Genomic DNA, 65,678 nt, shown 5'->3' on the forward strand with positions numbered 1-65,678 from the left:
TTGACATAAAATGGCTAAATGTATTGATGGATTGATGAGTGACCTCTGAAGTTCATTTTGTTTCATTTAAATTACATTCAAAAGCGGTACTGTTTTGATGATTGAAGTGTGAATGCTTAACTGAGTGATTTTAATGCCTTTTTCTTTTTTTTTTTTTTTTCATTGAAATTTATTATAGCGTAAGCAGTTACGGGATAGGCGGTGGTCCAGGTGGAAGTGGTAGTTGGTCAACTCGAGGTGTTGGTGGTATCAGCGGTGATTCCTATCAACAAGGCAACGGAATTTTTGGCTCCCATCGTCAACAGGTTTTATTGTATACTTTTTTTTTCCAAAATTTTAAACCCAAAAAATTTGAATTCTACCGCATTGAATATGTATAAATGATTGCAGGAAAGATACGATTCGTATCCATCAGGTGGTGGACTTTTCGGCAGTGCAAGTTGCAGTTGCTCATCAGGATACGGTGGGCTGTTTGGAAAGAAATGATTTACAGGTTTTTTTAACTTTTCATTTAATCAATGAAATTTATATTAAATTTCTAATATAGCTTCTATTTTTGCAATTATTTCTTATAACAATGATGATGTTATCAGTAATTTGTGATTAATTTTATTTTCCACTTGATTTGCTTGTGAAAAAAAGATAAATCATTTATTGATCAATAAATTAAAATTAGTTAGTATTTAGTTTTTAAATTAAAACTAATCAAATCTAAGAATCAATTACAATCAACTAAACTGTTAGAATTAAATATCGTCCAAAAAGCAGTAGAACACGTTTTGATGGCGTAATATTATGATGACCAGTTGAAAAGGAAAACCGGTTTTGCGCATTTCAACATTTCCATTGTTCAAGCTTTCCTTGTAGAAAAGCGCTCTTTTACAGACATTCATCCGTTCATCTCATACACGCGCGCAAATAAGCCATTAAAAACACGCTTTTTATATATGTATATATACATATAATGTAAATAAATTTTTTAAGCAAAAAAAAAATTTCTAATGGATGAATGGATAATTGAATGTGTGACATTACCGCTAATAAATTGGATATGCAAAAAAGCACAATGACATAATCAAAATTTTGTCACTTTTTTTTTTTTTTTTTGATGACAATAATATTAGTGAAAAAGTTAAAAAGCGTAATGTAAAAAAAGGAATGAAAATGTTTCAAAGATAAAATAATAAATAAGTAAGTTTTACGATTTATTTTTAAGTAATTTAAATTAAATGAGCAGAAAAGTAAGTAACTTTTGGGATATCTGACGACAATGCATTAGAAAATATGAAAAAAAAAAAAAGATGGAAAAATTAAATTATTTTGTTATTTTAATTAACTTTTATGATTTTTTTTTTTTTTTTTTTTTTGTTTGATTTTACTCTTTGATACTTTTTTTTTTTGTACTTTTAGCTTACTTTTTTTATTTCAGTGATTTTTTTTGTCATTCATTCTTTAAACATTATTACTTATGCAAATTAAATGCTTAATTTTCATAAATTTTTAAAATGAACTTATTACTATTATTATCATAAGCGCAAGTAAAAAAAAATCAAAAATAAATAAAATTGCTTTTTGTAAAGAAAATTACACCAAAAATGTTATTTAAAACCTTAAATAGTGGTAATTTTTTTTTTTAAAGCAATAATTAATATTTTTAGTTGATAAAATTTAAAATAAATAAACAGGTTTTTTCTTTTCCCTTATCCATTTAATGATTTTAAAGTGTCTTTCAATTTATCAATTTTATTTCTGAACTTATCAATTCATCTATTATTTTGATTAATTGAAGAGCTATTTAGTTACGCTAATTAAATTTTATATAGGAAGGAAATTTTTAATTAAATTTAATATTTTTTTAATGATAAATAATTCAAATAATTTTTGCCAGAACACTATTTATGATGGCAGCTTCGACAGTTGTACCAGCAAAAGATCGCTTACTTTTATGTGAAATTCTTCCAAAGTTGCTATGCTGCAGTGAATACGTTTTGAATAAATATTTTATCGATTGGTTAAATTATATAATTGCTAATTGTCCATATAAAATGCAAAATTATGATGAATTTATCACATTGGTCATTGGATTTTATCAAAAAACAGAATTGCAATTCTACAATGAACAAGTTAGAATGCTTACATTTTTTTCTATTTGATTATTCAAAAATTTAGGATTAAAAGTTTTAATTGCTAAATTAAAATTTTATAATCAATATTTTTTAATAATCATAACTTCATAATTATATCAGCTAATATGCAATGAACTGATTTTTTTTTTTTGGTTCAATAAATTTTCTAAATAGTTTAATGGACTAAACAAAGTTTACTAATTTAGATCACTTCCATTTCAATAGCACTTCCAATCATATTATCTATGCCCACTATTCGATCGATCAAAAAATCAATAATGTTTATTAAACCAAATTTATTATCTCAAAAATTATTTGAACTTCCAAAAGGTGGTTAAATTTTTTTTTTTTTTTATACTATCTTGACATTAATATTTATTTTACTTTCATGAATTAAAAATCGATATGCCATCAAATAAAAGTTTAATAAGGATTAATAAAGATTATTGGCATAATTTCACTTTCTAATAAAATGATTTTCTCCTCTCATGTAATATTTCATAAATTTGTCCTTACTCTTAAATCAAATTGGAAATCAATTTTTTCTAGCATCAACTTATCAAACTTACGATAACTATATTCATTTAAATCAACAATATTCGATCACCAAACTATCACAATCTAATTTGCCATCTCATTGTGGTATCGGAAATTCTCGATCACCTTACTCAACATGTTTATCAAGAAAGCTATTTGACAAATTACTCTTAATTTGTTGTCAGCAACACGTAAGCTTCGTTCTGAAAAAAAAAAGTTTTTTTTTTTAAAAAAAAAAATTTACTTCTGAAAATTGAAAGATTTTAGTAAATTTATATTCAGATGTTTATTTTAACTGATAATTTTATGTCAACCTAACATGGCTAATAGTTAAAATTTAATTTTTTATCAAGAATTTTTTCTGAAATTTTAGATGCTTTTATTATAGGTATCATCAAATTGTTACAATTTATGTACATACGAGCATCGCAAATATATCGCAGTGGAAACGCTAATATGGTCGATCCAACAAAATGCTTACGATCTTATGCATTTCAGCAATATACTGCACTGCGGGAATCGAGATCGAGATTGTCACCGTTTTCATGTGATGGTATCACCACCAAAAGCAGTTGATAATAGGTAGGTAAGCTAAAAAGGAGCATTCGTTCTTAGTTTCTTTTAGTTTTATTGCTATTTAAAAAAAAAAAATTCTTCAACTATATTTTATCAAATCTTAATTAAAATTCAAATATTACTAACAAATTAAAAACATTTTTTGGAGTATTTAATAGTAATACCTAATTATGATTTTGCTTCTTATATTTTTATAGATTTATTCAACTTAAACAATAAATTAATTTTGAAATATTCTCCAAATAATTCAATTATTACAGCTAATCAGTGCTATTAATTATCATAATGATTTTTCATAGGTGCTTCTTCCATACGTGCAGTATATCTCAATCAGGTGATGAGATTGAAATTATTGAAAAAACGATTTGGTCTATCATAGCAACTGGAATGTTTTCATGTATTTTGCATGCGATGACATATAAATACACATACGATCAATTAATAAAAATAAAAATTAAAAAATAGGAATGAAAAAAAAAATATATATATACTATGTCTTTCGAAATTATTTCAAATTTTTTCAATAATTATTTTTTAAGAAATAAATATAATTTTGCACAAAAAAAAAAAAAAAAAAAAAAAAAAGAAAAACTAATTTATTAGTATCACTTCAAATAATTTTAATTATTCATATTTGAAGAGTTTCTTTTTATTTTCAAAAAAAAAAAAAAAAAGAATTTATAGCATTGAATTATATGTATGACAAATAATACTAACATTAAGTCATATTTGCCATGGCCAGGCTTATTTTGTTTTCTGATGATTGCAAAAGTTTTTGAATTTTCATCATTTCAATAAAATTTCCACAGGAAACAAAATATTACATTAATTAGTTGTTTGTTCTTTCATTTTCACTTTTTTTTTTTTCTTTGCTGAATCAAATGGTTATTTATTATTGTTCTCTTGTTGTTTCACGAAAATCTTTGCATTCGAAAAAAATTATTTTTCTGCTGCTACATGAAATTTTTTCAATTTAAATTTCAATCAATTAGTTTAAATTTTTCATTGACAGAAAAAAAAAGAAAAACATAGATGAGAAATAAACAAACGAAAGTTTGATAATTTTTAATTAGAAGTAATAGCAGAAAAATAAATGAAATTCAAATTTTTTTTTGAATTTTTTTTTTTTTTTTGTTTGCAGTGTATCTACCAGATATAAACTTTCGACCAATTTTCTTTCGCGATCCTTACATAAGTTCGTTTTGTTTGTTTCTTTTTTTTAAAATATTAGTATTAAAATGCCTGCCATGGCCCTAAACTATTTTTTGAATTCCAATGATCTTGTTTATCTGCCGTTGAAACTGTTAGTTTTAAAAATTTTTATATTTTCTTCCTCATCTTGCATCCCTTTCTAAATCAAATTCATGATGCTATCTATCCTTTTATAAAATTGAAAAATAATCAACAAAAATAGAAGTGAAAATTGAAAATCACATTGAGCTATAGATTAAAAGCAAATTAAATAAATTAAATTTAAATTTTTGACTATTTCCAAAGTTGGATAGGCAAATATATGAAGCTAAACCAAAATAAGCAAACCTATTTTCTGCAAAAATTTCAGAATTTTCAAAAAAGCCCAATTTCTTTTCAACTTCTTTCATTTAAAACATTTAGCTACTTTGTTTTATTTCTCCTACTTTTTTTCTTTTTTTTTTTTTTTTTTTTAACCAAAGTGTATATTAAATTCATGGCTGGCGATCAAATTTCATGGGAAAAAATTTTGTTTTTTAAAATTCAATTTGATAATGCTAATAATTATTTCCTGATCGATCCCTTCCTGTTATTTTAATCTGTCATTTCCTCGTATAATTGAGATTCTAAGAACAAAAACTATTAATATTGGAACTAGTAGCTCAACTGTTTATCATTTGCATTTGGTATTGGCATTTTTAATTGATACCTTTCAACGTTTGATCATTTCTTCTATCCGTTCCACAAATATATATTGCTCGAGTCGATCAGTATCAGAATTAATCAATAACTCATTCCGGTGTACTCGGAAATTTGGAATTAATCCTGCTTTCAATTAGTGGCTTCTTTCGTCGTTAAAAAAAAAAAAATTAATTTTATCGTTATACTTTGAAATTTTCAATTTCGAAGAAAAATTTGTAAACAACAAAAGTTCAGGAATTTTCTCAAATTTTGATGTATCACTTATTATAAGCTTCAGATGATTTTAAATTTTCCATTTTTTTTTTTTCTTTCCTCCATTAAACTATTCTATTGTATATAATGGAATCAGTACAGTCGAAAATTTTTACACTGTTCTTTATAATAATAATAATAAAAAATCTTTTTTTCTTTTTCTCAAGCAATTTTTATTATTTGTTATTACTTTAGAAAAAAAAAAAAAAAAAAAAAGAAGAAACTGCCAGAATTTAATATTAATATGAAATATTAGTAATATTGAAGAAAATGTGCTAAAATTTGATTTGAAAAGTATAAAAGAGAAAGATTATCAAATTTAAAATTTGTATATCAAATTAAAAGTTAAAAGTGGGAAAAGCAAAAAGGAAAAAGATGAGAAAAAAGGAGAAAAACAAATGAATATAATGAATGATTGGATAAAAGAAGAAAATTTAGTCTTCAATCTTAATTCTTGGTATTGAAGCTAAAATTGAAGAAAATGAGAGTACGCTTCCCATTTCAAAGAGATTCTAGCGTGAAATTTCACGTGGAAATTTTTTTTTTTTTTGATACTAAACGTAAATGTTAGTGTAAATCCTCGCATAATCTCAAAGCGAACAATTAAATTTCTACAACAATTATGTAGTCTAGAAAATGATAAGAAATAAGCAGAGAATGGTAAAATTTGAAAAATTCTACAAAAATCAAAAATTTTTACATTAAAATCAAAACTTTATTCCAAAAAATTCTAATTCGAATATAAAAATTAATTTCTATTGAATGATTCAAAATGAACTTTTAATGCAGTGTTTCCTGTAGTGAACTCATTCATTCTTTTTATCCATAACTGTAAGGAAAAAAGAGAAAAAGAATCGACAAGAAGAAAAAAAAGATTCCGAAAAAAAAAAAGAAAAAAAATTATTTTGGGTATTATTTATACTAAAAATGAAAGTTTGACAATAATATCAATTAGGATTGGAATAATTCAATTCAAAGCATGCAAAAAAAGGTTAGTAAGAAACTATAATTTCAACAAAGCAGTTAATAACAAGAATGTCAACAAAAATAGTCGATAATAACAAGAATGTCAACAAAGGTAATCGATAATGGCAAGAACGTCAATAAAAGTAATCGATAATAACAAGAATGTCAACAAAGGTAATCGATAATGGCAAGAACGTCAACAAAAGCAGTCGATAATAACAAGAATGTCAACAAAGGTAATCGATAATGGCAAGAACGTCAATAAAAGTAATCGATAATAACAAGAATGTCAACAAAGGTAATCGATAATAATAAGAACGTCAACAAAAGTAATCGATAATAACAAGAACGTCAACAAAGTCGATAATGGCAAGAACGTCAATAAAAGTAATCGATAATAACAAGAATGTTAATAAAAGTAGTCGATAATAATAAGAACGTCAACAAAAGTAATCGATAATAACAAGAACGTCAACAAAGGTAATCGACAATAACAAAAATGTCAACAAAGGTAATCGATAATAACAGGAATGTCAACAAAGGTAATCGATAATAAAAGAATGTCAACAAAGGTAATCGATAATAGCAAGAACGTCAACAAAAGAAGTCGATAATAACAAGAACGTCAATAAAAGTAATCGATAATAACAAGAACGTCAACAAAGGTAATCGATAATGGCAAGAACGTCAATAAAAGTAATCGATAATAACAAGAATGTCAACAAAGGTAATCGATAATAGCAAGAACGTCAACAAAAGAAGTCGATAATAACAAGAACGTCAATAAAAGTAATCGATAATAACAAGAACGTCAACAAGGGTAATCGATAATGGCAAGAACGTCAATAAAAGTAATCGATAATAACAAGAATGTCAACAAAGGTAATCGATAATGGCAAGAACGTCAACAAAAGCAGTCGATAATAACAAGAATGTTAATAAAAGTAATCGATAATAACAAGAACGTCAACAAAGGTAATCGATAATGACAAGAACGTCAACAAAAGCAGTCGATAATAACAAGAATGTTAATAAAAGTAATCGATAATAACAAGAACGTCAACAAAGGTAATCGATAATGGCAAGAACGTCAACAAAAGCAGTCGATAATAACAAGAATGTCAACAAAGGTAATCGATAATAACAAGAACGTCAACAAAGGTAATCGATAATGGCAAGAACGTCAACAAAAATAGTCGATAATAACAAGAATGTCAACAAAGGTAATCGATAATGGCAAGAACGTCAATAAAAGTAATCGATAATAACAAGAATGTCAATAAAAGTAATCGATAATAACAAGAATGTCAACAAAGGTAATCGATAATGGCAAGAACGTCAACAAAAGAAGTCGATAATAACAAGAACGTCAATAAAAGTAATCGATAATAACAAGAACGTCAACAAAGGTAATCGATAATGACAAGAACGTCAATAAAAGTAGTCGATAATAACAAGAATGTCAACAAAGGTAATCGATAATGGCAAGAACGTCAACAAAAGCAGTCGATAATAACAAGAATGTTAATAAAAGTAATCGATAATAACAAGAATGTTAATAAAAGTAGTCGATAATGGCAAGAACGTCAACAAAAGCAGTCGATAATAACAAGAATGTCAACAAAGGTAATCGATAATGGCAAGAACGTCAATAAAAGTAATCGATAATAACAAGAATGTCAACAAAGGTAATCGATAATAATAAGAACGTCAACAAAAGTAATCGATAATAACAAGAACGTCAACAAAGGTAATCGATAACGGCAAGAACGTCAATAAAAGTAATCGATAATAACAAGAATGTTAATAAAAGTCGATAATAATAAGAACGTCAACAAAAGTAATCGATAATAACAAGAACGTCAACAAAGGTAATCGACAATAACAAAAATGTCAACAAAGGTAATCGATAATAACAGGAATGTCAACAAAGGTAATCGATAATAAAAGAATGTCAACAAAGGTAATCGATAATAGCAAGAACGTCAACAAAAGAAGTCGATAATAACAAGAACGTCAATAAAAGTAATCGATAATAACAAGAACGTCAACAAAGGTAATCGATAATGACAAGAACGTCAATAAAAGTAGTCGATAATAACAAGAATGTCAACAAAAGTAGTCGATAATGACAAGAATGTCAACAAAGGTAATCGATAATAATAAGAATGTCAACAGAGGTAATCGATAATAACGACAATGTCAATAAAAGTATAGTCAAATAATGTTTCAGTGCAGAAGCTAGAAGTAAATAATCAATTTAACGATTACTTCCAGTGTTTGCTTATGCTAGTTATATTCATTCTTCTATATTGAACTTTGATCTTTCTTAAAATTTAGCTTTAATACTATTTGACTTTATTTTAATAAATTCTTGAACGCAAAAAAAAAAAAAAAAAATTTCTTTTCAAAAATTGAATATTTGATCAAAAATATGGAAATTAAAATTTAACAATTCAAAGAAGGTCCCAAAACGAAGGCTAGCCGTTGGTGAAAAAAAAAAAAAAAAAAAGAAAAGGAAGAAGTGCATATACTTCAAATAATTTAGAAAAACAAATTGCAGTCGTCGAATGCGAAGACGAAGAAGAATATGGGGTGTCCTATTCATTTCTTTCTTTGTCACATTTGTCATTTATGAAGAAATCTATGTGACCATTTACTATTTATACAAGAATTATTATGGTACCACAGTTATTCGTAATATTACTGTTAGAAGATCTGAAGGTAAATGATTTTCTGACCGTTTTTTGTTTCTTTTTTCGTTGTTTTTGATTTTGAATATGTTTGATGATATTTCCTAGGATTGATTAAATTCTCGAAAATTTTTGGTTTAATGCTTTACAACTTAGAAAAACTCTGCTAGTTTTTGATGTATCCTTTAAATATATAAATTAGACTGAACAGTCATTCTTTTAAACTTACTTCACAAATAATAGTGCAAAAGTAAGGGAATGCATTTTCGAATTTTAAGAACAATGATTTTGATCACTTCCAAATCTTTTCTTTCTCGAAATCAAGAAGTAAAATTTCTAATTTTATCATGCATACTAGATATTTCTCGTTCATATGATCAAATTTCGCAAAAAAAAGCGCAAAAATTTGAATTCATACAGTGACAAATTCTAAAACTTAAATCTTTTTTAAAATTTTGAATTTTGCCTACACTAATTTGGATAGTTATAATAACAATTGCTCCAATAATTACTACCAGTGTTATCGGAAAGTAACAATTATTTATATATATATATTTATTCTTAATGGTAAAAAAATTTTTAGATCAAATTAGTACTATAATCTGAGGAACTGATCAGAAAATTTCAGACCAAAAGTTGATTTCGATAGCAATAATTACTGTCCTACTAAATCGCAGTAATTACGATGAATATCGTTTAGCTCAGGAAAGCTTCGAATGTTATGCATTATATCATAATTACAAATGGATTGTTATTGATTTGTCGGCAAATGATACGCTACAAAGATTATGTCCTCACGAAGATGTAATTAATTCTTTTCTTCTTTCAAAATGATTACTATTCGTTAGTATTGTGATAATCAATCGTTGTTATCGTCTTTCTAATCATGAATACTAATGATTAATATGATGATAAGATAACAAATAATAGTTACAATAGATTTGGAAAACGAAGAAGAAAATGATTGTAAAGATGTAGTGATGAATTAAACTTAGCTTATGAAATATCGAAATGCTAACATGAAGTTAAAGAAGAATTCAGTTTAGCTTATGAAATATCAAAATGCTTCAAATGACATATATTTAAATAATCATAATTGGAATTTGTTCTTAATCGGTAATTTACTAAAAATCTTATTTGTTCTTTATTTATAATCCTTACTTAACAACAATAATTGCTTACATTAATAGCAAATAAATCAAAAATATTAAAAGAATAAAAATACTTCGAGAATAAGCGATCGATTTGTTAAGTGATTATTTTACTAAATAATCAGTAACATTCCATACTGTATTTATATTTACATAAAAGAATCGGCAAACAAAGATGATTAAGAGAATGATAGTAGGAGGGAAAATTGGAAGGAACATGATTTTTTAATTTCTTTTGTCATTTACCGCCCTGTTTTTTTTCTTTTTTCATTATGTTTTTATTTTTATTTTTAATTCCTATAGGCTAACTTTGAATATCAATTCAAAAAGGCACTTTGTTAGAGAAATATTCATTAGATTAAAAAAAATCAAATGTTTCATGAAGAAAAATTCATTTTTATCAAGAAAAAAATTACAACAATGACCTAATAATTTTAGTTCATGTTTGCCCGACACTGTGTCACAGCAGAAATAATGAAAGAAGCAAATGATATTCAATGGTTTCTATTTATTGATGCTGATATGGGAGTTATTAATCCTAATCATTTGATCGAAGAATGGATTGATAATAGTGTAAATCTCATCTTATACAATCGAATTTTCAATCACGAAGTAATGGCTGGGAGTTATTTAGCAAAGTTAGCTGTAATCATTTTTTCATACTTATCACATTATCAGATTAACTATTTTGGAATTGAGAAATTACGAAAATTTTTTATTTTGACTTGCTTTTTTTTTAAGTTTTTTTTTTTTTTTGTCATTTGATAATGTACAATGAGAATACTTTTATTGTCATTTTATTATCACTTGACAAAGTAGTCAATCTCAGTGAACAAAATCTAATTCCATTTTGAATTATTCAATTAACTGAAAGAAATTGAATCATTAAAGTAAATTGTACATTACTTGGAGCGTCTAAAATTTAATATTATTACAGGATCCCGCTAATCTCGCTTATTGGAAATCTTGAAATCAGTTTTTCTTTCTGAATCTAACTAATTTGCAGGAATACTCCATATTCTCAGAAATTTCTTCAATTTTGGGCAAATTATGAACCACAATTGCAATTTCCAGCCTTTGGGTCAGATAATGGCGCAATTCATGTAAATTAATTAATTATTTGTTAAAAACATTTGCATCTTTGCGCTAGTTATTGTAGCTATTCATTTTGACTTCAATTTCATTTTCGTACTTTTCAGAATAGTTTTATTTAGTTTTTTTTTTTTTTTTTTTTCTTTTTTCCTTTACCTTAAATTAGTAATAACTTATAAAACATTGTCTATTTATATTTTATTTATTTTTCCATAATATATTTCTGTTGAATGATTCACTTTTGATAAAAAAGACATACTTCAAAGCTTATCACATCAAACTAAAATATAAATATGATCGGGATGATTGATAAGATAAATCGATTCAATTCTTATTGCTCATTCTAATCTGTAAAATTTGACGTTGCAGAATGTTTTGCTCGAACTTATATTTCCTGAAAAAGTCAGTGAAAGAAAATTTTGTGAAAGCGTTTGGATGGAAGCAAAGTTCGTAACTTTAATATATTCCTTGAATTCTTGAAATAATAAATCATTATTTTATCCATCTCTTGCTAGATGATAGTTACATTGAAAACATAGCATCTAGTTTCAAAAATCCAGACAATACGTAATTCCTAACGTAGAATTAAACAACTGAGTAACTTATGCCAATTATATGCATTAAATTAAATTTAATTTAGTATAAGTTGACTTATTGAAATGATAAATCAGAGAGAGAGAGAGAGTCTTTTTGTCCATCACTTCAAGCTTATTAACTGATTAATCTTTTCCAAGTTTTATTTACTTTGTATATGTTCATTGTCAAATAAATGATGATTAACCTTTATGGTAGACATAAAATTTAACAAAATTTCATCAAATATTAGAAAATATGGGAATGTTAATAATATACTTTGAAAAAGGAATTCTTTCTTCTCATTTCAAATTTTATATCCAGCAATGTTACAGGAATTTTGATGATTTAAGTCTTTATGTAGCTTGCGTTCGAAATATTACTGATGAAGCAACAATCTGGCCAAATCAATTGCGAATTCTTCCAAAAGGTGAAGCATGGGCTCGTGATACTTGGATTACTGATTCGATGTGGAGTGAACGAGATTTCATCCTGCACGGTTGGCAAAAACGGTTAGTTATATAAATCTTTAACTTTCCTGAATAAATGATTCAAATTTACTTCGATAATAACACATTATTGTTCTACTCATAGAATTATCTTCAATATAATTAATATTTTCTTTTGATCCAATCAAATCATTTATTTCAGACGAATTAATCGGATTGTGTTTGCTGGTTGGCCATCGCCGTTAGTATCGCATAATTTCAATCTTTCATTTTGTACCAGTTTTGATACAGTTTCATCAAATTGGCAATATAAAGATACATTTATTAGGAGTAATTCTGAAGTGGAAAGATGGCTTAATAAAACAATTATTGCTTCAAGTCATGACTTTGAAAAACACTTGAAATTACTTAGCAGTCGACAAAGACTGTGATTTTAAAAGAAAAAAAAAATATGTTTCTTGTTCTATTTTAAATAAACTCTATTAGCATCATATCTTATACGAACTGATAACAGTTTTCTAATATCGCAAGACTAGCTCGTTTTTTTCTTTAATAAAAATTCCGGTGCATTATTGAATAAATTACCGTTTTTCTAAATTCTGAACCATAATATTTCTAGAGGCTTTCGTTTGCTATTATTTAATTTAGTAAGAATACCATCTATGGTATAAAAATTATTTTGCCATTCAATAGTTTCGATGTTTTTTTTTTTTTTTTTTTTTCTTTTTTAAAGAGCTATTTTAAATCGATTAATAATTTTGAATATTTAAAGACTAAATGCATTTTGTTTTGTTCTTTAGTATAAATCAGATAGAAATGATTAGTTCTTCCTGCAATTATGTGATTTGATCTTTTGCTTTACATTACCAATTAAAACTGCTGATTCATTTTCACTTATTCTCAATTACTCTAATGTCTTTCTTCATGCAACTTTTCCTTTTTTCTTTAATTTGAATTTTACTTTTTTTTTTTTTTTAATTTTTGAGATCAGTTTTAAACTACAATATTATTTCACTCCTGTTCGTTATTGTATAAATATATAAATCATTCATACTGTTTGGTGCTTGGTTATTTGCTTTATTGGAATAAATTTTTTGATTTAAAATATTAGCACCTTAAAATTTAATATTACTTCATAACTTTTCAAATGTATAAAAATATTTATCACTGACACATTTAATTATCAATGATAAAATATTAGGAATTCGAATATTTATTACACTAAAAATTTTCATCCAGAAAAAAATTTAGGAAAAGCCGTTTAAAAATAGGAATGAAAAGTAAGAAGAAATAAGTTTCGAAGAAGAAATAAAGTCTCATACTGATAATCACTGATAGTGATAAACGAGCTGCAAGTTTTATGCATTGAAAATGAAATAAGTAATCCAAAATTGTTACGATTATCATTCAGAACATTTCGCTATTCGTTACTCTAAGAAAGGACTTTTATTAATAACTACCATCTATTGTTTGCTTACTTTGAAATAATATATTAACAGTTAGTAGTTTGAAATGAAAACGTAAAAGGATTAGAATTGAAATAATTCATTTCACATCAAATTGTTTATATTACGGGTAGGAGTAACTTAATAAACAATATGTCTTGCAATCGTTAGTATTATGTTACATCTATTATCTATTATTTTTTCAATAACTGCTATATGAACTTCATTACTTCTACATTTTATTATACAACAATGATTATCAGGTAAAGGTTAAAGAAGCAATTGTTAGAAATAAATTTATTAATTTATTCTATCTTTTCCAGCTTAGTAGTTCGACAAATACTTCAATAATTATTAATTATAAATTAGTTTGAATGTAAAATTTTCTCGCAGCATATTTGCCTCATTTTTATTCGTGAAATAAATGAAGGAAAATTTTTGTACAATTTTATAGGCTTCATTAAAATGTCGGATGATGAAAGGAATTTGAAAAAAGTGCGTTACCTGGAATATTGTCAGACAATTTGCATATTGTTAACTTTACTAGCATTTGCTGATATTTACTCACGTATCGGTGAGATGAAAACAAATTGTTGGTTAATAAAAGATGAAATAATTTCAAGACGTAATCGACGTGCCACTGCATCATTACATTCCGTTCAAACTCTGTTGAATACATCAAAAGATGAAGTTTTGATGCATTCATTGTCAAAAATTAAGGTTTCAGAATAAACTTGAACATATCAAATGCATTCATTTTTAAATTTAAATTTCACTAGATTTTAATTTATCCTATAATATCGGTATTCAAAAAAAAAAAAAAAAAAAAGAAAGAAGAAAGAATTCTATTGTTTTTGAATTTTATGAGAGAATTTTTTAAAATATGCAAATTAATTTGCTTCATCAGGCTAATGAATTGCTTGAAAAATGCTTGGAAATACATCAGTATTGTACGGAAAAATCTGGTATTGATCGTGGACCGCCTGGTCCAATTGGACCACCAGGGCTACCTGGGTATGTTACATTTACAAATTAAATTCTAACGATGAAATTTCACTCACAGCAGTGAAATTTGCATAATTTCTAGAAGTCCTGGAAAGCCTGGACTACCCGGACAAGAAGGTCTAATTGGAATACCTGGACCTCCGGGTCCACAAGGTAATTGTTTTTTTTCTGCTTCTAAGCATTTACTTGACAATATTCGATATATATTTGCATTATACTTGATACCTTATAAAAGTGCAAGAAAAAAAATTTTTTTTTTGAAGTTTGAAAATTGTAGGGCCTCCTGGTATTCCCGGAAAACCCGGAATTTGTCCAAAATGTCCAGTTGCTGAGAATTTTGAAATGCTTCGTAAAACGGAATGTCCAAAAGTTGAACCAATGCAATGTCCAACACAGATAACAGTTGACGATGAAGGCAGAACACGATACGCTGAACGTCAATTACCATATTTTGTTAGGGTCAATTGTTCTATCATTTATCTTTTTTTCATTTCTTAATTAATTTGAAAAGAAAAATTTCAGAAATGGATGATAATATTGAAAGATTATTAACTTATGTCTTAAAAGTAAGATATTATTTTAACAGATACTTCTAAATGATACCGATGTGTTACCGGAAATTGACAAATGTATTCGCATTTGTCTACCAAATATAACAATACCATCTGATATAGATATTCCACCAACCAGCACCGAAATACCGTACATCGAAGGAGCAACAGCTCGTAAATTTTATTTTATGCAAAAATTTTTAACTTTTCAGCATTGAAATTATTGCAATTTCTCATTTTTGGTACTACGATATTCACTTTATTACTTATTTTAAAAATTTTCAATTATAGATTGTTACTTGGATGATGTTGGTAAACCAATATTTCATGCTCATTCTAATACTTATTTCGGATCATGGATGCGTGATGCTTATCCACAAAATGGAAAAGTATGCTAGCACTTTGCTTTCAAAAAAAAAAAAAAATTTCAAAAAACAATGGTAATATTGGAAGAAATAATTTATTGATTGACTTCTCTGATTTTTTTTTTCCTTTACTATGAATTGAACATACTTTTTAAAATATATCATTGGCTAATTAAAATATGAAAAAAAAAAATCATTGAATAATTAAAACATAATTTTTCTTAATACAACAAATAATTCGATTAAAGGATATGATGAAACGTTGGATGACAAAACATTTTCAAGGTGACACAGTGGAGGAATATTTAGACGAAGGTGACATGCGAAGGCAACGAGCTTTTGTCACGTTAGTTTGTGACTCATATTTGAATCCATACAACATAATAATAATAAAAAGAAGAAGAAGAAGGAGAATAAATAATAATATGTTAAAATACAAAAAAAAAAAAAAATAAGTGTATCATTGACTTTTTGATTAACTTTAGGTCAAAATATATTGATATAAGTACGTTCAACGCTACGAGCTACTTGGAAAAGTTTCAAAAAATAATTTAGAATAAAGATTTCTTTACCCAAAAATAAATTGATTTTTGGAGAATTGTTAGAAATAATTAAATTAATTTATCTAATTTAAATTTTAGTCATCATATGCCTTATCTATATGATGGAACAAATTTGATATTTTTCAATGGCTCAATATATTTCCATCGTGCTGGCACTCCTAAAATTGGCAAATATGAGTTAAGTTCAAAGGATTATAATGAAGTGCTAATTGATAAGCATGCAGCGCATAAAGGAAATAATGTAAGTTACTTTCATTTAAAAAAAATCTATGGGTATTTTTCAAAAAATTTTCTCAAACTTTTTATAAAATTTTTTCACAGTATTTTTTAAAATTTGAGAAATTTAATATGAAAAATTTCTAGTACTTATTTAACTTATCGATGAATTATTTCGATTTGGCTGTAGATGAGAATGCTTTATGGGTACTGTTTCATTATGAGGATGAAGAGTACTTATCAGTGGCTAAATTAGACATTAGCAATTTAACAATCTATGAAACTTGGAATTTAACTTTGATTAATCATACCGAAGTGGCGAATGGTTTTGTCGTATGTGGCGTACTGTATTTGGTTTGTTTAAATTTTATATTAAAATTGTTTGTTTTTTTTTTTTTTTTTTTTTTTTTCGCGAATTATTGTTGAAAATGGAAGAATGGTAAGCTAATATTTGAAGACTTTGATAATGAAATATAACCATTAGTAGCATTTTTCATTTAAAACTTTTTTTTGCAGGTAAGAAGTTCATATGATTTAAAAAGTGAAATAGCAATTGCATATGATCTCTATCGTAACAAATATCGTAAACCAAATATTCATTGGATTAATTTATACCGAAATGCTAATATGATATCATATAATCCTTATGATAAGCGAATTTACATTTATGATCACGGATATTTGCTAACTTTACCAGCAAGAATCACTTGGAGAGCTAAATAGAGAGAGTTTTTGAGAGAAAATAAAGAGAGAGAGAGAGAGATTGTGGATCTTAAAATCTTTTCATTATTTGCGAATTTTTTTTTAATTATATCAACATGATATTGAATTATCAATTGCATTTATATCATTTCAGCAATTTGTTTTCGTCTTGTATTTATTTCAGTACTTTGATAAGTACTTTTTACCTCTTCAGTATATTACTTTGATAATGTCCCATCTTTCCTTTTTACAACTGAAAATAAACTTTAATTAATTATTATCCTATCATAAAATTAAAAAAAAAAGAACTAACTGAGTAAGGTTTCATCAGAAAATCATTCATTAGCTCTACGTTATTTTTTAGAACTTTCTTCTTTCGTTTGTAACGACACTTACTTGTTCAAATGTTTTATGGTAAAATCTGTAAATAGAAAAAATAAACAAATAAACTCTGGTATTAGCAAATTTCAATTTAATTAAGTGTTTAAACTACTAAAAAATATAATTTAATTAGAAAAAAGACATAATTTGAACTTAATTGATCATTTTCTATGCTCTGTATGGGCACTGGTCACACTCTGTGTGGTCATTTTTCAACTCAAATATTAAATTAAACTTTAATAATTGAGTTTTAAACATTATTTCAGCATTAAAATTGATTAAATTTTTAAACAGTGATAGTTTTAAATCGTTTTCGCAATTAAAAATAAATTTTAATTCAAATTTAAACTTTTGAATTAAGAAAATGTTGCAATTAGTATTAGTTATTGTATATAGAACTTAAAAATAAGATCTGTTATTTGCAAATTTCAATTCAATTAAGTGTTTAAACTACTAAAGAATTTTATGTGTAATTGTTGTTAACGAATAAAAATTATAAAAATAGATTCATTCGCAACAGATTCGTTTATACTAACTCCAAGTCACAACCAAAAAAAAGTTTTCTAACAAAGGCTTATACTTTTGGATCTAAAATTCTTGGATTTGTTATTGTTTTCTTTAGATTTCTTTGATGAGTAATCTTTATGCATTTTATATGTTTTATTTCTCACAGAAATTTTATGATATCCTTGGTTTATAGTAATAATTTTAGTTTTATTTATAGTTTCTTACAGCAAATTTTTTTTTTTTTCATTTTTCTTTATTGGAAAAATGCATAATTCCATTATTTAGGAGTAACTAATGAAGTATTCATCAGAGTATGTAATTTAATAATTTTCCAAAAAATTAATCTCAGAATTAGCAACTAAAATAGAAAATATTTTCTAAGTATATACCTTATTTTTATTTAATATTAAAATTATTGCAAGAAATAAACTTCATACACATTCGAGATTTTGTTGAAGAGTTGATTTCAATGCTACTGTAAATTTCTAATTTTTAATTTTTTCATTTGTGATACTCTTTATTGAACTTAATGAGATTAATCAAACATTGCTTAAGCTAACAGTAGCAAAAGTCTTCAAAAATAACAGAGCTTAAAATTTTTGGACAAAAAAGAAAGCCGAAATTAATTTCAACGTATAATCAGAATATGTCCGATTATATCGCATTGCATCGTATCATTCGTATATTGTAAATAAATAATTTTGCTTTCAGAATTTCATTTATACTAAAATAATTTTTATAATACAGCGAAATATTTCATTAATTAAAAATTTATTCATTCTGTAAAAGTTTAATTCCAGAGATTATTTGCAAAATATTATCACAGATGCACTAATTAATTAATTAATTAATTCTTCAATACGCTGTCGATTACAATGATCGCAGATAATTCTTTGAAATGAATGTTTTAAATATTTCAGTTATTCCATCTTCCATTATTTATACTACAGTACAAATTTTATGGTAAATAAAATTATTGCAATGAGGAAGTGTGATTGATTTGCAACGTTTAATTTAACAACGTAGAATTAAAAATTCATAATGATTTATAATTTTTCATAAATTTTATTTTAAATTCAGTGGAAGAATTCTTTCTACTAAATGAAGTTTGTAAAAACGTTTATCAACTATTTATCAACTAATTTGTAAAAACGTTTATCAACAATCATTTCTATAAAAAGGTTCTAAATTTGCCATAAAATAATAGGTATAAGAAAAGAATTATAATTGTCATTTAAATTCATCCAGAAAAAACAAGAAAATTGAATTATGAAATTAAATCGAATTGTTGAAAAAGGAGAATAATTTTAGATTGTTTCATTTAATTTTATTATGTGATCGGATGAATAAAATACAGAAAGTATTTTCTCTAAAATTAAATGAAACAATCTATACAAATGGTTAGCCAAGTAATCAAATAGAAACAATGCAAATATGTCAAATGAGCCAAATGTTGAGCCACGAAGAAAAAAAAAAGTTATATCGAATAAAATTTCAAATTTCTTAAACTTGATTTTCATTTTCAATTTTTTTTACACCGTGACTGGTAATTTGATATTGGTACATTTTAGATAGTTGGCATTTATTGGCCAGCAAAAAAAAAAAGAAAAAAAAATTGAGCAGAGCAGTTCAACTATAAACTCTATACAATACGTACCAATAGCTCTAAAAAATTCCATAAACTAATTTAGGATAAAATTCTCTGAGATTTCCCACATTTATCATTATAATAAAACCGGATTAAATTACTTTCTGAAGCGATACAATCAAGCTAATTAATCCGAATTTCCTTGCCAAGGAATGACTTTCGACAAGAGAATACAAATATGCACTAATAGTACCAAAAGCAGCATCGATACTTCTCAAAATACCTAACCTGATAAGTCTTATGTTTTTGCATAAGCAGCGGCTATCCGAAAAAAAAAAAATGACAAAAAATGCTATTTTTATTTCATAATTTTAATCATTCTATGTTTATAAATTATTGTTATTATTTCATTTCATTTTTTTTTTTCGAATAATTTTAAAAATTTCCAAAGCATATCAACAAATAAAAGTAGAAATTGATTTTATTAATTGTATTTAGCAAAATTTCTCGAAAGAAAAAGAGTACGCCATCAAATCTAAGCACAGTCATATACAATTAAGTAAAATAATATAGGCCATTTGACAATTGTATGTTGTACGAAAACTTGGATATTTCCTGCAAGATTCAATCTTTCTTGTTTATCTGAAAAATTTCAAAGTCTCAAATTGGTTCAAATAATAATTAAACATTAAACAAATGTTGTTTGTTTCGTTTAGAAAAAAAAATGCTGCTTAATTAAGTAGTTAATTTTTTCAATTACTTAGATAGGATTATGAAAAAGGAAAGATGTTGTTGTTGTTGTTGTTATACTGAAAAAAATAAAAAAGAATAGCTTTGGGAAGAAAAAACATTCAAACAAATTGATCATTGATTGAATTAATTAATCTTTTCTTTATTAATTATTCACTCATCATAATTCTTTCACTTATACATCCTATCAAATCTCTCTTCTCTCTCTCTCGCGATATGTCTTAATTAGCCATATCTTATCACTAATCACTAATTCATACTGGATGATAATTTTTATTTCTTGTTTGCCATTAATTATTGCAAAGTGCATAAAAACAGTGATAAAAGATTAATAATTAAGTAATTTGGTATTACTAAATACAATTAATAAAACCAATTTGTATTCTCAATTTTTGCTAATTTTTTCACTCGAATACAAACTTTTACTTGCTTACTCGAATACAAACTATTCAATTGATCAATGATCATTGAATTTGTTAATATCTGTAACTTCTTTCTATTCATAAATATTCGCTGTGAATAATTTTCATTTTTGAAAGTACTAATATGAACCAAATTGATTATAATTGTGATGATTAAGTCTCCTGACGCACAGGTGGCACGTTTGATTTCACGTTGCTGATCGATAAATGAAGGTCACATTCAGGTTACTTTTGAAGATTTGCAGATTGCTCTCTTCCTTATAAAATTGATTTAATCAGCAAAATCATTTCATCACATCTATCTATTTGACATATAAATTAATTTTAAAAATCATTCCTTAGAAAATAATTTTTTTTTTCTGCTTCATAATTTTTAGTATTTATTTTATCACTCATTTCAGAAAATACTTAAAGTAACTTACTTTCAGTTAATCAGAAGAAATAATTGATGTTATTGCAATAAGGTCATGTGACACGATCATGTTAAACGCCGTTTCACTCTTGATAGCTATAAAAATCCCTTGCCGCTTTGCCTCTAAATTTCTTCTTTTTTAAAACATTCAAAGAATAGATATGGAGTAATTTAACAAATAAAATAAGGATAGATCTAAAATCTAAAAGTCAAACTACGTATCTCACATGATTCGATTGGAATGATTTATTTCACATTTCTTAAGTTAGACCAATCAACATTAATTAATTTCAAGCAATTAATAAATACTATCGGCAGTGAAGTTTTAAATGGAATAATCACTAATAATTTAAATATTCTTTTAACCTAATTTACATTTGTTGACGTTGAGGAGCACTACTGGTTCACCAAACATCATCACTATGTTTCATTATGCAACTTGCTTCACTGAAATTTATCGTGGATTCAGTTAATTAAAATCAGCATTTCAATAATTAACCAATTTTAATTCACTTCGTTCCACTTAATTAGTGTGTACCTCTTTTGAGGACTGTTAATGTCTTCAAGTCAATGCTAAGGTTTAAAAAGTTCAATTTCATATTTAAGTTCAATTTTTTAAAAATCTTACTACTAGTAATTTTGCTTTTTTTATTATTTTTTAAAATCTACTTTCAAAAAAAAAAAATCTACTTTCATTAATAATTGCTAATAAATAAATTTACCAGGAGAGAATGACAAATCTCTTTTAGCAAGTTCGGATACTGCACAGTAAACTCTGACGATAACATATACTTCCATAAATACTGATAACGAATTCCATACTGCAAACAACTAGTCGAATTGATAATATCAGCTATAAATAAAAAAGCATGCAATTAATAAGTGGTAAAGCTAAGAGAAAGCATGCAATAAGTGAAAGTAAATGTAGAAGTAGTCTAAAAAAAATGCATGCATTAATATTGACAAAAACGAACTAAGTAGTTAAAAAGAAAGTGATCAAAGTTAACAAAAAAGCATGCTTTAATATTAACAAAAATGAACTAAATAGTTAAAAAAAGGTCATCAAAGTGGATAACAAGCATGCAGTGAGTAAAGCTAGCCAAAATTCATGCAAAAACAAAATTAATAAAAAAGCATGGAATTAATAAACATTAAAATTAACAAAAAAGCATGCAATTAATAAATAGTAAAGTTAACAGAAAGCATGCAGTAAGTAATGTTAGCCAAAATTCATGCAAAAATAAAATTAACAAAAAGCATGCTAGGTAAAAAGAAAAAGGTAATCAAAGTGAATAAGCATGCAGTTAATAAACATTAAAATTAACAAAAAGCATGCAATTAATAAACAGTAAAGTTAACAGAAAACATGCAGTAAGTAAAGTTAGCCAAAATCATGCAAAAACAAAATTAATAAAAAAGCATGCAATGTAAAAAAAAGGTAATCAAAGTGAATAAGCATGCAGTTAATAAACATTAAAATTAACAAAAAGCATGCAAAGTAAAAAAAAAGGTAATCAAAGTGAATAAGCATGCAGTTAATAGACATTAAAATTAACAAAAAGCATGCAATTAATAAATAGTAAAGTTAACAGAAAGCATGCAGTAAATAAAGTTAGCCAAAATTCATGCAAAAACAAAATTAATAAAAAAGCATGCAATTAATAGATAGTAAAGTTAACAGAAAGCATGCAGTAAATAAAGTTAGCCAAAATCATGCAAAAACAAAATTAATAAAAAAGTCATGCAAATAATAAAATTAATAAAAAGCATGCAAAGTAAAAAAAAAGTAATCAAAGTGAATAAGCATGCAATTAATAAAAATTAAAATTAACAAAAAGCATGCAATTAATAAATAGTAAAGTTAACAAAAAGCATGCAGTTAATAGACATTAAAATTAACAAAAAGCTTGCAATTAATAAATAGTAAAGTTAACAAAAAGCATGCAGAAGTAAATTAGCAAAATTAAAAAAAATTAAAAAAAAGCATGCAATTAATAAACAAAATAACAAAAAGCATGCAATTAATAAACATTAAAATTAACAAAAAGCATGCAATTAATGGATAGTAAAGTTAACAGAAAGCATGCAGTAAATAAAGTTAGCCAAATTCATGCAAAAACGAAATTAATAAAAAAGCATGCAAGAACAAAAAAGCATTTAAAGATTATTGTTGTTGGAGGAAGTAAAATTAACAAAAGATCGTGCAGTTAATACAACAACAAAAAAAGAAATTATTAATATAAGCTAGTAAGATACTATTACATAATTTTAATTAACTAAAAAAGCATGCAATTAGTAAAACTACAACGAGTGTAAATCACTACCTTAGTAAAATATAAAGTATTATACAGTAAAAAGTTAGCGAAAAGCATGCATTAAGTACAAGTGAGGAATAAATGCGAAAAGAAGGTAAAAAAAAACTAAAACAAAACCTATAAAAAATGAACGGGGGCATCTAGAACTACAATAAAATTTATAAAAAATATGTTACTAGTTAAAACTAAAAAAATGCGGCATGCTTTTTAATAATAAATCCAAAATTATAATTAGAGATTTAAAGATCTAAAAATTCAAAAACAATTCCAGTAAGAAATTAAAAAAAATAGAAATTATAAAAGATAAAAAAAAAAAACAAAATTAAAGCAAATAATTCAACCTTTAAATAAACCTCCCAAAAGTCGATAATTCAGACTAATTTCAATAATTTTCAAGATATTTCAAAAATTAAAATGTTGAAAAGGGAATAGAAAATTGGGAAAATGAAAAAGATTATAAAAACCCACAAATATTTAAAAATTTAAAAAAATCAGAAAAAAACTAAAATTTAAATAACTCAGAAATTTTCAAAACTCAACGAGAACAAAAAATAAATCCCTAGAGAAGTTTCAAAATTTCTTAAAAATCTCAGACTTTACTAATTTTAAAATTATTCAATAAGTAATAAAACATATCTAGAATTTAAAAGCCAATTCAAAAAGCTTCACGATTTAAGAATTTAAAATTTCTTTCAGAATTTCAAATGCTCCAAAATTTTCCTCACACACTAAATCATAAGTTACATCGAGGGTAGGTATAACTCTACCTATACCTACTCTCGATCTCTTCTACCACAAAATATTGTACCAAATGGCAATTCAACAAAAAAAATTAAACCTAGACATTATCAAATTATTCAATGATACCACTATTTTCTAATTCGATAATTCAAAAAATTAGGTTAAAATGTAAGAAAAAGCTTCAAAAATTACTCAATTCCAAAAAAATATGTTTAAATGTAAAATGCTGCTATTAACTATCTAATATCTAATATGATATTAAAATATTCTAACAAGACAAAATAAACAATCAAGATATTAGTAAACATAACCAACAAACTTATTACAAGAAACGCAAAATCAAATATAAGTTGTATCCAATACTCATAATAAATTAGATGAAAAATGAAAAAAATAACAGAAAAATTAACAGGAAAGAATTAGATAACATTGAAGAAAAATGAAAAACATATGTAATAAAAAAGTTTAAAAATAACAGATAAAGTAACATAAAATGTGAAAAACAGAAAAAAAAATCATAGATTATTTCAAAAAAAAAAAGAAACAAAATCATTAGTAATAACTAGAAAATTATTATAAACATCAAAAATTTTCATAGTAATAGTTAAATTAGAAACATTAAAATAGAACAATAAACTTTTAAAAAAGTTAGTTGCCCAGAGAGGGCAAATTAAAAAATAGAACAAAACAAGATAAAAACTGATAAACAAAAAAAAAAAAAAACAACTGAATTCAATCAAGTTTGATTTAAAAGTAGCTATTTTCGAATTTTGTCCACGAAAAAGAAATCCCTTTCACAAACTTTTTGATTCTCAAATACCACTACAAACAATTAATATTAACACATGCTAGCATAAAATGAATGAGCTTCATGCCCATTTTTCCATATTTTTTTTTCACAAAATTTACAATTTTTTATCAAACTCTGAATTCAGTTGCTTTTACATTGTAAATTATAAAAAAATTTTTTTCACTAATTTTTTTTATTTTTTATTTTTTTTTAATTTTTTTAATTTTGTTAATTTTTTTTTTTTTTTTTAATTTTTTTTGTTTTTTTAGTTTTTTTGATTTTTTTTGTTTTTTTTTATTTTTTTTTCATTTTTTTGTTTTTTTTATTTTTTTTTGATTTTTTTTATTTTTTTAAATTCTTTTCATTTTTTTTTTAGCGCAATACTAACCTGCTTCGGGCAGAAGACTGGAGAGCCGGGACAGGCAGTAGCAGGTCAGCCGCGTGAGGAGGGCCGGATGTTATCACTGGCCTGAAAGAAAAATTGCTGGTTAGAAAAACTATGAAATCCACTTTCTGAATGTTTTGTTTTCTGTACATTCGAATTTTTATTTCCTTTTCAATTTCAAATTTCTTAGATATTAATAGATATTAATAATTTCTCACCTGGAATGAAGAGGTGGTTGGCATCCTCTTCTCTCCCCACTAAGTCAAGTCTGCGGCGCTTGACCTGCCTTTCGTTGATCACGGCCGCACACGCTCTCGGGCACCAATCGAGAGCGTGAACTTCTGTCGCCGCTCTCTTTTGCGCGGCCGTGAATCCGGGTGGCAGCAGGAGGTAATGGCCACAACGAGCGCAAAAACCTGAAATATTCATAATGAATTAGTCCGCCAACATTTAGATAAATCAAATATGCTAATGTTTTTAAAAACTAATTGCAAATTCTGCTTAGAAGTACTTACCATCCTGCTTATGCATTCTCGAAGCGTGAATACGCCACCCTTTCAATGTACCAAACTGCCTGCCGCAGATACCACACACTGAAAATAGAAGTGATTAGAAGATAGTAAGGAAGTATAAACTGTTTTTTAAAGCGTCGATATAGGTGGAAAATTTGTGACCGTTTTGAAACATCATAAAGAAGAACATTGTAACATTTCACTCATAAATATGATTTTGTCAGTAAAAGATTAAAGTATGATTATATTCCTTTAAAATATTACAAACATAAAATCATCTTCTAACGTTATTAAAATTATAAATTACCGATGTTCCTCTCTTCATTCGCTTGAACCACCGTGTATGGTTCTGCTTGCGGCACTAGCAACTCCCGTCGGAGCTGCTCCGGAAGATCCCCTAAATCAGCGGGGTGGAATTCTTCCGGTGTTGCCGCAACCGATCTATGCGTCGCCAGAACCGGAACATTAATCGTCCTCGTCCTTCTGAAATAGTTTCAAATTTGGTTTAAATTATTCAGCAGATAAAATTAACAAAAAGTTAGCAATTGTTCTAGTTATTACTTTGTTTACTACATGGTTACTACATTTATTTCAGATATCAAAGCTTACAGGACGAGTTCGCGAACCGATTCGACCGGTTCTGCAACGGCATTTGGTGCCACCGGTGCCTCAGTTTCTTCATCGCTTTCCGGCAGAGGAGCCCACTCTGCTTCCGTTGGCCAATTCTCGGCCTCATCAGTATCATTAGTTTCAGGCAGAGGGGCCCACTCTGCCTCTTCTTCGTAAAATGCCTGCTCCTGAGGCACCGGTTCTTCTCCATCCTGCCCTTCGACCTCCGACCTCCTCTCCGTATCCTCCAAGCAGGTTAGGAGCAGGTCTTCAATCTGAAAAGACCACATTTTAAGAAAGTACTTTCTATAACTCTTCATATAAATTAGAAGTATAACTCTTTCTATAATCCTTAATTGATGACAAAAAAGAAAAATGAATTTACCTGCTCCCTTTCGCGCATATATTCCTGTAATGCTTGGAGCATTACAGGTTCACGTTCCAAATATACCAGAACGTCGGAAATAGTCCGACGTTCTGGATTTTGGGCGACACGCGAGCCCGCTCTATAAAATTATCAAATTAATCAAATGCAAATTGATGATAAAACAACGCCAAATTATGCGTTCCAATTATATTAAAATTGATCACAATACTACTTATATCAATCATCAAATACCTTGCAATTTTTCTTTAACGCAATTCTAATTTTAGAAAAAAAAATTGAAAAAATAATTTATAAAAACATTTCCTACTTAAGTAATATTTCCTATTGAAGGGATATATGAAAATATCTACTTACTTCCTTTTGATGCATTCGATAAACGGCGCTATGATTCTCAGCATGTCGCACAAAAATTGTATTTTTCCTGAAATTAATTTCTCGATTATATTTTGGAAAATTTCGCACAATCTCATCTTTTTTAAGTCATCAAATACCCTACAATTTTTTTTTTAACCCAGTTCCAATTTAAGAAAAAAAAAAAGTTGAAAAAATCATTTATGAGAATCATTTAAAACATTTCCTACTGAAGTAATACTCTCTCGCGCTCGGAGAATATATGCAAATATCTTATCTTACTTAATTTGCACGAAAACTCGGTGTATACCATTCAACCCATTTGCCCTTCACAGGGAATATCATTTGATCATATTCTCGATCTCTCTAACACATCCCAATCTGATGTCAGTCGTCATACTACGCTGGTTGCCATCATCTTCACGTCCATGGTTCTTATGTATCCTTTTTTTATTTATTATTAAGTTATGGTTGTATTAAGATTCTTTTTGTTTCGATTACATGCCTGAATATCATTTGGTTATTCCAACGAATCGTTTTTTTTTTTTTTTTTTTTGAGGTATGTTGTTGAATAAAAATGCATTGATTCAAGCTAATCAGCCATTTATTGTTTTTAATTGCTATTAACAGAATTAGCAATTTCTTATTGTTGTGATACCAATTCATTTGAATCATTTTGCAGTAATTATGTATTACCACTTTTCATCGTTAGTTATTAATATATATTAATTCTGTTTGATTTCTGTTTTGATTAAAAATTCTGCTATAATTGTTTGAAATTGTTGAAGTTAATAAAATGTTAATAGTGACACAATTTCACCACTTATATAATTTTTGGACTACACATAGGACTATGTCTAGTTATTAGGCTTCTGTTATGCTTGCTAATATGCATTCTACTAGACATCTGTGATTTTAAAAGTTTTTTAACGTGACTTTATAAATTTTGACTGCTTACGTAGCTGTGAGATCGACAGGAGACACAAATATTTTCAAATACTCACATATAGCGTGGTATATCAGTACTATATTCCCTCAAAAATTTTTACATTAACGTATCACTTTTGTTCAGCTGAACATGTCAACAGAAAATATTTTCTAAGCTAATATCTTCAAAGAATGATTGCTGGTTTAGAAGATATTTCGAAAGATGAAAGTGTCTGGTTTCGGTACACTGAAGAAGCTACGGTTTTTTGGTAGTTTTGATATGATGAGTACTTCTGCAAATTTTGGCTTAAATGTTTTTATTTCGCAGTTGAAGGAAATGTTATTTCAGGTAGCAAATTCAAGTTGCAAATTGCACCAAGCGGTCATAGCTTGCCACCAAAAGGTTATGACTCAGGTGTGAACTATTATCAGGCTCCATCAGGACACGGCAACGTTGTAGTCAATGAAAATAGTGAACGTTTACAACTTCTGAAACCATTCATTCAATCCTTGGGATGGGAAGGATCTTGAAAATATGTTAATATTAATTAAAGTAAGTTGCACAGAAGATTAATCCAGTTTTCATTTTAGAATTTCATTATCTTCATGATTTAATTTTTGCTCTTGGTATTTTAAAATTCAGGTAAAAGGAAAGTGTACAACAGACCATATCAGTGCTGCTGGACCCTGGTTGAAATTCCGTGGTCATTTGGATAATATTTCAAATAATCTATTCTTAACTGCTGTCAATGCGGAAAATGATGAAATGAACAAGGTAATTATAGTTGTTGAGTACTGGTTCGAAAAGGTTTGATAATTAAATTTTTCTTCAAAGATTTTTGTAAACCGACAACACTCAATTTCAGGACTTTATTTATTAGATTATGGGAAAGAATTTCTAATTATAAAGTTCGCAATCATTTGACGGGCAAGTATGATACGGCATCTCAAACGACACGTCACTATAAGTCGGATGGAGTAGCTTGGATAGCAGTGGGTGACGAAAACTATGGTGAAGGCTCATCTCGTGAACATGCAGCTTTAGAACCTAGACATTTCGGTGGACGTGCAATTATTGTAAAAACCTTTCTCGGATTCACGGTAAGTATTTTACATTTCAGTTCGCTGTAAATTTAATCTGGAAAGAAAATATTTAACTTATTTGGCTTTTGCATTATCAAGAACCTTTTGCTTCACCACAAATAATAAGATTTTTGAAACCTTATCGACCGCTTTTAATATAGTCACATAATACTTTAAAACGTATAATGATTGTTTCAAACTCCATTCAAATTTTGTTGTCTTTTTACTTTAAATTAGCTGAAGTATTTTGATTTAGTGGATCTTACATAGGAGGCAATAAATTCCTTATTAATTGATGTTGAATATATCAGGTGTTTTCAGTTTCTGAAAAGCGTTTGCTGATCCAAATGATTACAGTAAAGTTAAGCCAGACGACAAGATATCAATTGTTGGTTTGAATGATTTTGCACCTGGCAAGGTTAGAACAACCTTTTCTTGTAAATTCTTTATTCAACACTATTACTTTTGTGTTGTTTTATTTTAAGATATTAGTTCCTTATCAGGATGTGAAATTATACCTACATAACGTATGTGATTACGCATTAAAAAATTAGTTGACACTGTTGATGGTTCCATAAAAATTTCGAGTCTTGAAGATTTGGTTTTTTTTTAGCCATTAAAATGCATCTTGAAACACGTTGATGGTAAAAAGGAGGAGATCTGGCTGTCTCACAGTTTTAATGCGGCTCAAATCGAATGGTTTAAGGCTGGCTCAGCACTGAATCATATGAAAGCAATGAAGAAAAAGTGACTCATTTCATGTTTCTATGACAGGAAATAGAAATAAGATGAAGAGATTGGTGATTGCTCTGAATTTTAGCGAATGATTAAGTTATAACATTTGTCCGCATATTTAGTTCACTTTTGTACTAATTTTACTCCCAAAAATTTCTATCTCATCTTCATATTTTAGTATTTCCAAAACAAATAATGATTGTCCAAAGTGATCTTAATGCGAACGTTTATATCAGCTAGTTTCCGATGATATTTCCTTATTTATTGCATTTATTGGAAGAAATTAATTTTGGAAATCGACTTGATAAATTAGAGGGAGAAGACTTAATCGATATTACTTCTGAATTTTTCAGGATTGAGTGACTGGTATGTGTGTAAACATGAGATGTATCCCTTATTATATATTGTATATCTTAGTGATCCTCTGATTTTGTTCGATTTCGAATTCTTGTGATAAAATGTTCAAGTCAGTATTTAGTAGGATTCTTTTGTGCATGTTGATTGCAGTCATTTTGGATAGTTGGACGGTCTTGATACTTCCCGTTTTTGTTTGTAATGATTGTACTGTTCATAATTCCTCATGTACTTTAATAATAATCTTATTGATTTCAAGTTTCTTTTGATGTTTTTGCATTTCAACATTTCAGGAGCATCAAATACTGGAAGAGAATTTTCGGAAACACAAATTCTTGTGGATAGTTAATAGGTTTGGAATTAATAGTTCTCTAAACAAATTACGATATTACTTCTGAATTGAAAATTAGAGGTTAGAGGGAAAGAAAACTGAATCAAACTGAGTACAATTATCGTTTCTCATCCTAAATAATAACATACATATTAATTTATTTAAATGCATTTAAATGCGTGTTCGAAGTTATACTGAGGAGTTTTATTTATTATACAGTGATATACAGACAGCAAGCGAATCACAACAAATGTATATTGCTCGTTAGGTGGATAGCATCCAATATATTTAATTAATGAATAGCTAGCTATGTTCAGGGATGGAATTTAAATTCATTTATGGATTTTGATTTAAGAACAATCGAAGCATGGGTATAGCTAATAATATTTCCTTATTGTAGTCTGGGAGAACTCTTCAAAAATACTAAATTTTTCCAGCATTATGAATAAAATTATATGTGAGATTCAAAATTTTTATTAATAGTAGAGTAGAGAGTGTGTTAAATTACTTCAGATTAAGAAAGATATTTTGTTGTTTTGGAATAATATCACATTAAGAAATATTTGCCAATTCGTATTTCCTTACTTTTCATCGAGTTCAATCGAGTGGAAAAAAAAATGTATAATTAGGAACTAAGTAATTCATAACTTTAGCATAATTCTATTGATGTACCCTTATGCTAGCCATTTTCTGAGAAAAGTTTGATTCTGAGTTCATTGCACGAAAATGTAAACATAATTAATCTATTACACGTTCAAAAACAAGACAGCAGGCCTGAACTGAACAAAATCAAAATTTCACATCAGAAAATCACCAGTGGCATAAATGACCAGTTGGGAAAAAAAAAAAAAAAAAAAAAAAAAACCGCGCATGACTAATATATATGAAATTTTATAAGAACTAATCTTGCCTTTAATTTTTGCAGCTTTTCTTAGCGAAAAGTATACGAGATCAAAAGAGAATGGGAAGGGATGATTAAAATGAATGAAGAAGATGAAAAGTGATAAAATATTTGAAAGAAAAGATCTCAGACCGAAAGATTTGCCTTTATTACAAGATAATGATGAAATAATTTCCTCATAAATTCCTGAAATATTTTCCTAAATGAATGTGAATAAAATTAAAGTTTTGTAGCTTCTTATCCCAGTATGCATTATTATTCTGCTATAAATCTCATTTCTCTGACAAATTGACTAGAACTTTAAAAGTGGGAAATTTTTAATTCAATGTTCTTATTAAAAATTTTCCTTGTAATTTTATTCGCTTCAATTTATTAGTTTTGTCATTTTTTTTTTAAAAAAACTGAACTGCAATAAGTGACAATTTGAATTTTCTGTCCTATAGGAAAGAAATATTTTTTGCTTTTTCTTTTTAAAGTGTTATCAAATATCATTTTTTTATTAGAAAGGATGACTGTATTCAGCGATCGTTTCAAAGAACTTTCGACGTTCACTCACTGGAATAATCATTGAACGTCGTAATTCACTGGCTAAATAATTGGTTGTCATCTCACTTACTGGTATCGCTGGATTGCTATGGAATCGAACATCTTAAATTTGATTACATAATTCATTTGTTAACAATAAGTGATTACAGAATAACTGTTACAATATATAAAGTCGTAACCGTTAAGTTGGACAGTAAACATAGCAATTCTCCATTAAAAATTTAAGTTATATATTAATTTTTATGAGTTTTCCTCATCTGAATTCTATATTCCATTTGAATTTTATACTACTAATTTAGTTACTTACCATTACGTCTTGAAGTCATTTTTGATGTCACTTGACGATTTCTTCGAAATTTGACCCCTTGATCGGATGGAAGATGCCAAATCGATGAAACGACTGCTGTTGGTTGTGTTACTATGCTGTCGCTGTTGTTGAGTGATGGAAAACTGAGAGCTATCTGTTGTTGTTGTTGCTGTTGCTGCTGCTGAAGAGTTGGAAAGTGAGTTTGACGTGTTCGGTGTGTCACCGATTCCTCTCGTAATAACGGTACGTCGTCTACGCGTTCCTCTGCAACGAAAAAATATGAAAGTGATACTGTCAAAAGAGGTATTCCAAACATTTTGACACAAAAATGATAGCACTAGTTGTAACTTTATAGCATATTGTTGATAAGCTAAAAGGAATGAATCATTTGCTATAAAATTTTTACTAGTGCTATCCTTTCTGTCATCAAAATAATGAAAAAAGAAAGAAACTACTGAATTTTAACCAAAAAAAAACACAAAAATGTCATTTTACAAATCAATGCTGAAATGAAGGCATGAAGCAATTAGGCAGGAAAAGAAGGCTGATAGAAGGAATTGACAACAGCTAATAAAGTTCAGGCAACATGCTTTACTAATATAGAATTTAGAAATAACAAGCATGCATCACAGGATTGAAGAAGAATAATTATGTTACTGTCTATGATCACCATAACAAGGTAAATTTGAAAATTTCTTCAACGAAAAGAAAGATGATAGAAATTTTATTAGAAATATGGATATATTTTGAAAAATTTTACAATAAATTATTGGTGATCTTAAACTTAGTACTAGAAAAAATCAAATTGAGCCTAAAATGCCAAGCCAATTTCAAACATTTTTACACATACTAAAGCTTACCGATTTTGTCGTTTTGGCAGTTCTGCAAACAACTTAAATTTTGAATAGAATTTTTTGAAGATTTTAGTAATTTTCAAAAAACAACAAAAAAAAAAGGAATAAGTTTGAAGTGATACATTGACATGTATAAAATTACCAAGAAGCGAAGGATGATAATAATGCCAAAGGGCCCTTGCACTTGCAGCCAAAAAAGCCTTGAAAAGTGTGTAAGTAAATAAGTAAAAGTGAATTGTAGCAACCCAGTGATGGACTTCTATCTCATTAACAGATTAAAAGATGACCCCTATGGTTCAAGCTGATTACGATAAAAGGTCATATCATAACTTACATTCGTCAAATATATCTAAGTTATCCTAAGCTTAATTTGATCACTGTTACATTCACATAAAACATTAGAAAAAATGAACCTACCATATTTAACAGGAAGTTCTTCACCGGTCAAATCAGCAGTTCGACGTTCCAGAAATGCCACCGTCTGCCTCAGCTCTTCAATTATTATGTCTTTTTGCCGTAATTCACGATGCAAGCGTCTATTTTGGGTTTCTACATCACTAAAAATAAAAATTTCACATTAAAATACATTAAAATTTACAAATTTGAAAATTTTTTTTTTCGTCAAAAAAACACAAAAATCCTCTAAAATATTTGATAAATCTAGTTTTAATTGCCATAAATAATAAGAAAATTTTGCTGAAAAAAATGAGACAAAACAAATAAGAGGAAAAAAAAAACAAAAGAAAGCTTTAAAATATTTAAAATACTTCAACGATGACTGATTTTCTTTGTCGGCCAGCAATAAAGACATCTTCTCATCAAGCTGAGAATTCTCCAGACATTTTGCCGAGTATAATGCCGACAACTGAGCTAATTCTGTACTCATTTGCTCCAACATTTTACTGTAACAAGAAAATAGGCAAAAAAAAAAGAGTCAGATATATTGGAATAAAATATTTAAATAATCTTAATGAAAAGTACTCTCACCTCTGCCTTGTAGACTGTACATCGATTCTTGGTTCGGCAGAGATATTTGTTTGAGAAGAGCTTATATTATTACCACTAATACTACGAACTTTTTCATTAATATTTTTTAATTCAGCATCATGCGCACGCTGTACTGCATCCAAAGCCATCCTGCAATTTAATAAAGAAGATAATTTCAATATTAATTTAATATGAGAACAACGAAGCAAGAATCATATTAGAAATCAACAAGAAGAAAGACGAAAGAGAGAGAATTGTAGAATAAACCTTAAAATTTAAAAAGTCAGATTAACCTTGTTCAAATGCATTAATACTAGTATTTCAAATGCATTAATACTAGTAAAATAGATATTCCATTTTATGAAAAAATACACATACGCTTTTGTTTACTGATGTAAGAGGGTCTGTTGCTCTCAGAATTGCTAACCATGTCGGATCATAAGACAGATTTAGATTTAATAATTAAGTTTTAAACATTATTTCAGCATTAAAATTAATTAAATTTTTAAACAGTGACAGTTTTAAATCATTTTTGCAATTAAAAATAAATTTTAATTCAAATTTAAAATGTTAATATTGTTGCAATTAGTATTAGTAATTGTATATAGAATTTGAAAATAAGATCTAGTAATAGCAAATTTCAATTTATTTAGGTGTTTAAGCAACTAAAAAATATAACTTAATTTGAAAAAAGGCATAATTTGAACTTAATTGATTACTTTCTATGCTCTGTATGGGCACTGGTCACATTCGGTGAGGTCATTTTTCAACTTAAATAATGTTAATAAATAAGTTTTAAACATTATTTCAGCATTAAAATTAATTAAATTTTTAAACAGTGACATTTTTAAATCATTCTCGCAATTAAAAATAAATTTGAATTCAAATTTAAAATTCTAATAATAAGAAAATGCTGCAATTAGTATTAGTTATTGTATATAGAATTAGAAAATAAGTTCTAGTAATAGCAAATTTCAATATAATTAAGTGTTTAAACAACTAAATAATATAACTTAATTTGAAAAAAGACATAATTTGAACTTAATTGAATATTTTCTGTGCTCCTCTGTATGGGCACTGGTCACATTCGGTGTGGTCATTTTTCAACTTTAATAATTTTAATAATTGAGTTTTAAACATTATTTCAGCATTAAAATTAATTTTTTAAGTTCTTGTATTAACAATTTTCAATTTAATTAAGTGTCTAAACAGCAAAAAATATAATTTAAATTGAAAAAAGACATAATTTGAACTTAATTGATTATTTTCTATGCTCAGTAGGGGCAATGGTCACATTCGATGTGGTCATTTTTCAACTTAAATATTTTTAATAATTGAGTTTTAAACATTATTTCAGCATTAAAACTTATTAAATTTTTAAACAGTGATACTTTTAAATCATTCTCGCAATTAAAAATAAATTTGAATTCAAATTTAAAAATTTAATATTATGAATATGCCGCAATTTGTTTTAGTTTTTGTATATCGAACTAAAAAATAATTTCTGGTATCAGCAATTTTCAATTTAATTAAGTGTCTAAACAACTAAAAAATATAATTTAAATAGAAAAAAGACATAATTTGAACTTAATTGAATATTTTGTATGCTCTGCATGGGCACTGGTCACATTCGATGTGGTCATTTTTCAACTTAAATAATTTTAATAATTGAGTTTTAAACATTATTTCAGCATTAAAATTAATTTTTTAAGTTCTTGTATTAACAATTTTCAATTTAATTAAGTGTATAAACAACTAAATAATATAACTTAATTTGAAAAAAGTCATAATTTGAACTTAATTGATTACTTTCTATGCTCTGTATGGGCACTGGTCACATTCGGTGTGGTCATTTTTCACCTTAAATAATTTTAATAATTGAGTTTTAAACATTATTTCAGCATTAAAATTAATTTTTTAAGTTCTTGTATTAACAATTTTCAATTTAATTAAGTGTCTAAACAGCAAAAAATATAATTTAAATTGAAAAAAGACATAATTTGAACTTAATTGAATATTTTCTGTGCTCTGTATGGGCACTGGTCACATTCGGTGTGGTCATTTTTCAACTTAAATAATTTTAATAATTGAGTTTTAAACATTATTTCAGCATTAAAATTAATTAAATTTTTAAACAGTGATAGTTTTAAATCATTCTCACGATTAAAAGCAAATTTTATTTCAAATTTAAAATTTTAATAATAAAAAAATGTTGCAATTAGTATTAGTTATTGTATATAGAATTTGAAAATAAGTTGAAGTAATAGCAATTTTCAATTTAATTAAGTGTATAAACAACTAAAAAATATAATTTAAATTGAAAAAAGACATAATTTGAACTTAATTGATTATTTTCTATGCTCAGTAGGGGCAATGGTCACATTCGATGTGGTCATTTTTCAACTTAAATAATTTTAATAATTGAGTTTTAAACATTATTTCAGCATTAAAATTAATTTTTTAAGTTCTTGTATTAACAATTTTCAATTCAATTAAGTGTCTAAACAGCAAAAAATATAATTTAAATTGAAAAAAGACATAATTTGAACTTAATTGATTATTTTCTATTCTCTGTATGGGCACTGGTCACATTCGGTGTGGTCATTTTTCAACTTAAATAAATTTAATAAATGAGTTTTAAACATTATTTCAGCATTAAAATTAATTAAATTTTTAAACAGTGATAGTTTTAAATCACTTTCGCAATTAAAAAAAATTTGACTTCAAATTTAAAATTTTAATATTAAGAAAATGCCGCAATTTGTTTTGTTTTTGTATATTGAACTAAAAAATAATTTCCGGTATCAGCAAATTTGAATTTAATTAAGTGTCTAAACGACTAAAAAATATAATTTAATTTGAAAAAAGACATAATTTGAACTTAATTGAATATTTTCTATGCTCTGTATGGGCACTGGTCACATTCGATGTGGTCATTTTTCAACTTAAATAATTTTAATAATTGAGTTTTAAACATTATTTCAGCATTAAAATTAATTAAATTTTTAAACAGTTATAGTTTTAAATCATTCTCGCAATTAAAAATAAATTTTAATATTGAGAAAACGCAGCAATTTGTATTAGATTTTCTATAATGAACTAAAAAAGAATTTCTAATATTAGCAAATTTCAATTTATTTAGGTGATTAAACAACTAAAAAATATAATTTAATTTGAAAAAAGACATAATTTGAACTTAATTTAATATTTTCTGTGCTCTGTATGGGCACTGGTCACATTCGATGTGGTCATTTTTCAACTTAATAATTTTAATAATTGAGTTTTAAACATTATTTCAGCATTAAAATTAGTTTTTTAAGTTCTTGTATTAACAATTTTCAATTCAATTAAGTGTCTAAACAGCAAAAAATATAATTTAAATTGAAAAAAGACATAATTTGAACTTAATTGATTATTTTCTATGCTCAGTAGGGGCAATGGTCACATTCGATGTGGTCATTTTTCAACTTAAATAATTTTATTAATTATGCTTTAAACATTATTTCAGCATTAAAATTAATTAAATTTTTAAACAGTGATATTTTTAAATCATTCTCGCATTTAAAAATAAATTTTAATTCAAATTAAAAACGTTAATATTAAAAATATGTTCCAATTTGTATTAGATTTTGTATATTGAACTAAAAAATAAGTTCTAGTAATAGCAAATTTCAATTTAATTAAGTGTATAAACAACTAAATAATATAACTTAATTTGAAAAAAGACATAATTTGAACTTAATTGATTATTTCTATGCTCTGTATGGGCACTGGTCACATTCGGTGTGGTCATTTTTCAACTTAAATAATTTTAATAATTGAGTTTTAAACATTATTTCAGCATTAAAATTATTTAAATTTTTAAACAGTGATAGATTTAAATCATTCTCGCAATTAAAAATATATTTTAATTCAAATTTAAAATTTTAATATTAAAAAAATGTTGCAATTTGTATTAGATTTTGTATATTGAACTAAAAAATAAGTTCTTGTATTAGCAATTTTCAATTTAATTAAGTGTCTAAACAACTAAAAAATATAATTTAATTTGAAAAAAGACATAATTTGAACTTAATTGATTATTTTCTATCTCTGTATGGGCACTGGTCACATTCGGTGTGGTCATTTTTCAACTTAAATAATTTTAATAATTGAGTTTTAAACATTATTTCAGCATTAAAATTAATTAAATTTTTAAACAGTGATAGTTTCAAACATTGCATAAGCTAACAGTTGCAAAAGTCTTCAAAAATAACAGAGCTTAAAATTTTTGGACAAAAAAGAAAGATGAAATTAATTTCAACGTATAATCAGAATATGTCCGATTATATCGCATTGCATTGTATCATTCGTATATTCTAAATAAATAATTTTGCTTTCAGAATTTCATTTATACTAAAATAATTTTTATAATACAGCGAAATATTTCATTAATTAAAAATTTATTCATTCTGTAAAAGTTTAATTCCAGAGATTATTTGCAAAATATTATCACAGATGCACTAATTAATTAATTAATTAATTCTTCAATACGCTGTCGATTACAATGATCGCAGATAATTCTTTGAAATGAATGTTTTAAATATTTCAGTTATTCCATCTTCCATTATTTATACTACAGTACAAATTTTATGGTAAATAAAATTATTGCAATGAGGAAGTGTGAATGATTTGCAACGTTTAATTTAACAATGTAGAATTAAAAATTCATAATGATTTATAATTTTTCATAAATTTTATTTTAAATTCAGTGGAAGAATTCTTTCTACTAAATGAAGTTTGTAAAAACGTTTATCAACTATTTATCAACTAATTTGTAAAAACGTTTATCAACAATCATTTCTATAAAAAGGTTCTAAATTTGCCATAAAATAATAGGTATAAGAAAAGAATTATAATTGTCATTTAAATTCATCCAGAAAAAACAAGAAAATTGAATTATGAAATTAAATCGAATTGTTGAAAAAGGAGAATAATTTTAGATTGTTTCATTTAATTTTATTATGTGATCGGATGAATAAAATACAGAAAGTATTTTCTCTAAAATTAAATGAAACAATCTATACAAATGGTTAGCCAAGTAATCAAATAGAAACAATGCAAATATGTCAAATGAGCCAAATGTTGAGCCACGAAGAAAAAAAAAAGTTATATCGAATAAAATTTCAAATTTCTTAAACTTGATTTTCATTTTCAATTTTTTTTACACCGTGACTGGTAATTTGATATTGGTACATTTTAGATAGTTGGCATTTATTGGCCAGCAAAAAAAAAAAGAAAAAAAAATTGAGCAGAGCAGTTCAACTATAAACTCTATACAATACGTACCAATAGCTCTAAAAAATTCCATAAACTAATTTAGGATAAAATTCTCTGAGATTTCCCACATTTATCATTATAATAAAACCGGATCAAAGTACTTTCTGAAACGATACAATCAAGCTAATTAATCCGGATTTCCTTGTCGAGCAATGACTTTCGACAAGAGAATACAAATATGCACTAATAGTACCAAAAGCAGCATTTATACTTCTCAAAATACCTAACCATCATGCTGATAAGTCTTGTGTTTTTGCATAAGCAACGGTTATCCGAAAAAAAAAAAAAAAATGACAAAAAATGCTATTTTTATTTCATAATTTTAATCATTCTATGTCTATAAATTATTGTTATTATTTCATTTCATTTTTTTTTTCGAATAATTTTAAAAACTTCCAAAGCATATCAACAAATAAAAGTAGAAATTGATTTTATTAATTGTATTTAGCAAAATTTCTCGAAAGAAAAAGAGTACGCCATCAAATCTAAGCACAGTCATATACAATTAAGTAAAATAATATAGGCCATTTGACAATTGTATGTTGTACGAAAACTTGAATATTTCCTGCAAGATTCAATCTTTCTTGTTTATCTGAAAAATTTCAAAGTCTCAAATTAGTTCAAATAAAAATTAAACATTAAACAAATGTTGTTTGTTTCGTTTAGAAAAAAAAATGCTGCTTAATTAAGTAGTTAATTTTTTCAATAACTTAGATAGGATTATGAAAAAGGAAAGATGTTGTTGTTGTTATACTGAAAAAAATAAAAAAGAATAGCTTTGGGAAGAAAAAACATTCAAACAAATTGATCATTGATTGAATTAATTAATCTTTTCTTTATTAATTATTCACTCATCATAATTCTTTCACTTATACATCCTATCAAATCTCTCTTCTCTCTCTCTCGCGATATGTCTTAATTAGCCATATCTTATCACTAATCACTAAATCATACTGGATGATAATTTTTATTTCTTTTTGCCATTAATTATTGCAAAATGCATAAAAACAGTGATAAAAGATTAATAAGTAATTTGGTATTACTAAATACAATTAATAAAACCAATTTGTATTCTCAAATTTTGCTAATTTCTTCACTCGAATACAAACTTTTACTTGCTTACTCGAATACAAACTATTCAATTCATCAATGATCATTGAATTTGTTAATTTCTGTAACTTCTTTCTATTCATAAATATTCGCTGTGAATAATTTTCATTTTTGAAAGTACTAATATGAACCAAATTGATAATAATTGTGATGATTAAGTCTCCTGACGCACAGGTGGCACGTTTGATTTCACGTTGCTGATCAATAAATGAAGGTCACATTCAGGTTACTTTTGCAGATTTGCAGATTGCTCTCTTCCTTATAAAATTGATTTAATCAGCAAAATCATTTCATCACATCTATCTATTTGACATATAAATTAATTTTAAAAATCATTCCTTAGGAAATAATTTTTTTTTTTTTCTGCTTCATAATTTCTAGTATTTATTTTATCACTCATTTCAGAAAATACTTAAAGTAACTTACTTTCAGTTAATCAGAAGAAATAATTGATGTTATTGCAATAAGGTCATGTGACACGATCATGTTAAACCCCGTTTCACTCTTGATAGCTATAAAAATCCCTTGCTGCTTTGCCTCTAAAATTCTTCTTTTTTAAAACATTCAAACAATAGATATGGAGTAATTTAACAAATAAAATAAGGATAGATCTAAAATCTAAAAGTCAAACTACGTATCTCACATGATTCGATTGGAATGATTTATTTCACATTTCTTAAGTTAGACCAATCAACATTAATTCATTTCAAGCAATTAATAAATACTATCGGCAGTGAAGTTTTAAATGGAATAATCACTAATAATTTAAATATTCTTTTAACCTAATTTACTTTTGTTGACATTGAGGAGCGCTACTGGTTCACCAAACATCATCACTATGTTTCATTATGCAACTTGCTTCACTGAAATTTAACGTGGATTCAATTAATTAAAATCAGCATTTCAATAATTAACCAATTTTAATTCACTTTGTTCCACTTAATTAGTGTGTACCTCTTTTGAGGACTGTTAATGTCTTCAAGTCAATGCTAAGGTTTAAAAAGTTCAATTTCATATTTAAGTTCAATTTTTTAAAATTCTTACAACTAGTAATTTTGCTTTTTTTATTATTTTTTAAAATCAAAATTTACTTTCATTAATAATTGCTAATAAATAAATTTACCAGGAGAGAATGACAAATCTCTTTTAGCAAGTTCGGATACTGCACAGTAAACTCTGACGATAACATATACTTCCATAAATACTGATAACAAATTCCATACTGCAAACAACTAGTCGAATTGATAATATCAGTTATAAATAAAAAAGCATGCAATTAATAAGTGGTAAAGCTAAGAGAAAGCATGCAATAAGTGAAAGTAAATGTAGAAGTAGTCTAAAAAAAATGCATGCATTAATATTGACAAAAACGAACTAAGTAGTTAAAAAGAAAGTGATCAAAGTTAACAAAAAAGCATGCTTTAATATTAACAAAAATGAACTAAATAGTTAAAAAAGAAAGGTCATCAAAGTGGATAAGAAGCATGCAGTGAGTAAAGTTAGCCAAAATTCATGCAAAAATAAAATTAATAAAAAAGCATGCAAAGTAAAAAAAAGGTAATCAAAGTGAATGAGCATGCAATTAATAAACATTAAAATTAACAAAAAAGCACGCAATTAATAAACATTAAAATTAACAAAAAAGCATACAATTAATAAATAGTAAAGTTAACAATAAGCATTCAGTAAGTAAAAAAAAAAAAAAAAAAAAAAAAAAAAAAAAAAAAAAAAAAAAAAAAGGTAATCAAAGTGAATGAGCATGCAATTAATAAACATTAAAATTAACAAAAAAGCACGCAATTAATAAACATTAAAATTAACAAAAAAGCATACAATTAATAAATAGTAAAGTTAACAATAAGCATTCAGTAAGTAAAGTTAGCCAAAATTCATGCAAAAACAAAATGAATAAAAAAGCATGGAATTAATAAAAAAATATGCAAAGCAAAAAAAAAGAGGTAATCAAAGTGAATAAGCATGCAATTAATAAAAATTAAAAACAACAAAAAAGCATGCAATTAATAAATAGTAAAGTTAACAGAAAGCATGCGGTGAGTAAAGTTGGTCAAAATTCATGCAAAAAAATAATTAATAAAAAAGCATAGAAATAATAAACATTGAAATTAACAAAAAAGCATGCAATTGATAAATAGTAAAGTTAACAGAAAGCATGCAGTAAGTAATGTTAGCCAAAATTCATGCAAAAATAAAATAAATGAAAAGCATGCAAAGTAAAAAAAAAGGTAATCAAAGTGAATAAGCATGCAGTTAATAAACATTAAAATTAACAAAAAGCATGCAGTTAATAAACATTAAAATTAACAAAAAAGCATGCAATTAATAAATAGTAAAGTTAACAGAAAGCATGCAGTAAGTAAAGTTAGCCAAAATTCATGCAAAAACAAAGTTAATAAAAAGGCATGGAACTAATAAACATTAAAATTAACAAAAAAGCATGCAATTAATAAATAGTAAAATTTAACAGAAAGCATGCAGTAAGTAAAGTTAGCCAAAATTCATGCAAAAACAAAATTAATAAAAAAGCATGCAATGTAAAAAAAAAGGTAATCAAAGTGAATAAGCATGCAATTAATAAACATTAAAATTAACAAAAAGCTATGCAATTAATAGATAGTAAAGTTAACAGAAAGCATGCAGTAAGTAAAGTTAGCCAAAATTCATGCAAAAACAAAATTAATAAAAAAGCATGCAGTTAATAAACATTAAAATTAACAAAAAGCATGCAAAGTAAAAAAAAAAAGGTGATCAAAGTGAATAAGCATGCAGTTAATACAACAACAAAAAAAGAAATTATTAATATAAGCTAGTAAGATACTATTACATAATTTTAATTAACTAAAAAAAGCATGCAATTAGTAAAACTACAAGGAGTGTAAATCACTATCTTAGTAAAATATAAAGTATTATACAGTAAAAAGTTAGCGAAAAGCATGCATTAAGTACAAGTGAGGAATAAATGCGAAAAGGAAGGTAAGAAAAAACTAAAACAGAACCTATAAAAAATGAATGGGGGCATCTAAAACTACAATAAAATTTATAAAAAAATATGTTACTAGTTAAAACTAAAGAAATGCGGCATGCTTTTTAATAATAAATCCAAAATTATAATTAGAGATTTAAAAATCTAAAAATTCAAAAACAATTCCAGTAAGTAATTAAAAAAAAAAAACAAAATTAAAGCAAATAATTCAACCTTTAAATAAACCTCCCAAAAGTCGACAATTCAGACTAATTTCAATAATTTTCAAGATAATTCAAAAATTAAAAAGCCAAAAAGGGAATAGAAAATTGAGGAAATGAAAAAGATTATAAAAAAACACAAATATTTAAAAATTTAAAAAAATCAGAAAAAAAACTAAAATTTAAATAACTCAGAAATTTTCAAAACTCAACTAGAACAAAAAATATATCCCTAGAAAAGTTTCAAAATTTCTTAAAAATCTCAGACTCTACTAATTTTAAAAATATTCAATTAGTAATAAAAGATATCTAGAATACAAAAGCCAATTCAAAAAGCTTCACGATTTACGAATTTAAAATTTCTTTCAGAATTTCAAATGTTCCAAAATTTTCCTCACATACTAACTCATAAGTTACATCGAGGGTAGGTATAACTCTACCTATACCTACTCTCGATCTCTTCTACCACAAAATAACTTATTGGGTACCAAATGGCAATTCAACAAAAAAAATTAAACCTAGAAATTATCAAATTATTCAATGATACCACTATTTTCTAATTCGATAATTCAAAAAATCAGGTTAAATGTAGGAAATAGCTTCAAAATTACTCAGTTCCAAAAAAATATGTTTAAATGTAAAATATTGCCATTTACTATCTAATATCTAATATGATATTAAAATATTCTAACAAGACAAAATAAACAATCATGATATTAGTAAACATAACCAACAAACTTATTACAAGAAACGCAAAATCAAATATGCACAATAATACGCATAATAAATTAGATGAAAAATGAAAAAAATAACAGAAAAATTAACAGAAAAGAATTAGATAACACTAAAATAAAAATGAAAACATACGTAGTAAAAAAGTATTAAAAATTACAGGTAAATTAATGTAAAATGTGAAAAATGGAAAAAAAAATCCATAGATTATTTCAAAAAAAAAAAGAAACAAAATCATTAGTAATAACTATAAAATTATTAAAAACATCAAAAATTTCATAATAATAGTTAAATTAGAAACAATAAAATAGAACAATAAACTTTTAAAAAAGTTAGTTGCCCAGAGAGGGCAAAAAAAAAAAAAAAAATACAACAAAACACAACAAAAAACTGATAAAGAAAAAACAACTGAATTCAATCAAGTTTGATCTAAAGTAGCTATTTTCGAATTTTGTTCGCGAAAAAGAAATCCCTTTCACAAACTTTTTGATTCTCAAATACGACCACAAACAATTAATATTAACATATGCTAGTATGAAATGAATGAACTTTATGACTCATTTTTTCACTATTTTTTTTTTTTTCACAAAATTCACAATTTCTGATCAAACTCTGAATTCAGTTGTTTTTACATTGTAAATTATAAAAACAAAATTTTTTCACTAATTTTTTTTTATATTTTATTTTTTTTTTTAATTTTTTTAATTTTGTTAATTTTTTTTTAATTTTTTTGATTTTTTTTGTTTTTTTTTATTTTTTTTTTCATTTTTTTGTTTTTTTTTTATTTTTTTTCATTTTTTTGTTTTTTTTATTTTTTTTTGATTTTTTTTATTTTTTTAAATTTTTTTCATTTTTTTTTAGCGCAATACTAACCTGCTTCGGGCAGAAGACTGGAGAGCTGGGACAGGCAGTAGCAGGTCAGCCGCGTGAGGAGGGCCGGATGTTATCACTGGCCTGAAAGAAAAATTGCTGGTTAGAAAAACTATGAAATCCACTTTCTGAATGTTTTGTTTTCTGTACATTCGAATTTTTATTTCCTTTTCAATTTCAAATTTCATTTCTTAGATATTAATAATTTCTCACCTGGAATGAAGAGGTGGTTGGCATCCTCTTCTCTCCCCACTAAGTCAAGTCTGCGGCGCTTGACCTGCCTTTCGTTGATCACGGCCGCACACGCTCTCGGGCACCAATCGAGAGCGTGAACTTCTGTCGCCGCTCTCTTTTGCGCGGCCGTGAATCCGGGTGGCAGCAGGAGGTAATGGCCACAACGAGCGCAAAAACCTGAAATATTCATAATGAATTAGTCCGCCAACATTTAGATAAATCAAATATGCTAATGTTTTTAAAAACTAATTGCAAATTCCGCTTAGAAGTACTTACCATCCTGCTTATGCATTCTCGAGGCGTGAATACGCCACCCTTTCAATGTAGCAAACTGCCTGCCGCAGATACCACACACTGAAAATAGAAGTGATTAGAAGATAGTAAAGAAGTACAAACTGTTTTTTAAAGCATCGATAACATTGTAACATTTCACTCATAAATATGATTTTGTCAGTAAAAGATTAAAGTATGATTATATTCCTTTAAAATATTACAAACATAAAATCATCTTCTAACGTTATTAAAATTATAAATTACCGATGTTCCTCTCTTCATTCGCTTGAACCACCGTGTATGGTTCTGCTTGCGGCACTAGCAACTCCCGTCGGAGCTGCTCCGGAAGATCCCCTAAATCAGCGGGGTGGAATTCTTCCGGTGCTGCCGCAACCGATGTATGCGTCGCCAGAACCGGAATATTAATCGTCCTCGTCCTTCTGAAATAGTTTCAAATTTGGTTTAAATTATTCAGCAGATAAAATTAACAAAAAGTTAGCAATTGTTCTAGTTATTACTTTGTTTACTACATGGTTACTACATTTATTTCAGATATCAAAGCTTACAGGACGAGTTCGCGAACCGATTCGACCGGTTCTGCGACGGCATTTGGTGCCACCGGTGCCTCAGTTTCTTCATCGCTTTCCGGCAGAGGAGCCCACTCTGCTTCCGTTGGCCAATTCTCGGCCTCATCAGCATCATTAGTTTCAGGCAGAGGGGCCCACTCTGCCTCTTCTTCGTAAAATGCCTGCTCCTGAGGCACCGGTTCTTCTCCATCCTGCCCTTCGACCTCCGACCTCCTCTCCGTATCCTCCAAGCAGGTTAGGAGCAGGTCTTCAATCTGAAAAGACCACATTTTAAGAAAGTACTTTCTATAACTCTTCATATAAATTAGAAGTATAACTCTTTCTATAATCCTTAATTGATGACAAAAAAGAAAAATGAATTTACCTGCTCCCTTTCGCGCATATATTCCTGTAATGCACGGAGCATTACAGGTTCTCGTTCTAGATATACCAGAACATCGGAAATAGTCCGATGTTCTGGATTTTGGGCGACACGCGAGCCCACCCTATAAAATCATCAAATTAATCAGATGCAAATTGATGATAAAACAACGCCAAATTATGCGTTCCAATTATATTAAAATTGATCACAATACTACTTATATCAATCATCAAATACCTTGCAATTTTTCTTTAACGCAATTCTAATTTAAGAAAAAAAAATTGAAAAAATAATTTATAAAAACATTTCCTACTTAAGTAATATTTCCTATTGAAGGGATATATGCAAATATCTACTTACTTTCTTTTGATGCACTCGATAAACGGCGCTATAAATCTCAGCATGTCGCACAAAAATTGATATTTTTCCTGAAATTAATTTCTCGATTATATTTTGGAAAATTTCGCACAATTTCATCTTTTTTAAGTCATCAAATACCCTACAATTTTTTTTTTAACCCAGTTCCAATTTAAGAAAAAAAAAAAGTTGAAAAAATCATTTATGAGAATCATTTAAAACATTTCCTACTGAAGTAATACTCTCTCGCGCTCGGAGAATATATGCAAATATCTTATCTTACTTAATTTGCACGAAAACTCGGTGTATACCATTCAACCCATTTGCCCTTCACAGGGAATATCATTTGATCATATTCTCGATCTCTCTAGCACATCCCAATCTGATGTCAGTCGTCATACTATGCTGGTAGCCACCATCTTCACGTCCATGGTTCTTATGTATCCTTTTTTTATTTATTATTAAGTTATGGTTGTATTAAGATTCTTTTTGTTTCGATTACATGCCTGAATATCATTTGGTTATTCCAACGAATCGTTTTTTTTTTTTTTTTTTTTTTTGAGGTATGTTGTTGAATAAAAATGCATTGATTCAAGCTAATCAGCCATTTATTGTTTTTAATTGCTATTAACAGAATTAGCAATTTCTTATTGTTGTGATACCAATTCATTTGAATCATTTTGCAGTAATTATGTATTACCACTTTTCATCGTTAGTTATTAATATATATTAATTCTGTTTGATTTCTGTTTTGATTAAAAATTCTGCTATAATTGTTTGAAATTGTTGAAGTTAATAAAATGTTAATAGTGACACAATTTCACCACGTATATAATTTTTGGATTAGGCATCTATTATGCTTGCTAACATGCATTCTACTAGACATCTGTGATTTTAAAAGTTTTTTAACGTGACTTTATAAATTTTGACTGCTTACGTAGCTGTGAGATCGACAGGAGACGTTGAATGGTGAATGTTTTAGTTAAGAAAGAATTTCCAAAAATAATAGCAATTGTGTTTCTTAACGATATGCGTATAAAATTAATACTCCATATAACAATGGAAAGCTCATCTAAAGGAATCGCAAACTAATTTTCCAGGTTCAAATATTTCTGCCGCGTTCTCGCTTTCGAATTTGCTTTTACCGCGCGCACTCCCTAGCGAATTTCTATTTTTCCCACATTCTCCTAAGTATGTCTGTCACTCGCACTTATCACGAATTTCTATTTTTGCCCTCCCAAATTTCTATTTCTGCAAGCACAAAATATTATAGAGCAATATTATGATTCAATATTCTGAGGAAGAATTTTACTTGCCCAGTTTCTTTTTTTTTTTTTGATAGCTTTCTAAAAATTATCCTTCAGCTCTAATGAAATAATCGAATTTCCATTATTAATTGTTGTGGCGGTTATTATTTCATAACAGCCACAAACTATTTCTGTATTCTCATTTATATTTATTCAATTAAAAACAGACAGAATAATCTTGCAAATGCATTACAATATTTCACTACTACCATTATGATCCCAAGCAAAAATCATTTACATGAAAGTTGCATCATTTAAGACACATATGGAGTCTGAATACCTTTGACTAATTGGAAAAAATAAATAATACAGAGTGTCTCCTCAACTTTATAGAGCTACCGATGTTTTCTTGTTTCTCAAATATATTGCCTATACATTCGCAAAACTTCTACTCAAAAATGATATAAAATGTGATAGTGAAAAGTTACTAGAACTATAGTTTCACATCGATCACCGTTACTCTGTCAATTCTAGAAAAATTCCTTAATGGACATAAGACGATTACCTCCTTTACCTTCTTTGAAACTATCTTTTTGATACCCATAGAAAAAATAATACACACCAACATTAAGATGTTCAAGATACAAATGAAATCTATGAACAGGATGCGCTTGTAACGAGACAAATCATCTCAATGATTCCACATAACTTCTTTCTTCTAGTTCTTGTATGAAGGGCCTAAAATAGAAAAAATCATCCGAATAAAAGTATAATACAAATTTGAAATATTGACCTAGAAAGCGACTAAAAATGATAACAGAAGTGTTACAGTTACTCCGGATGCTTTTTTACAATGAAAGCTAAAATGATCACTAAAATATTTGTTTAAGCATTTAATTAATGTGAATAATATGCATACCCATGATTTCGTGATTAGTTGAAATCAAAATGGATACCCGGAAAAATTTTTTACCAGTAAAGTTTTCCGCAAAAAAACTTTTTTTTTTTCCGAATAACCCAGGAAAGCGACTGATTAAAAATTTCAATGTGAGTTTACAAAACTCACTCTGACATACAAACATTTTCGGTGAGCGGAAGTTATCACAGTCAGCAGCCATCCACTCTCCTGCGTAAGCTGCGTAAACACAATTTTTGTTGTCTGTTATATCCGGTTGTCCTGTACGCCAAAAGAAAAAATGTGTTCGAGTTCCATAGGTACTAGTATCCCAATACCAATCCCTCTTTCCTGCAGGAATATGCTACCAACTTTAATCTCGAAGTTTATATGAAATAAAACCAACTGATCCTAAGGTGATATTTTAGCCACGAACTCTCATCTACAATTCCATGCAATGTATTAAAAATAACAACCAGTCAAATAGAAGAGAAAATCGTAAGTTAAGAAGCAAAAAGGATTTGCTATATTCTCAACATTTACCGTTTTTTTTTTTTTTTTTTTTTTTTAAATTTGATGAATTTACTAAGCTTCTCTAAATCCTGAATAATGAATTATGGAAACTCTACAATCAAATGTTATAGAGTCGTAGTCACCGAAATAAAATTATACCTCTTCTCAATCCAAGCCAGAACGACTTCCCACCAGCAAGTCCTGTAAATAAATTTTTATTAAGGCCTAACAAACCTTCAATAAAAATGTTCAGTCAGTTATAAAATTTCAATAATGAAAAAATAGATTATTATCGAGTAGTTAACAATTCTCCCCTCAATTATGACTTTCAAATAAATTTTCATATAATTCAAAACATATATTTCTTTAAAGAAACAATAACAAATACTGGCTCAATCTTACCATAAGCTGTATGTGCCTCCTCCTTATTCCTAATTTTGACTATTTCACTATCCAATAAATTGCAAACTGTTCGGATTGCAAAACGAGGCATGAAGTTAGTAAAACCCTGAAACAGTACTACGTTAGTATGTCTGCAAATCCTACTATTTCAGACAAATTAAGACTCATTCATTCTATAAATAGACATAGAAAAATATTGAATGATAATAGGTTTAGTATTATATATAATATAACTATTCTTAAGTATGACGTATGCTGCATGCATTAATCTCCTTGCAAATCTTTCTGCTCTACAATGACACCTAGTCATGCATAATATCAGAATGTTCAAGAACTTTCGATGAGATAAACAATCTAAGGTTAACGCCAACCCAAAATGACGATATAAGGCCGAAATTGTAGCTAAATAGATGATTAAAAAAATATAAAAACGAACCGCGATATAGCAGTAGTCATGACGATAAACAAATGATGTTTGACATTTCTGACCTAAAACAAAAATCATCTAGATGATGACCAGATAAAGAAACAATTTAATAATACCAGATATTTTGCAGAATTGAATTGCAGTAAGTAGAAAGCAGGAACAGAAAACATTGCTTGAACAGCAGAACTATCCACAATATTTCTATTAAAAGGATAAGTTTATGTGAAAAAAGGTGCTTCCAAAGAATTTCAAAATGTTTGTAGAATAAAGTACAAAAATGAACGAAAGAAATAAAAGTTTCTTGGCACCAACCTAATTCAATACTAATTTTTAACTTTATCACTGAATTTTGAGCTAATTATACTCATCTAAATTAAGCTATAATTATATCTAATCAAAAACCGCATTTCATTCAAAGTGTAAAAATTAGCAATATTTTCAATAAATCTTTTACACAACTAATAATAATATCTGTTAAAAATGCTCCCTATTTAACAGTCAAAGAACTGACCTCTGTATGCAGTGGCATTATTCAGAACGGATGACCGAGACACTTTTTCTGAAATAAGAGAAAAAAATAAATAGGAGATCACCAACATTGTCTCATTTCATGTTTCTATGACAGGAAATAGAAATAAGATGAAGAGATTGGTGATTGCTCTGAATTTTAGCGAATGATTAAGTTACAACATTTGTCCGCATATTTAGTTCACTTTTGTACTAATTTTACTCCCAAAAATTTCTATCTCATCTTCATATTTTAGTATTTCCAAAACAAATAATGATTGTCCAAAGTGATCTTAATGCGAACGTTTATATCAGCTAGTTTCCGATGATATTTCCTTATTTATTGCATTTATTGGAAGAAATTAATTTTGGAAATCGACTTGATAAATTAGAGGGAGAAGATTTAATCGATATTACTTCTGAATTTTTCAGGATTGAGTGACTGGTATGTGTGTAAACATGAGATGTATCCCTTATTATATATTGTATATCTTAGTGATCCTCTGATTTTGTTCGATTTCGAATTCTTGTGATAAAATGTTCAAGTCAGTATTTAGTAGGATTCTTTTGTGCATGTTGATTGCAGTCATTTTGGATAGTTGGACGGTCTTGATACTTCCCGTTTTTGTTTGTAATGATTGTACTGTTCATAATTCCTCATGTACTTTAATAATAATCTCATTGATTTCAAGTTTTTTTTTGATGTTTTTGCATTTCAACATTTCAGGAGCATCAAATACTGGAAGAGAATTTTCGGAAACACAAATTCTTGTGGATAGTTAATAGATTTGGAATTAATAGTTCTCTAAACAAATTACGATATTACTTCTGAATTGAAAATTAGAGGTTAGAGGGAAAGAAAACTGAATCAAACTGAGTACAATTATCGTTTCTCATCCTAAATAATAACACACATATTAATTTATTTAAATGCATTTAAATGCGTGTTCGAAGTTATACTGAGGAGTTTTATTTATTATACAGTGATATACAGACAGCAAGCGAATCACAACAAACGTATATTGCTCGTTAGGTGGATAGCATCCAATATATTTAATTAATGAATAGCTAGCTATGTTCAGGGATGGAATTTAAATTCATTTATAGATTTTGATTTAAGAACAATCGAAGCATGGGTATAGCTAATAATATTTCCTTATTGTAGTCTGGGAGAACTCTTCAAAAATACTAAATTTTTCCAGCATTATGAATAAAATTATATGTGAGATTCAAAATTTTTATTAATAGTAGAGTAGAGAGTGTGTTAAATTTGAACTTAATTGAATTGAATATTTTAAAATATTTTAAAATATTGTAATTTGAACTTAATTGAATATTTTCTGTGCTCTCTATGGGCACTGGCCACATTCGATGTGGTCATTTTTCAATTTAAATAATTTTAATAATTCAGTTTTAAACATTATTTCAGCATTAAAATTAATTTTATTAAGTTCTTGTATTAGCAATTTTCAATTTAATTAAGTGTCTAAACAACTAAAAAATATAATTTAATTTGAAAAAAGACATAATTTGAACTTAATTTAATATTTTCTATGCTCTGTATGGGCACTGGTCACATTCGGTGTGGTCATTTTTCAATTTAAATAATTTTAATAATTATGTTTTTAACATTATTTCAGCATTAAAATTAATTAAATTTTTTAACAGTGATAGTTTTAAATCATTCTCGCAATTAAAAATAAATTTTAATATTAAGAAAATGCCGCAATTTGTGTTAGATTTTGCATATTGAACCAAAAAATAAGTTCTTGAATTAGCAAATTTCAATTTAATTAAGTGTTTAAACAACTAAGAAATATAATTTAATTTGAAAAAAGACATAATTTGAACTTAATTGATTATTTTCAATGCTCTGTATGGGCACTGGTCACATTCGGTGTGGTCATTTTTCAACTTAAATAATTTTAATAATTGAGTTTTAAACATTATTTCAGCATTAAAATTAATTTTTTAAGTTCTGATATTAGCAAATTTCAATTTGATTAGGAGTTTAAACAACTAAAAAATACAATTTAATTTGAAAAAAGACATAATTTGAACTTAATTTAATATTTTCTATGCTCTGTATGGGCACTGGTCACATTCGGTGTGGTCATTTTTCAATTTAAATAATTTTAATAATTGAGTTTTAAACATTATTTCAGCATTAAAATTTTTTAAATTTTTAAACAGTGATAGTTTTAAATCATTCTCCAATTAAAATTAAATTTTAATTAAGATTTAAAATTTTAATATTATTGCAATCAGTATTAGTTACTGTATATAGAATTTAAAAATAAGTTCTAGTAATAGCAAATTACATTTTAATTAAGTGTTTAAACAACTAAATAATATAACTTAATTTGAAAAAAGACATAATTTGAACTTAATTTAATATTTTCTGTGCTCTCTATGGGCACTGGTCACATTCGATGTGGTCATTTTTCAACTTAAATAATTTTAATAATTGAGTTTTAAACATTATTTCAGCATTAAAATTAATTTTTTAAGTTCTGATATTAGCAAATCTCAATTTGACTAGGAGTTTAAACAACTAAAAAATATAATTTAATTTGAAAAAAGACATAATTTGAACTTAATTGATTATTTTCAATGCTCTGTATGGGCACTGGTCACATTCGGTGTGGTCATTTTTCAACTTAAATAATTTTAATAATTGAGTTTTAAACATTATTTCAGCATTAAAATTAATTAAATTTTTAAACAGTGATAGTTTTAAATCATTCTCGCAATTAAAAATAAATTTTAATTCAAATTTAAAATTTTAATATTAAGAAAATGTCGCAATTTGTATTAGATTTTGCATATCGAACTAAAAAATAATTTCTGGTATCAGCAAATTTCAATTTAAATAGGTGTTTAAACTGCTTAAAAATATAATTCAATTTGAAAAAAGACATAATTTGAACTTAATTGATTATTTTCTATGCTCTGTATGGGCACTGGTCACATTCGGTGTGGTCATTTTTCAACTTAAATAATTTTAATAATTGAGTTTTAAACATTATTTCTGCATTAAAATAATTTTTTAAGTTCTGATATTAGCAAATTTCAATTTGACTAGGAGTTTAAACAACTAAAAAATATAATTTAATTTGAAAAAAGACATAATTTGAACTTAATTGATTACTTTCTATGCTCTGTATGGGCACTGGTCACATTCGGTGTGGTCATTTTTCAACTTAAATAATTTTAATATATAAGTTTTTAACATTATTTCAGCATTAAAATTAATTAAATTTTTAAACAGTGATAGTTTTAAATCATTTTCGCAATTAAAAATAAATTTGAATTCAAATTTAAAATGTTAATATTAAAAAGTGCTGCAATTTGTATTAGATTTTGTATATCGAACTAAAAAATAATTTCTGGTATAAGCAAATTTTAATTTAATTAAGTGTCTAAACAACTAAAAAATATAATTTAAATTGAAAAAAGAGGTAATTTGAACTTAATTGAATATTTTCTGTGCTCTGTATGGGCACTGGTCAAATTCGGTGTGGTCATTTTTCAACTTAAATAATTTTAATAAATAAGTTTTAAACATTATTTCAGCATTAAAATAAATTTTTTTATGTTCTTGTATTAACAATTTTCAATTTAATTAAGTGTATAAACAACTAAATAATATAACTTAATTTGAAAAAAGACATAATTTGAACTTAATTGATTATTTTCTATGCTCTGTATGGGCACTGGTCACATTCGGTGTGGTCATTTTTCAACTTAAATAATTTCAATAAATAAGTTTTAAACATTATTTCAGCACTAAAATTAATTAAATTTTTAAACAGTGATAGTTTTAAATCATTCTCGCAATTAAAAATAAATTTGAATTCAAATTTAAAATGTTAATATTAAAAAGTGTTGCAATTTGTATTAGTTTTTGTATATCGAACTAAAAAATAATTTCCGGTATCAGCAAATTTCAATTTAATTAAGTGTCTAAACAACTAAAAAATATAATTTAAATTGAAAAAAGAGGTAATTTGAACTTAATTGAATATTTTCTGTGCTCTGTATGGGCACTGGTCACATTCGGTGTGGTCATTTTTCAACTTAAATAATTTTAATAAATAAGTTTTAAACATTATTTCAGCACTAAAAATAATTTTTTATGTTCTTGTATTAACAATTTTCAATTTTATTAAGTGTATAAACAACTAAATAATATAACTTAATTTGAAAAAAGACATAATTTGAACTTAATTGATTACTTTCTATGCTCTGTATGGGCACTGGTCACATTCGGTGTGGTCATTTTTCAACTTAAATAATTTTATTAATTATGCTTTAAACATTATTTCAGCACTAAAATTAATTAAATTTTTAAACAGTGATAGTTTTAAATCATTCTCGCAATTAAAAATAAATTTGAATTCAAATTTAAAACGTTAATATTAAAAATATGTTCCAATTTGTATTAGATTTTGTATATTGAACTAAAAAATAAGTTCTAGTAATAGCAAATTTCAATTTAATTAAGTGTATAAACAACTAAATAATATAACTTAATTTGAAAAAAGTCATAATTTGAACTTAATTGATTACTTTCTATGCTCTGCATGGGCACTGGTCACATTCGGTGTGGTCATTTTTCAACTTAAATAATTTTAATAAATAAATTTTAAACATTATTTCAGCATTAAAATTAATTAAATTTTAAACAGTGATATTTTTAATCATTTTCGCAATTAAAATAAATTTTAATTCAAATTTAAAACGTTAATATTAAAAATATGTTCCAATTTGTATTAGATTTTGTATATTGAACTAAAAAATAAGTTCTTGTATTAGCAATTTTCAATTTAATTAAGTGTCTAAACAACTAAAAAATATAATTTAAATTGAAAAAAGACATAATTTGAACTTAATTGATTATTTTCTATCCTCTGTATGGGCACTGGTCACATTCGGTGTGGTCATTTTTCAACTTAAATAATTTTAATAATTGAGTTTTAAACATTATTTCAGCATTAAAATTTATTAAATTTTAAACAGTGATAGTTTTAAATCATTTTCGCAATTAAAAATAAATTTGAATTCAATTTAAAATTTTAATATTAAGAAAATGCGGAAATTTGTATTAGATTTAGTATTTTGAACTATAAAAGAAGCTCTGGTATAAGCAAATTTTAATTTAATTAAGTGTCTAAACAACTAAAAAATATAATTTAATTTGAAAAAAGTCATAATTTGAACTTAATTGATTACTTTCTATGCTCTGTATGAGCACTGGTCACATTCGGTGTGGTCATTTTTCAACTTAAATAATTTCAATAAATAAGTTTTAAACATTATTTCAGCATTAAAATAATTTTTTATGTTCTTGTATTAACAATTTTCAATTTAATTAAGTGTATAAACAACTAAACGATATAACTTAATTTGAAAAAAGTCATAATTTGAACTTAATTGATTACTTTCTATGCTCTGTATGGGCACTGGTCACATTCGGTGTGGTCATTTTTCAACTTAAATAATTTTAATAAATAAGTTTTAAACATTATTTCAGCATTAAAATTAATTTTTTATGTTCTTGTATCAGCAATTTTCAATTTTATTAAGTGTCTAAACAACTAAACGATATAACTTAATTTGAAAAAAGTCATAATTTGAACTTAATGATACTTTCTATGCTCTGTATGGGCACTGGTCACATTCGGTGTGGTCATTTTTCAACTTAAATAATTTTAATAATTGTTTTAAACATTATTTCAGCATTAAAATTAATTAAATTTTTAACAGTGATATTTTTAATCATTCTCGCAATTAAAAATAAATTTTAATTCAAATTTAAAAGTTAATATTAAAAATATGCTCCAATTTGTATTTAGATTTTGATATTGAACTAAAAAATAAGTTCTAGTAATAGCAAATTTCAATTTAATTAAGTGTATAAACAACTAAATAATATAACTTAATTTGAAAAAAGTCATAATTTGAACTTAATTGATTACTTTCTATGCTCTGTATGGGCACTGGTCACATTCGGTGTGGTCATTTTTCAACTTAAATAATTTTAATAAATAAGTTTTAAACATTATTTCAGCATTAAATTTCTTAAATTTTTAAACAGTGATAGATTTAAATCATTCTCCAATTAAAATTAAATTTTAATATTAAGAAAATCGCAGCAATTTGTATTAGTTTTCTATAATGAAACTAAAAAATAAGTTCTTGTATTAGCAATTTTCAATTTTATTAAGTGTCTAAACAACTAAAAAATATAATTTAAATTGAAAAAAGAGGTAATTTGAACTTAATTGAATATTTTCTGTGCTCTGTATGGCACTGGTCAAATTCGTGTGGTCATTTTTAACTTAAATAATTTTAATAAATTGAGTTTTAACATTATTTCAGGATTAAAATTATTTAAATTTTTAAACAGTGATAGATTTAAATCATTCTCCAATTAAAATTAAATTTTTAATATAAGAAATCGCAGCAATTTGTATTAGATTTTCTATAATGAACTAAAAAATAAGTTCTTGTATTAGCAATTTTCAATTTTATTAAGTGTCTAAACAACTAAAAAATATAATTTAATTTGAAAAAAGTCATAATTTGAACTTAATTGATTACTTTCTATGCTCTGTATGAGCACTTGTCACATTCGGTCGTGGTCATTTTTCAACTTAAATAATTTCAATAAATAAGTTCTAAACATTATTTCGCATTAAAATAATTTTTTATGTTCTTGTATTAACAATTTTCAATTTAATTAAGTGTATAAACAATAAAACGATATATACTTAATTTGAAAAAAGTCATAATTTGAACTTAATTGATTACTTTCTATGCTCTGTATGGGCACTGGTCACATTCGGTGTGGTCATTTTTCAACTTAAATAATTTAATAATTGAGTTTTAAACATTATTTCAGCATTAAAATTAATTAAATTTTTAAACAGTGATAGTTTAAATCATTCTCGCAATTAAAAATAAATTTAATTCAATTTAAAACGTTAATATTAAAAATATGTTCCAATTTGTATTTAATTTTGTATATTGAAACTAAAAAATAAGTTCTAGTAATAGCAATTTCAATTTATTTAAGTGTATAAACAACTAAATAATATAACTTAATTTGAAAAAAGTCATAATTTGAAACTTAATGATTACTTTCTATGCTCTGTATGGGCACTGGTCAAATTCGGTGTGGTCATTTTTCAACTTAAATAATTTTAATAAATAAGTTTTAAACATTATTTCAGCATTAAAATAAATTTTTTATGTTCTTGTATTAACAATTTTCAATTTTATTAAGTGTCTAAACAACTAAAAAATATAATTTAAATTGAAAAAGACATAATTTTGAACTTAATTGATTATTTTCTATCCTCTGTATGGGCACTGGTACATTCGGTGTGGTCATTTTTCAACTTAAATAATTTTAATAAATAAGTTTTAAACATTATTTCAGCACTAAAAATAATTTTTTATGTTCTTGTATTAACAATTTTCAATTTTATTAAGTGTATAAACAACTAAATAATATAATTAATTTGAAAAAAGACATAATTTGAACTTAATGGATTACTTTCTATGCTCTGTATGGCACTGGTCACATTCGGTGTGGTCATTTTTCAACTTAAATAATTTTTAATAATTGAGTTTTAAACATTATTTCAGCATTAAAATTTATTAAATTTTTAAACATGATAGTTTTAAATCATTTTCGCAATTAAATAAATTTGAATTCAAATTTAAAATTTAATATTAAGAAAATGCGGAAATTTGTATTAGATTTAGTATTTTGAACTATAAAAGAAGCTCTGGTATAAGCAAATTTTAATTTAATTAAGTGTCTAAACAACTAAAAAATATAATTTAATTTGAAAAAAGTTCATATTTTGAACTTAATTGATTACTTTCTATGCTCTGTATGAGCACTGTCAAATTCGGTGTGGTCATTTTTCAACTTAAATAATTTCAATAAATAGTTTTAACATTATTTCAGCATTAATAATTTTTTATGTTCTTGTATTAACAATTTTCAATTTAATTAAGTGTATAAACAACTAAATAATATAACTTAATTGAAAAAAGTCATATTTTGAACTTAATTGATTACTTTCTATGCTCTGTATGGGACTGGTCAAATTCGGTGTGGTCATTTTTCAACTTTAAATAATTTTAATAAATAAGTTTTAAACTTATTCAGCATTAAATAAATTTTTTATGTTCTTGTATTACATTTTCAATTTTATTAAGTGTCTAAACAACTAAAAAATATAATTTAAATTGAAAAAAGAGGTAATTTGAACTTAATTGATATTTCTGTGCTCTGTATGGGCACTGGTCAAATTCGGTGTGGTCATTTTTCAACCTAAATAATTTTAATAAATATGTTTTAAACATTATTTCAGCATTAAAATTAATTAAATTTTAAACAGTGATATTTTTAAATCATTCTCGCATTTAAAAATAATTTTATTTCAAATTTAAAATGTTAATATTAAAAAGTGCTGCAATTTGTATTAGATTTTGTATATTGAACTAAAAATAAGTTCTAGTAATAGCAAATTTCAATTTAATTAAGTGTATAAACAACTAAATAAGATAACTTAATTTGAAAAAGTCATAATTTGAACTTAATTGATTACTTTCTATGCTCTGTATGGGCACTGGTCACATTTCGGTGTGGTCATTTTTTCAACTTAAATAATTTTAATAATTGAGTTTGAACATTATTTCAGCATTAAAATTTCTTAAATTTTAACAGTGATAGTTTTAAATCATTTTCGCAATTAAAAATAAATTTGAATTCAAATTTAAAATTTTTAATATTAAGAAAAGCGCAATTTGTTTGTTTTATGTATATTGAACTAAAAATAAGTTCTTGTATTAGCAATTTCAATTTAATTAAGTGTCTAACAACTAAAAATATAATTAAATTGAAAAAAGACATAATTTGAACTTAATTGATTATTTTCTATCCTCTGTATGGCACTGGTCACATTCGGTGTGTCATTTTTCAACTTAATAATTTTAATAAATAAGTTTTAACATTATTCAGCACTAAAAATAATTTTTTATGTTCTTGTATTAACAATTTTCATTTTATTAAGTGTATAAACAACTAAATAATATAATTAATTTGAAAAAGACATAATTTGAACTTAATGGATACTTTTCTATGCTCTGTATGGGCACTGGTCACATTCGGTGTGGTCATTTTTCAAACTTAAATAATTTTAATAATTGAGTTTTAAACATTATTTCAGCATTAAAATTATTTAAATTTTTTAAACAGTGATAGTTTTAAATCATTTTCGCAATTAAAAATAAATTTGAATTCAAATTTAAAATTTTAATATTAAGAAAATGCGGAAATTTGTAATTAGATTTAGTATTTTGAACTATAAAAGAAGCTCTGTAAAGCAAATTTTAATTTAATTAAGTGTCTAAACAACTAAAAAATATAATTTAATTTGAAAAAAGTCATAATTTGAACTTAATTGATTACTTTCTATGCTCTGTATGAGCACTGGTCACATTCGGTGTGGTCATTTTTCAACTTAAATAATTTCAATAAATAAGTTTTAAACATTATTTCAGCATTAAAAATTTTTTTATGTTCTTGTATTAACAATTTTCAATTTAATTAAGTGTATAAAAACTAAACGATATAACTTAATTTGAAAAAAGTCATAATTTGAACTTAATTGATTACTTTCTATGCTCTGTATGGGCACTGGTCACATTCGGTGTGGTCATTTTTCAACTTAAATAATTTTAATAATTGAGTTTTAAACATTATTTCAGCATTAAAATTAATTAAATTTTAAACAGTGATATGTTTTAAATCATTCTCGCAATTAAAAAATAAATTTTAATTAAAATTTAAAAACGTTAATATTAAAAATATGTTCAATTTGTATTAGATTTTGTATATTGAAACTAAACAAATAAGTTCTAGTAATAGCAAATTTCAATTTATTTAAGTGTATAAACAACTAAATAATATAACTTAATTTAAAAAAGTCATAATTTGAACTTAATTGATTACTTTCTATGCTCTGTATGGCATGGTCAAAATTCGGGTGGTCATTTTTCAACTTAAATAATTTTAATAAATAAGTTTTAAACATTATTTCAGCATTAAAATAAATTTTTTATGTTCTTGTATTAACAATTTTCAATTTTATTAGTGTCTAAACAACTAAAAAATATAATTTAAATTGAAAAAGAGGTAATTTGAACTTAATTGAATATTTTCTGTGCTCTGTATGGGCACTGGTCAAATTCGGTGTGGTCATTTTTCAACCTAAATAATTTTAATAAATATGTTTTAAACATTATTTCAGCATTAAAATAATTAAATTTTTAACAGTGATATTTTAAATCATTCTCGCATTTAAAAATAAATTTTAATTCAAATTTAAAATGTTAATTTAAAAGTGCTGCAATTTGTATTAGATTTTGTATATTGACTAAAAAATAAGTTCTAGTAATAGCAAATTTCAATTTAATTAAGTGTATAAACAACTAAATAAGATAACTTAATTTGAAAAAAGTCATAATTTGAACTAATGTGATTACTTTTATTGCTCTGTATGGGCACTGGTCACATTCGTGTGGTCATTTTTCAACTTAAATATTTTAATATTGAGTTTTGAACATTATTTCAGCATTAAAATTTCTTAAATTTTTAAACATTGATAGTTTTATAATCATTTTCGCAATTAAAAATAATTTTGAATTCAAATTTAAAATTTTAATATTAAGAAAATGCGCAATTTGTTTGTTTTATGTATATTGAACTAAAAAATAAGTTCTTGTATTAGCAATTTTCAATTTAATTAAGTGTCTAAAACAACTAAAAGATATAATTTAAATTGAAAAAAGACATAATTTGAACTTAATGATTACTTTCTATCCTCTGTATGGGCACTGGTCACATTCGTGTGGGTCATTTTTCAACTTAAATAATTTTAATAATTGAGTTTTAAACATTATTTCAGCATTAAATTATTAAATTTTTAAACAGTGATAGTTTTAAAATCATTTTCGCAATTAAAAATAAATTTGAATTCAAATTTAAAATTTTAATATTAAGAAATGCGGAAATTTGTATTAGATTTAGTATTTTGAACTATAAAGAAGCTCTGGTATAAGCAAATTTTAATTTAATTAAGTGTCTAAACAAGCTAAAAATATAATTTAATTTGAAAAAAGTCATAAATTTGAACTTAATTGATTACTTTCTAATGCTCTGTATGAGCAACTGGTCACTATTCGGTCTGTGGTCATTTTTCAACTTAAATAATTTCAATAAATAAGTTTTAAACATTATTTCAGCATTAAAATAATATTTTTTTATGTTCTTGTATTAACAATTTTCAATTTAATTAAGTGTATAAACAACTAAATAATATAACTTAATTTGAAAAAAGTCATAATTTGAACTTAATTGATTACTTTCTATGCTCTGTATGGGCACTGGTCAAATTCGGTGTGGTCATTTTTCAACTTCAAATAATTTTAATAGATTGAGTTTTAAACATTATTTCAGCATTAAATTAATTAAAATTTTTAAACAGTGATAGTTTTAAATCATTCTCGCAATTAAAAATAAATTTTAATTCAAATTTAAAACGTTAATATTAAAAATATGTTCCAATTTGTATTAGATTTTTGTATTTGAACTAAAAAATAAGTTCTAGTAATAGCAAATTTCAATTTATTTTAAGTGTATAAACAACTAAATAATATAACTTAATTTGAAAAAAGTCATAATTTGAACTTATTGATTACTTTCTATGGCTCTGTATGGCACTGGTCAAATTCGGTGTGGTCATTTTTCAACTTAAATAATTTTAATAAATAAGTTTTAAACATTATTTCAGCATTAAAATAAATTTTTTTATGTTCTTGTATTAACAATTTTCCAATTTTATTAAGTGTCTAAACAACTAAAAAAATATAATTTAAATTGAAAAAGACATAATTTGAACTTAATTGATTATTTCTATCCTCTGTATGGGCACTGGTACATTCGGTGTGGTTCATTTTTCAACTTAAATAATTTCAATAAATAAGTTTATACATTATTTCAGCATTAAAATAATTTTTTTATGTTCTTGTAATTAACATTTTCAATTTAATTAAGTGTATAAACAACTAAACGATATAACTTAATTTAAAAAAGTCATAATTTGAACTTAATTGATTACTTTCTATGCTCTGTATGGGCACTGCGTCACATTCGGGTGTGGTCATTTTTCAACTTAAAAATTTTAATATTGAGGTTTAAACATTATTTCAGCAATTAAAATTAATTAAATTTTAACAGTGATAGTTTTAAATCATTCTCGCAATTAAAATAAATTTTAATTCAAATTTAAAACGTTAATATTAAAAATATGTTCCAATTTGTATTAGATTTTGTATATTGAACTAAAAAATAAGTTCTTAGTAATAGCAAATTTCAATTTAATTTAAGTGTATAAACAACTAAATAATATAACTTAATTGAAAAAGTCATAATTTGAACTTAATTGATTACTTTCTATGCTCTGTATGGGCACTTGTCAAATTCGGTGTGGTCATTTTTCAATCTTAAATAATTTTAATAAATAAGTTTTAAACATTATTTTCAGCATTAAAATAAATTTTTTATGTTCTTGTATTAACAATTTTCAATTTTATTAAGTGTCTAAACAACTAAAAAATATAATTTAAATTGAAAAAAAGACATTAATTTGAACTTAATTGATTATTTTTCTATCCTCTGTATGGGCCCTGGTCACATTCGGATGTGGTCATTTTTCAACTTTAAATAATTTTTATAAATAAGTTTTAAAACTATTTTCAGCACTAAAAATAATTTTTTATGTTCTTGTATTAACAATTTTTCAATTTTATTAAGTGTATAAACAACTAAATAATATAACTTAATTTGAAAAAAGACATAATTTGAACTTAATGGATTACTTTCTATGCTCTGTATGGGCACTGGTCACATTTCGGTGTGGTTCATTTTTTCAATTAAATAATTTTAATAATTGAGTTTTAAAACATTATTTCAGGATTAAAATTATTTAATTTTTAAACGTGATAGATTTAAATCATTCTCAATTAAATTAAATTTTAATTTTAAGAAACGCAGCAATTTGTATTAGATTTTCTATATTGAACTAAAAATAAGTTCATGTATTAGCATTTTTCAATTTTATTAAGTGTCTAAACAACTAAAAAATATAAATTTAATTTGAAAAAAGTCATAATTTGAACTTAATTGATTACTTTCTAATGCTCTGTATGAGCACTGGTCACATTCGGTGTGGTCATTTTTCAACTTAAAATAATTTCAATAAATAAGTTTTAAACATTATGTTCAGCATTAAATTTCTTTAAATTTTTTAAATCAGTGATAGATTTTAAATCATTCTCCAATTAAAATTAAATTTTAATATTAAGAAATCGCAGCAATTTGTATTAGATTTTCTATAATGAACTAAAAAATAAGTTCTTGTATTAGCAATTTTCAATTTTATTAAGTGTCTAAACAACTAAAAAATATATTTAAATTGAAAAAAAGAGGTAATTTGAACTTAATTGAATATTTTCTGTGCTCTGTATGGGCACTGGTCCCATTCGGTGTGGTCATTTTCAACTTAAATATTTTAATAATTGAGTTTTAAAACATATTTCAGGATTAAATTATTTAAATTTTTAAACAGTGATAGATTTTAAATCATTCTCCAATTAAAATTTAAATTTTAATATTAAGAAAACGCAGCAATTTGTATTAGATTTTCTAATATTGAACTAAAAAATAAGTTCATGTATTAGCAATTTTCATTTTATTAAGTGTCTAAACAACTAAAAAATATATTTAATTGAAAAAAGTCATAATTGAACTTAATTGATTACTTTCTATGCTCTGTATGAGCACTGGTCACAATTCGGTGTGGTCATTTTTCACACTTAAATAATTTCAATAAATAAGTTTTAAATTTATTTCAGCATTAAAATAATTTTTTTATGTTCTTGGTATTAACAATTTTCATTTAATTAAGTGTAAAACAACTAAACGATATAATTAATTTGAAAAAAGTCAATTTGAACTTAATTGATTTACTTTCTATGCTCTGTATGGGCACTGGTCACATTCGGTGTGGTCATTTTTCAACTTAAATAATTTTAATAATTGAGTTTTAAACATTATTTCAGCATTAAATTAATTAAATTTTTAAACAGTGATAGTTTTAAATCATTCTCGCAATTAAAAATAAATTTTAATTCAAATTTAAAACGTTAATATTAAAATATGTTCCAAT

General features: G+C 25.8%; 8 protein-coding genes across 8 annotated transcripts; 5 read left to right on the forward strand and 3 right to left on the reverse strand.

Annotated features, from left to right (window-relative positions):
• Positions 1 to 1,901: 1,901 nt before the first annotated feature.
• Positions 1,902 to 3,704, forward strand: Bm6973 (Uncharacterized protein; the record flags this gene model as incomplete). The annotated part of the gene is made up of 5 exons (XM_043079839.1): positions 1,902 to 2,123; positions 2,333 to 2,456; positions 2,676 to 2,854; positions 3,052 to 3,245; positions 3,539 to 3,704. 5 exons carry the CDS (start codon positions 1,902 to 1,904, stop codon positions 3,702 to 3,704), a joined length of 885 nt encoding a protein of 294 aa, XP_042935773.1.
• Positions 3,705 to 8,920: 5,216 nt separating this feature from the next.
• Bm3585 (protein F46F5.4, putative) lies at positions 8,921 to 12,739 on the forward strand (the record flags this gene model as incomplete). Its single annotated transcript, XM_043079840.1, has 7 exons — positions 8,921 to 9,074; positions 9,672 to 9,847; positions 10,633 to 10,832; positions 11,201 to 11,297; positions 11,656 to 11,732; positions 12,195 to 12,371; positions 12,511 to 12,739. 7 exons carry the CDS (start codon positions 8,921 to 8,923, stop codon positions 12,737 to 12,739), a joined length of 1,110 nt encoding a protein of 369 aa, XP_042935774.1.
• A 1,479-nt stretch (positions 12,740 to 14,218) lies between these two features.
• On the forward strand, positions 14,219 to 17,176 carry Bma-cof-2.1 (Olfactomedin-like domain containing protein; the record flags this gene model as incomplete). Its single annotated transcript, XM_001891551.2, has 10 exons — positions 14,219 to 14,473; positions 14,661 to 14,767; positions 14,841 to 14,911; positions 15,036 to 15,217; positions 15,345 to 15,483; positions 15,601 to 15,698; positions 15,923 to 16,020; positions 16,316 to 16,478; positions 16,601 to 16,807; positions 16,970 to 17,176. The coding sequence occupies 10 exons, from the start codon at positions 14,219 to 14,221 to the stop codon at positions 17,174 to 17,176; spliced, it is 1,527 nt and encodes a 508-aa protein (XP_001891586.2).
• An 8,532-nt stretch (positions 17,177 to 25,708) lies between these two features.
• On the reverse strand, positions 25,709 to 27,353 carry Bm17610 (Uncharacterized protein; the record flags this gene model as incomplete). Its single annotated transcript, XM_043079841.1, has 6 exons — positions 25,709 to 25,862; positions 25,958 to 26,039; positions 26,266 to 26,441; positions 26,568 to 26,842; positions 26,953 to 27,073; positions 27,310 to 27,353. The coding sequence occupies 6 exons, from the start codon at positions 27,351 to 27,353 to the stop codon at positions 25,709 to 25,711; spliced, it is 852 nt and encodes a 283-aa protein (XP_042935775.1).
• A 1,103-nt stretch (positions 27,354 to 28,456) lies between these two features.
• On the forward strand, positions 28,457 to 30,067 carry Bm11111 (Uncharacterized protein; the record flags this gene model as incomplete). Its single annotated transcript, XM_043079842.1, has 5 exons — positions 28,457 to 28,582; positions 28,877 to 29,031; positions 29,100 to 29,334; positions 29,684 to 29,734; positions 29,930 to 30,067. The coding sequence occupies 5 exons, from the start codon at positions 28,457 to 28,459 to the stop codon at positions 30,065 to 30,067; spliced, it is 705 nt and encodes a 234-aa protein (XP_042935776.1).
• A 2,069-nt stretch (positions 30,068 to 32,136) lies between these two features.
• On the reverse strand, positions 32,137 to 34,480 carry Bm8254 (Uncharacterized protein; the record flags this gene model as incomplete). Its single annotated transcript, XM_043079843.1, has 5 exons — positions 32,137 to 32,285; positions 32,491 to 32,754; positions 33,762 to 33,901; positions 34,112 to 34,246; positions 34,332 to 34,480. 5 exons carry the CDS (start codon positions 34,478 to 34,480, stop codon positions 32,137 to 32,139), a joined length of 837 nt encoding a protein of 278 aa, XP_042935777.1.
• A 9,021-nt stretch (positions 34,481 to 43,501) lies between these two features.
• Bm17611 (Uncharacterized protein) lies at positions 43,502 to 45,651 on the forward strand (the record flags this gene model as incomplete). Its single annotated transcript, XM_043079844.1, has 2 exons — positions 43,502 to 43,587; positions 45,555 to 45,651. 2 exons carry the CDS (start codon positions 43,502 to 43,504, stop codon positions 45,649 to 45,651), a joined length of 183 nt encoding a protein of 60 aa, XP_042935778.1.
• A 169-nt stretch (positions 45,652 to 45,820) lies between these two features.
• Positions 45,821 to 51,029, reverse strand: Bm17612 (Uncharacterized protein; the record flags this gene model as incomplete). Its single annotated transcript, XM_043079845.1, has 9 exons — positions 45,821 to 45,974; positions 46,070 to 46,151; positions 46,335 to 46,510; positions 46,637 to 46,911; positions 47,022 to 47,142; positions 49,703 to 49,868; positions 50,190 to 50,231; positions 50,433 to 50,538; positions 50,976 to 51,029. 9 exons carry the CDS (start codon positions 51,027 to 51,029, stop codon positions 45,821 to 45,823), a joined length of 1,176 nt encoding a protein of 391 aa, XP_042935779.1.
• Between the last annotated feature and the right edge of the window lie 14,649 nt (positions 51,030 to 65,678).

This window comes from Brugia malayi (assembly GCF_000002995.4).
Source record: "Brugia malayi strain FR3 genome assembly, contig: Bm_v4_Chr3_scaffold_001, whole genome shotgun sequence".
Taxonomy (NCBI): Eukaryota; Metazoa; Nematoda; class Chromadorea; order Rhabditida; family Onchocercidae; genus Brugia; species Brugia malayi.